This window comes from Pteropus alecto, unplaced genomic scaffold (assembly GCF_000325575.1).
Source record: "Pteropus alecto unplaced genomic scaffold, ASM32557v1 scaffold69, whole genome shotgun sequence".
In the NCBI taxonomy this organism is placed as follows: Eukaryota; Metazoa; Chordata; class Mammalia; order Chiroptera; family Pteropodidae; genus Pteropus; species Pteropus alecto.
In genome coordinates, this window is record NW_006494610.1 from 1,026,799 (window position 1) to 1,098,887 (window position 72,089).

At 35.6% G+C, this 72,089-nt stretch overlaps 2 protein-coding genes, 1 long non-coding RNA gene and 1 other non-coding gene across 9 annotated transcripts; 1 reads left to right on the plus strand and 3 right to left on the minus strand.

The window, feature by feature from the left end:
* Window positions 1-3,579: 3,579 nt before the first annotated feature.
* On the minus strand, window positions 3,580-26,648 carry STEAP2 (STEAP2 metalloreductase). 4 transcript variants are annotated; one of them, XM_015599820.2, is made up of 6 exons: window positions 26,351-26,648; window positions 21,722-21,807; window positions 13,932-14,456; window positions 10,908-11,435; window positions 7,949-8,113; window positions 3,580-5,578 (listed from the first exon to the last, which is right to left on the minus strand). In XM_015599820.2, exons 2-6 carry the CDS (start codon window positions 21,764-21,766, stop codon window positions 5,291-5,293), a joined length of 1,551 nt encoding a protein of 516 aa, XP_015455306.1. In that variant the 5' UTR covers window positions 21,767-21,807; window positions 26,351-26,648; the 3' UTR covers window positions 3,580-5,290. The 4 variants fall into 4 exon arrangements, with proteins under 4 accessions (XP_015455306.1, XP_024897944.1, XP_024897945.1 ...); XM_025042176.1 differs by having other exon boundaries at window positions 21,722-21,911; XM_025042177.1 differs by having other exon boundaries at window positions 21,722-21,914.
* On the plus strand, window positions 24,868-34,604 carry LOC112473988. The gene is made up of 3 exons (XR_003044239.1): window positions 24,868-25,999; window positions 31,107-31,243; window positions 33,021-34,604. It is a non-coding gene; the product is annotated as an uncharacterized LOC112473988 (long non-coding RNA).
* Window positions 34,605-44,635: 10,031 nt separating this feature from the next.
* Window positions 44,636-44,742, minus strand: LOC112474038. The gene has a single exon (XR_003044251.1). It is a non-coding gene; the product is annotated as a U6 spliceosomal RNA (small nuclear RNA).
* Window positions 44,743-51,998: 7,256 nt separating this feature from the next.
* STEAP1 (STEAP family member 1) lies at window positions 51,999-60,877 on the minus strand. Of its 3 annotated transcripts, none has more exons than XM_006925706.3 (5): window positions 60,674-60,872; window positions 57,583-57,699; window positions 55,197-55,703; window positions 54,453-54,617; window positions 51,999-52,358 (listed from the first exon to the last, which is right to left on the minus strand). In XM_006925706.3, the coding sequence occupies exons 2-5, from the start codon at window positions 57,664-57,666 to the stop codon at window positions 52,101-52,103; spliced, it is 1,014 nt and encodes a 337-aa protein (XP_006925768.1). In that variant the 5' UTR covers window positions 57,667-57,699; window positions 60,674-60,872; the 3' UTR covers window positions 51,999-52,100. The 3 variants fall into 3 exon arrangements, with proteins under 3 accessions (XP_006925768.1, XP_015455276.1, XP_015455277.1); XM_015599790.2 differs by lacking the exon at window positions 60,674-60,872 and adding an exon at window positions 60,387-60,637; XM_015599791.2 differs by lacking the exon at window positions 57,583-57,699 and having other exon boundaries at window positions 60,674-60,877.
* Between the last annotated feature and the right edge of the window lie 11,212 nt (window positions 60,878-72,089).

Sequence of the window (72,089 nt, forward strand, 5' to 3'; positions counted from 1 at the left end):
AGGTTGGTTTCTCTCCTCAATACAGCAGTGTGGCAGTGGTGTTTATGACAGCAGTGTAGCAGTAGCAGTAACTCCACTCTGGTAACAATCGGGCAGCTCCAAGCCACTAGCCACAAGGCAAGGAGAGAGGTGGAGGCAGTGATGGAGAGGGGGGTGGTCAGGAAGATTGCAGGCATGGCTGCATGGATGTGGGGTGATAACATAATTTTCTATAAAGATGAATCAACATTCTTTATAATATCTTGTTAGTATGTGGCAGACCATACTGTACTAGATACTGGGCATATAGTGAATAAGACAGAGTTCCTGCTATCATGAGCTTACAGAATATAGCATGAATATTGTGTGGAGTCCTGGTTTAAAGAAACTTAGTGAATGCTAGCGAAATGAAATAATTTTTAGAATACCAACTCACTAGATGGATATTTTTCTAAATGACTACTTTGGCAAAAACAAACGAACCCACCCAAACTCCAAAACTATTACATGTATTGCTTTTTGGATGCTTCTAAAAAGAAACAGAAAAACTATTAGATGGCCTCCATTAAATGCTGGAATTACTATTCAGTAAGAAAGAAAAACCCTTCTGTATACAACATTTTAAAAAAGAAGTCAAAACACATTAAATAGTACTTTTTATTTAGATGTTTATAAGGCAGATCTATGAGACTGATATAAAAACATGGCATGTAATTCGATAGTGATATTTTGGAGATTACAGAGTTTTAGCAAATATCTATTACACAGTTATAAAGAAGACAATATTTTCTAAGCAGATACAAAATATCTAATTAAAGATCAAGGCAAAAAATGAGTATAATTAACAATGGAAAATCAGTTCTAATGTGAATTGTATATTATCTTTTAAAAACTTTTAAAGGTGAGAATTATTGCAATCTAGTTTGTTCAAACAGTGTTAAACGGTATCACGATGAAAAACTGAAGGCCAGAATAGATTGATTTTGACTTGGTATAAAGAAACTCAAATTTACATTGGCTTAAATACAGGAAAAGACAGTCCAAGTCATGAAGCAGTCAAGATCTTTTTAATCTCTAACATGCCTTCCTTAGGGCGTGACCTTGGTCCTCTTGGATATTTGCCAAGGCTCCTGTTATATCTGTAGTTCTGGCAGCAAGATGGAGGAATAAGATAAAAAATATACCCCGATTTTCTTTGACGAGACTTCTAGGATGTCACTCATATATTCCCCTTACATCTCACTGGCCAACACTGTCACATGGGAACCCCTAACTGAAAGGGCAGTTGAGGAATTTGATGGGCAGCAGCTTTTAAAGAACAGTCTCTGTTCAGGTTGGATATCTAAAAAGCTATGAAAGACTTTTAAAGAAAATCTTGAGAATACTTCCTAGAAGTTGATATTTTGGCAATCAGACAAAAGCACCTGCTTTGATGATTAAATTTAGCCCATCTAGCCACTGAAAGTATCCATATAGTCTGCCCTAATTTTGGATGACTGCATGATGGAAACCCAATGACTTGGAAAGCTAAAGATCTCAGTATGTACGTGTATTAGGCTGAATTAAGCGATTTTTGGTATCATATGGATAGAATCTCTATTATTTTATAATTTTTGTATTAAAAAATTGAAGAACCTATTCATTCCTGTAAAATTCACTGTTCAAAGGTAAAAACAGATTGTTTCCACTAAAATTATCATAGTTCCATTTAGAGCAATTACTAAGTATATATACTAAGCACATACCAGAATTTGTTTTACTGACTTACTGACTTAGGAACAACTGAGATTGGAACATCTCCTTTTCTGATGACACATCACAAATACTAATCTTAACACCAGACCAAGGCGTTAAGTTATACTATGTGTAGTACTGCTTTAAGTCACGAATTTACAAAATAATTTCAACATAACATTTTAGGCTGCTTAAATACTTATTTTAAAACTGAAATTTTATAGACTGACACAGGTTCAGTGTTTATCGTATTCCTAAAGGAATACTTATGAACTACATTTATGGTACTTTATTTAAAAGATCACATTAGAAACTTTACATTTCACAAATAAACCTTGTTTTGGTGGGGGGACTCTATACAGAATTTATTATGAAATATTTTAATGGCAAAAGGCAATTAAAAAGAATTAAGGTTTATCACATTACATGAGCTAAACAATACAAAAATTGGATATGATATATTTTTGAAGCCCTTTTACACAAATAGTTTTCATAATTTGACTGTATGACTATATCTATTGTTACTATTATCAAATTAATTTTGAAAGTAAAATTCCTTAAGTCAGGATTACGCCAATTTATAAGAAAATAATCAGGTAGTTTAACACCGGAGCTCATTAGCCAATCCTTTATGTAGCACAAAATAATCATCTCCAATAAATACCTATAAATATAATTTATTCATACTTTAAAATATTTTAAAATTTAAATAAAAATCTCTAAATGTAGGCAATCTCGGCTAAATTTCCATGTATACTCTGAAAAATATGTTAGCATGAATATATTCATATTTAAACATGATTTTAAAAATTATTAATAGGAGATATATGAAATCTGCACATAAAAAAGCTAAGTAACATGATTCAGTCCATGAATATTTTCTTCTTAGGAAAAAATTACTTGATTCTTTTGCATACAATTAAGACTGGGTATATTTTCTATATTCTAATAATTTTCTCAGGGACGCTTCTCAAAATACAGATTAGGAAACAAATCTCCATTACTGTAAAGTTCCTACCACTTTCTCACATCTAGCAAGAGCAGAATTCAGTCCTACTTCTGAGGAATGATTTAAAAGAAAATGATTATGAAATGTAGTGATGAAGAAAAATAATAAGGTAGGAAATAGTAAAATAAAGTAATTAAAAATCAATAAAAGCAACTAAAAGTCAATATTTTTGCATTTTTAGAAATACTTAAGTATTTAGAATTATAGTGAATATATGACATTTATTCTAAAACTTCAAAATTAATTTCATCTTTGTAATGGAGGAAAAGAAATATCATTGAAACAACAGTTACAGCTTATATATATTTTCATAAACATTGTTTTTTCATATTTTCAAAGGCCCTATTTATCTGAATAGTGATAATTTAATATTATTGGCTACTTGATATATATGTGCAACAATATACTCCAGTGGTGATCTAACTTTAAAAAAATTTCATTATTTTTTCACATTAAATGGTGAACCTATGGTCTTGAGAGTGAAACTTAAGGAACAAAAAAGTATTGAAAATATGTTATTAATTTCACTAGTTTAGAACAATAATTTTTAGGTGTATACCTTTAAAAGTTATTACTCAACTGAATTCTTACTAAGAACTAACAAGTGATCATCAAGAGGGGAAGAATATAATTAAAACAAAGAAAATGGAGAGCTCAATTAAGTAGTAGAAGACATTAAACTTTACCGAGAACATCAGAGAATCCTGAGTAACCTAGTGACTTACCAGACCAACAGAATACAAAAAAAGACAGCCTCTACTAAGTAAAAGTCCTTTTAGTTTTGGCAGCTGGATTCAGTTGTACCTCAGCGGGTAACTTTAAAAATGTTATAATTTCAGGAAGAGGAATACGTGTAATTGTATCTTATTAGCAATTTTTTATTTTAATAAGGAAAGAACAAATGGAAAAAACGTAGGGCATTCTAACCAGTTTGAATAAAATGCAATTTTAATGTGGAATGTCAGCACTGAAAAATTTTATGAATAATTTGTATGATTATATGTCTCTAGAGTACATTTACAATTAACCACTGACTCTAATATCTTTCACGCTTTCAAACTGCTCCTTAACAAATGGCTGACAAGGCAGGAGGACTTCTCAAGAAGAGAACTGAGATGACCAACTCTACAGGGACTTTTTAAGATTCTGTAGGACCTCAGCCATTCATTAAAACTGCTATCGGCCTATCTCTGTGGGAGTCCCTCACTGCAGAAAGGCATGTGGATGGCTATGCGACTCCAGGGTCATGTCCAGGTGAGATCCTCCTCCAGAGTAAGTAACTGTAGATTAGCCCACAAGCAATAATAAATATATGACTGTAAAATTTTCATATATCTTTTGATAGCCACAACTTACTCTAAAGAATGTTAATGCTTTTATATGAAAGAGGAAGCATCTAGATTAGCATCATTAATATAATGCATGGGGCTGGAGCAGGGGCCATACTGTCTAGTGGTTGAAAACAGAGCCTCTGGACTATAACTGCCTGAACTTGAATGCTGGCTCTGCTACTTAGTAACTTGATGACCTTGAACAAATTAACTTCCTATCCTTCAGTTTTCTCACATGAAAATGAGGCTATAACTACCTCTGTCATGGGGTTGTTTTAAGTATTAAATGGGATAATGCAAGTAAATTGCTTAGAACAGTACCTGGCATGTTATACTCCCTCGATGAACTTCTGTAAAATCCTATACCATAGATAATGACTGGCTAAGGTGCAACATTAGAGGTTAGTTGACAAATAACTACCTTTGTGTAAACTTAACACTTTCCCTCTAACTAGAAAAATTATGAGTCTCAGGATTGATGCTATATTAGAAAAATTAGTTTGGGAGGCCAAGTGTTACTGTCTTCTCCCTAACAATATATTAATATGCAGATGGAACTGCTCTGTAACAAGATGAAGAAGAAAGTCTTTCATGAGGTACAGATTATCAGTACGTATTTCGTGTCTCCAGTACATTTCAAATATAATCTCAGGTTCAATTTGTCTTTTTAGTTTGTGTTTGTTCACATAATCACATTGGTTTGTACAATTAATTACATTCTTCAAATCCTATCTTATGAGAGAAATATAGGAGTGTTACTATCACCCTTGCCTAGATGCGAATGTAATGCATCCTTTCTTAAAAATAATGTATGATTATGCATTTCTATTTCTTATGCTGGATAATAATTAAAACCTTACTTAAGCTTCAGAAAAAACATCTATTGAATTATATTGAAACTTAAAATTCAGCTGGTTTGCAAAGTTTTTTTTTTTAACATTATACTGTATCTATATTATTAACTATAAATATTTTTGCCGGATTGTGGAATACAGTTTGTTAAAATAACAACAGTGTTACAGTTGTGCAAAACAAAACAAACCATACCTAAATTTCAACAATATGACATTTGCGAAAATTAATTTGAAGAAAATTCTACCACTAATTTGGCTGAGAGCACATTGAATAGTTTTAGCCCACAGCAATTTGACAGTGCACTGGGAACTGAACAGAGGAAGTTATACAAATAATGGCATCAGTAAGAACTTCATATGGCATCAGCGAGCACCATTTATCATCACATTACTGTAACCCTCTCTGGTGAGAGGTGAGGAACTGCTCCTCCAATACTTTCTTCTAGAAATTGGCTCTTTTCCCAGCCTTTTTTAATTTTCTTTAGCTTTCGGCTTACACATGGAAGAAGTAAAATGCTCTTACCCAGAATTACAATCGAAGGCAAAACAAGAGCAAGGACAAAGTTCGGAGGTGTATAAAATCGGTAGTACTCTTCTTCAAAAGCTCGCTTCCATCCATAAGTTAAAACATGGAAAGTGCTTATGAGCAGAGCGACATAGCCAAGTGTAGACTTGGGGCAGCAGAGGAAGGAAAAGAAACAAGGAATAAGAAACAAATTATTTAGACTCATAAATTAACCCATCTGGCTATACCATGTTTATATTTTGATAAAACTATTATATCATAACCTATTGAGCTACTCTTTGTTCTCTATTGAATGAAATAATTCAAACATTTTCATATATATTTATATGCACACTTTACACAAATAAGGCCATACTGCATATAGTTTGATATTCTAATTATTTCATTTATTATATCAAAAATTTTTTTCCTTATGTCATTAAACATGAAAACATGACTTTAATGCTGTATAATACTCCACTGAATGGATGGGCTATAATTTATTTAACCATTCCTTTTTGTTGATCATTTACTGTTTCCAGCTTTCCTCAACTATAAATAATGTCACTTTAAGTTCTCTTCTATATTTTGGTTTCTTTTCTTAGAACTGATTGCTGGTCAAAACATCTAACTTTTTCTTAAGGTTGTTGATAAAAACAGCTAAACTTCTTTATAAAGGTTATCCACATTTCTGCCAGTTGTGCATATTTAAAAAATGTGTGTATCTGTATGCATATGTACATCCACACATATGTATACGCACATATACATACATATGTATACGCACATATAATAAAATTAAATGCTGAAGAACATTCTCATGAGTATATACATACATATATACATACTAGTTGAAGGCAAATATGAAAAATCTTATATATTAATATGTAATATAAATCGCATTTCAAACATGTAGCTTTATTGATCATATTAAAAGAGGTTATTAAGAGCACTTCAAGAGACGAAATACTGCCATTTGTGACAACATGGATGGATCTTGAGATTATCATGAAAAGTGAAATAAGTCAAACAAAAAGTTGAGAACCATATGATTTCACTCATATGTGGGATATAAAACTGAAAGCAACAAATGAACAAGACAAGCAAACAAACAAAAATTCACAGACACAGACAACAGTTTAGTGGTTACCAAAGGGGGAGGGAGGTAGGAAAGGGTAAAGGGGGTTAAATATATGGTGACGGAAGGAGATTTGACTTTGGGTGATGAACATACAGTGCAACATACAGACGATGTATTATAGAATTGTACACTTGAAACCTATATAATTTTATTAACCAATAGCACCCCAATACATTTAATTAAAAAAACAAAAAATAAAGAGCATTTCAGTTAAGCAATTTACAGGTTAAAATCTAAAAGATCAGTATTCTGGGTTCCCTAAATTATTATGTTCAATTGCTTACTTTGAGAAATGGTCTATGTTACATAAAGTGTGGTATTATATCCGTATAATGATGTAATGTCTAGCATCATGGGGAAAAGATCGAGTCTCTAGGCAAGACTGTTTGCAATTACTCATCTAAATTTATAATGATAACTTGCACCCGTCTAGCACCTTTTATCAGAAGGCTTTCTATTTCTTTTTCAGGTGTGATTAAACTAGTAGTTGAGAAAGCATTCACATTTTCTTTCCTCCAGAAGGAAAAATGAATTTAGACAAGGGATCTACCTTTAATTTGAATGAGATTTTTGGATGACGTAAAAACAAAAAAGCTCAAGCAAACTGGCAAAACCCTCCAAATTAATTTATCAACAAACACACTCATCTGCCTATTGTGCTGTATACTGTCTGGATACAACCAGTACTAATTTTGTGATAATGTAGGTAGGATCTAAATTTGAGTTACATGTTTTTTAAGTATTGAAATTTATTAAATAATGATTACTGGAGAAGGTGATTACTCAACTTATTAAAGAACAATGGTGTTCTCAACCCTTTTATAGACACGCAAATACATACGTATATAACTTATACACTAAATACATACTAACAAGATTCATAAGGCTGGTTGCTCATCATAATCCATTAGCCTAGTTACCTAGTTACTGCTTGTGTTTGTTTGTGTGTGTATACACACACATTTCTTTTAAAATAGACTTACTTTCTCCACACTTGAATTCAAATTAATGAGATTTTTCTGGACAGATTAATATGACACAAATATAAGACAATTCTTCATGCATTTGGCTAATAATACATTGACTTTTGACATTAAACTTGATCTAAGTTTATCACCCCTACTTTCATTTTTTTTTTCTTTGAAAAACATCCTTTATCCATAGCATAGTAGGCAATGCTATCAAAGCCTTCCAGCAGAATCCTGTACTGGTCTTTCACTTACTAAACCAGAATGGCCCTAAGCCAGCCTCCAAAGATAAGTGTTCTCCAAGCTAGACACATAAATGCACCCCCCAAAAGCACTCTTTTTATAAGAAGCATAATTTAAAATTCAACTATACTTAACACATAAATTCTTCGCAGCCTATTCCTTCACCAAACAAAACCCCACATACCTGAATAAAACTGAATTCCCTCCAGTTTAAAGCATTGCTCACTGAAGGGATGGAGGTGACTGCCAGGAGGGAAAGTAAGCCAAGGCTCATTATGCCAAATGAGATATACATTTCAATTCTCCAGACTTCTTCTTCATTCCAAGAGTTTTCAATATTGGCATGAACCTAATAAGAGAGCAAATGTGAATTTCCTTTATTGGGTAGAACATTACCTGACTCAGCACAGAGTTCACTCTTGGCATAAGGATATGGATATATTAAAGTTGTATTAATTCAATTTAACAAACTGTAATGGAGTACCTATTGCTGGATGGTATTGTTCCAGGTGTGGGGGGAAGAGAAGGGAGAGTTAAACAAAAAGAGGATTAAGATTCTCTCCTTCCTTGCATACATGTGAGAAGAGTGGGTGAACCTGTCATTAATGGCCTCTGGAGTCCTAAGACCATGAAATGCCAAGTGGTTAGTTCCAGAGTGACATAAACGAAATACTAGCAGTTAGACTTGGTTTCCAGGTACTTTTACAAGTTGGTTTAAATTTGGCTGAATATTTTCAGTACATTCTGGTCTTAGTTCAACTTAGAATCCTGGAAGGGAATTTCTAACTATTCTGTATCTTCCTCTCTCACATGAAGATTTATATATTGATGTATCTCTTCTTACTTTCTTTTCCCCAGGAACCTGAGATTTTCCTGAGGATAAAGCCCTACCAAATGCAAATATTTATTCACTTGAATTGCCTCATTATTTTATACACTTCTCCAAATATCTTTCCCTTAATTGACAATGCATACATAATCAAGTCAGACATGATTAACTCTTAATGTGTGGTATTCTGCATAGGGATTGTTGTTAGAATTGTCTATTTTCATGCAAACAATATAATCAGAGTATAAATCAAAGGTTGGATTCTTGGGCTAAAGCTTTGATTTAAATAAGCATCTCTTCATGGAAAACATTCTAATTTAATACTGGCTTAACTTTGTCTAGTTCCAGTTAACCAAACATACTTGAAATTAAAACAAAGAAAAGCTAGTTCTTAGCCAGTAGTCCCTGAAGCAATCATACCGACATCCTGAAAAAAAAAGCCAGAAAGTTCCTCTGTGGAAAAAGGCTCTTCCTGTCTCATTTGATGTCTATACAACAATACGGGACAATGACAGACCTCAGCATACCTAGAGGTTACAATCTGGATCTACCTGGCCTCCCAGTTCATTTTTCATTCCACAAATATGCTTTCTGAGTGTCTGCTATGTGCCAGGCACAGTTCTAGGCATATATCAGTGAACAAAATGGATAATGATCCCTCCTCTCATGAACTTACTGAGCAAAGAGTGAAGATAGGGAATATATAAAATGGAGTCATTTTAACCAAGTTGCTAAAGTAATTAACACTATGAAGGTTGAGGCATGAGGAAAGACTCCATTCTTGTTCTAAGCAGCCTGGGAACTTAAACATTTTTGAACTTTCTTGTCCTGTGTCACTGCCTGGACATACATCTGGACCTCTAGGTCACCTTCTAATTATCCCCTGAAGAACTCACTGATCCAGGCCACCTGATTACCCTTGGAAGGACTCATGTATACATCTGCCTGATAAACATTATCCAGACCAGTGGGACCTGACCAGACTTCCTGGCACCCATCTTCTATACCACCTGGCATCTATCATCCTGATTGCCTGACATCTGACTGATAACCATCCTGGACCAATCCTAGGGCTAAGAATGCAGGACTGATAATTCTCAAGATTGTACTTTTTACTATAAGAAATTTTAACTTTTCTTTCTTCTTTGGAACACTTCCGGCTTTTTGCCTAGGTGTGTTCCCAGTTTGCAAACTCCAGGACCCTTGAATAAATCTCTACCATTTATTTCTAGCAAAGCCTCCAGACTTTTTGGAGTTTGTTCAACATTATATTCTGATGAGAGAAGGCAGACAACGGTAAATATAATAAACAAGGAAAACATAAAGGGTGTTAGAAGGCGGTGAATTGCTATTGACAAAAAAGAAAGTAGAGCAGAGTAAGTAAGAGGAACTGGGAGTATCGGGATTCCGTGAAAGCAGGTAGCAGGATTTAAAAGTGTCCAAGGCAGGCCTCACTGAGGAGGTAAGACCTGAGCAAATGACTTGAAGGAGGAAGAAAGCTGGTTGTGTAGATATCAAAGCCTTAGCATTCAGTTAAGAGAAGTGGTATTTTTAGTGAAAGAATGGCTTAAAGAACATTAATGTATTAATTTTTTTTTTCAGATTATTACATACATGGACTATGATGCCTTGGTTCCTCATAAAAAGAAAAAGCTTTTACGCATTTGTTTTGGTGCAGTGTCATTGGCTTTCACTGAGAAATGCTATGTCAGAGAGCTTCAATGAGACCCTCTATTTTACACTTGCTGAATGGGAATTATTGAGGAAATCACAGTCTACTCCATTATCAAGCTCCTTCCGTGTAGCATTCCCTGAGATTTTCTTGAGCTAAGGGCTAGAAAAGCTTCACCTGAGGAACTAGTATCTTTTCTGCTTTTTGAGAACAAAAACCTTGGAAGTGTATGTCTCCTGATGTTGACTTCCTATTTGGTTTTATATTTTCTAATTTATGTATACATTTACTAAGAATTGCCTTAACTTTTCATGGCACAAAACATTACAATAAGGAACTGTTTAGTGCTGAAAGCAATTGCTGTAATCGTAACATTAAAAAAAGAGAGAAACCCAACCCTTTATTTTTCTGCTTTTATTCTGCAAAGAAAGGGATGCTTGCAGCTTCTACCCTAAAAGATTTTAAATTAGCCACATAATTCTTAGGCAGAAACATTGTTTAAAGAATACTTTCCCCACCCTAGATATACCACCCTAGATATACCAATTTCTATTACAAGGTATGTAAAGTTGTACCCTATTGTTAATCTCACATTTTATAAATTATATTAAGCATCAGATAAATAACAAACATGTTCCCTACCTGCTGATAAGCCATGTTGAGAAACAAGTATCTCTCTGACCTTCTCATTGGTAAGCAGAGGCTGTAGGCAACATGAACTGAAGCGAAGAAAAAACTTAGTAATCCAAGTTGTTTTCTACACTGTAACCAAGTCTCCAACCAAGGAGGAAATCTCCTATACTTGGTGCCGTAATAAAGTTGATAAGCAGCTGCCAGGAGACCTGCCAGGTACACCAGGGACAGCAAAGTAATGGCAACTATGGGCAAGGTTTTATTCACAATCTCAATAGGAATCTTGTAAAAGTCACTCTGCTGGTTTCTAGCATATGGATGTATCACATCTCTGACAAAAGAATAAAGAAAGAAAAACGTGGCCAGGCTTATGGCTACCACCACTGGCCCTCTCCAGAGAGTAAACAGTCGCAGGGGTAAATTTTCGATCTCCCTGGCTGATGATAATGATCCTAAATCAACAGGAATGAAATTCAACTGCCGAGCAAGTTCAATAACCTGTTGTCGAGCTTGAATATTGTTGCTGCATATATACACCTGCAGCGAAAACAAAAGAGACATCATTATTATTGTTTATAAAAATGGTAATGATCCCGTGCTGCACTTAATCTATGGAGCATCACTTGTGGTGACTTCGAGTGATGCAGAAAGTTAAGGAGGTAAAGCATTTATTGATTAATATATTTATTAATAGATTAAAATAGTATAATAGAAAACAAAGCTCTTGCTAACTGTGATGACATGAAAATAAAATGCAGAAGAAACTAGCTAGAATCTGGGATCAGGAAGTCCTCAGAGCAAGGACGTCAGGAGAAAAGAAAGGTTTCTAGACCATGGCTGGGTGGTACTGACAATTTAAGATCTCCCTTTTGTGGGGGGTGGGGGGGGAGGTGGAGTTTGAGCTGCAGGCCATGCTCTTCCCCACTCTAGCTCTCCCTCTCCCACAGGGAACAGAGTGGGGCTCTTCTGGACAATATTTAGTTCTAGGACTGTAGTGATTCTGCCTAGTAGAGTGTTTGCAAGCATTGCCCTTTACAAATATTCAGCAAGCGAGAAGATGGTGGTCATGGGTTCTGGATGGCTGAATTTGTAATTATGTCATGATGCAGCACTATTTATAAAATTTATCTCTTGGCTTAGAAATCAATTCACCAAACATCTCTGACAAGCCATGGATTATCTCAAGTATATTATTTCGTTGGTCAGAATATGAAATTCTTTCATTTTTCAATGATAATATACCTAGAGGGGGAAAATCATATTATAAAGGCTTAAGTTAATTTAAAAAGTAAATCAACTGCCATTTTCTAAGACTAAAATATTAGCTCTATAGGAACTCTAACGTGGGTGAGGGTGAGCTTTTGAACTACCAAAACCTCTTAGATAAAGTACTGCAGTTGAGAATTCAACAAATATTTGTTGAGCACCAAATTTACTGCTGCAGTAAGCCACTATTACTTATGGGTAGGTCATCTCACTTAAGGCTAGAAAAATATTGCTATAAAGTCTTTGAGTAGTGTTTGGGGAAAACAAATTCCTAAATATATCCTTAAAGATGTTTATATAAGGGCTCTGGAACAGACCACATGAAATATTTGCATGTTAAACCTATTTACATTATGCTGGCAATGTAAAGCTCTTTGGATTATTAATTTCACCAAATATAAGCCAGATGAATGACAAAGTTTATACTATTATACAAACGTTCATGAACTTTTAAAACAGAGTGAGGAAGAATACCTACATACAAAAGAAATAAAGAAAAGCATTCTAAATTAATTTATTATAGTTTACAATGGTAAACTCTTTTATTCATTGGATAAAACCCTATAAATTATAAGTAAAATTTTATAATAAACCCGAAAGTATAAATCAAATATTCATAATAAGGAAATGAGGACTATGAAATACAAATGAAACTATTTTTGCAGCTCACTTTGAATTTAAGTACTGTGCCACAAATTTGTTGTTGTTGTTGTTAAAGAATTAAAATTATCATGTATATGGGCAAAGGATTAAATTCAGGTTTATCCCTAATTTGTTTGATCTGTATCCATTGCTAAACTTTGGTGGATATACAAAAGAAAAAAAAAAGGATTCAGAAATATCATCTAGGAAAGGTGGAAAGTATATGTTTATTAGCTTTCCAAATTAAGGATTTGAAAGTGAATGGTTATGGTGATTCTGTTTTGTAGTGTACAATAATACAATACTTGAATTTATTTTCTAAGGCATTTAATCAACTGTCTTTATGGACAAAAATAATACAAGTATTTTATCATCATGTTTAATTATAATGCATAACCACACCTTTAAAAGATTTTTAAAGTGCACTATTTTATATGTGTACTTATAAAAGTTCTCATTCCACAGGAGCCTTGATGGAGCGCCCCATCTGCGTGATTCTCAAGTCGAACTAGATAGAACCCCTAAATTAAAAGAAAACCTAAGAAACTCAGTCTTCCTTTATCCTCCTTAAACAGATTAAAATCTACACTTAAAATGAAACAAAGTGTACTATTTGAAATTCTATGAATATTCTATGTAAAATAAAAAGGTACTTCTAAAGCATCCTTGAGGACCACGCTAAATAGTATTTAATGCAGAGATGGAATACTGTGTTACTAAATGGTGAGGAAGGAAGAGGGAAGAAATAAAAAGAGGGGGAAGGACAAAAGGTTGGGAGGGAAAGAAAAAAGACCTGTTTGCTATTATTTCTATTTTTGAAGAGGCAAGGAGAGACTCAACACAATGTGTCCAATTATTTATTGGCCAACCTTGCCTTTTCTTGAATGAGCTGGTCATGACAGAGAAGTCCAAGTTATTTTCTCAGCTTTCCACATTATTTTGAGAATGGAAATGTGTCCTTACAAGGTCGAGCATGAACTTTCAGGTGCTCATGCATACTTTTCAAAATGATAATCATTGGTGGAGGCGGGGTGGTCAGAATAAGGTTTTTCAATGTACAATATTTATTTAACTACTCAAATACAAAATACCAGGTAAATAAGAATAAAAATGTAAAATACACACCTGCCGGCTGGCATCCTTAGGTCCTAACTGAAGCGCCCAAGCTGAGATAACATTAAATCCTTTGACAATCAGGGAATCCGGGAATAAGGAAGCTAGATATTCAGCATTGGATTCTGGGTATTGGTTTAGCCTCATGTTATTGCTCACATCGATCAGGATTTTACCCACAAGCAGATGTCTCAGGTCCCAGAGGGAAGTGTAATGTTCTCTATGTATAGCAACAAATATGATATTTGTTTTTGTTAGCGCGTCTTCATGATGAGTGACGTCTACCACATGAGGAAAAAATTCAGAAGCAAACTTAGGATTTCTACTTCCTATGACCACATGATAGCCACATCTAATAAGTCGAATGGTCAGAGATTTGGCAAAATCCCCACTTCCAATTACACCTACAGTAACCTTCCTCGCATCTTTGATACCATTTATGCCATTAGGCAAAAAAGTGGCACTAAGGCTCTTAGGGCTTCCCATCATAGAGATCGATTCCATGATATGGATTCTTCCAAGATCACCAGGGATATCCTAGGAGAGAGAAAATAAAATGTTCATCAATTAGCTATTACCAAACATTAATATACTTCTAGACGTTATAATAATGTCCCTCGTTTCTAGGTTAAGTATCTTGGCAAGCTATATAACCTAGATCTCAGCAAGATACAATTTTTAAGCTAAATAGAAAATGAAACTGTCACAAAGTTGATATGCTAAGCGAGGCTTCTCAAATTTTAATGTGCACATGAATCACCTGCGAATCTTGTTAAACTAGATTCTGATTCAGTAGTTCTGGAGTGAGGCCCAAGATTCTGCATTTCTAATAAAATGCTTCTGGTCTGTGGACCCCTTTGAGCAGCAAGGCACTACAGCACAAAAGGAAGAGATTGGTATTTTCACCAAGAACTTTTTATAAACACATTTCTAACAATTCTGATTACCCTGTTTCTCAGCAGATTAGAGGCAGCAAATCGGAAAAGCTGCTAGACGTAGAAAGGACTGTGATAGGATGTGATGGCACACAGAAGAGCAGAAGACAGAAAAATCGTACAAAACAAAGAACTACTTAAATCCAAAATGTCTAGAGTCATTTGGGAGTGGAGTCTACAAACTATCCTATACACCTCAGTAGCTCAGAGTAAGATAAATCTACAAAAAATGAACCTTGGCACTTAAATATCTTAAAAAAAATAGGCATCAGTATATAACAAAGGATTAATTAAATATCATTGGCTTCTATCATTCACCCTACATCCTATAACTTATTACTGAGAAAGATAGCTTCCCTGTGAAAATGGTATAATGTGTTTATGGTCTTAAATTACATAGTACTTATGAAATCATTTTCTTCTTTTCATTGGTGGAATAGAATATGATGCAGTTATTCTTTCCAGAAAATTCTGTCAAATTCTTTTTTATTTAAGTGACTAACATCTGGAATGTTCATAATGACTTATTCAATAAATCCAATCAGATTGCCGTGACTCAGTGTCACTACTGGGTCTGAATGAAAAATACTCTTCCATTCCCCTTTCCCCCACTGCACAATTTCTTTTATGCTAACAGATGTGGATCACTTCAGAGGATTTAATGGATTTTACAGGAATAAGGGGAATACTTCAAAAACATGTTTTTGGGGTTTTCACTAAATGAAATTTTAAATTACAAGAGCCAATGACTCCAAAGAATCAGTAAATTAATCTTCAGAAAGACGATATACTATTACATAATACTCATTAAAGCACATTCTTGTGCCAGGTTTGTTTGTGCTTTATATTAACTGATTGAACCCCCACAACCACCCTATGAGATTGGTACTAATATTGTCATGCACACTTTGAAGATGAAGAAACTGAGACACATAGAAAATTAATTTGTCCAAGGTCATAAGAGGGAAAGTGGGGGAGCCAGGATTAGAATCCAGGCAGTTCAGCGAAGGCATGTGTCATTTGGGTCCATGTAAACAATTTGAGAAAGGGCTTTCCTTTGGGGGTGTGTGTAGGGGGTGGGGAAGCTAAAAGGGTAATAGTTGTGTCCATATTAGTATATTCTCCTTCGGCCATGTCATTGCCCCTCAGCATTACCTAGTGATTGTAATGTCTAACTCAGATCCTGCGGAAAGAGAAAACTCACTATTTTTGAATGTATTACATATATTTCATTACACATTTTCCAAGATAGAAGGAGTGGTAAATATCTGCTTTCCCTTGCAGTGATTCCAAACACCCAGAGGTCCAGGAGAGGTCAGAGGCACCAGGGTAGTACAAAACTGTCAACATCTTCCTGTAGAAATAATGGGCTATCTTGGGATTGAGGAGCAGTTAAAGGAACCAGAAGTAATTAAATCAATGCTCGTTTCATTTGACAATTCAAGATGAACTGACCAACTTACTTACTTTACCCTTATCATTTATGTTACCTACGGGTCAAAGGGTTACTAGATTGAGACACAGGAACCCAAGTGTCCTATATCCCGGTCCTGAGTTCTTCTGAGTAGAGATATAAGAATTGCAAAATCATTAAATCTAAGAAAGCATAATGATCAAGGCCTTTTCAAACTAAAAATGAAACTAAGCCAAAACGCTATCAGTTATCTGCTTATTTTACAAGCAAGTTCAAACCCCTTCGGTAAATCAGAACGTAAACAGGTAAAAATACATTAGGATCTAATAACATCACCTATAGGTCTCTCATTATAGCATGTATTTTATACATATTTATGGGTGACTCTGTTCTAACATGTTTAGGCCTTTTTCACATTATATTTCCAATGGCAAGTTCTAACTGAACCTTTTAATAGTGTGACTGTGGCTACAAACAAAAGTGGGCCTAATAAATGAGACTCTTTCCATTATAGTTTTAAAGAATGTAAAAGAATTCATGAGAAAGAGAAAAAAAAAAAAACAACCTTTAAAGGATCTGACAGATAGCTTATTGTGTACTGTTGAAAGCATGCAATACTACAATATGCTTGTGTGCTACTTTATAGTTCATAATGTTTTCATATAAAGTATTATCTCATTTAATTCTCGAATACATATGATCCCCATCTTATAGATGAGAAAACTGACTCAGAAAGACTACCAATTTTCTTAAGACAATGCAGTTTACAGTGACTCAATGAGGATTCAAATATGAGTCTTCCCACCTCTGCTCATCCTAAAACTGAGATGCAAACATTATATGGGGAATCTTAAAATTGTTTACATCTCTGTCAACTGTAACTATATTCTCTAAAAACAATACTAATTTTAAATAGTTACAATATGGATCTCAGGAAAGTTTTAGGTAAATCCAAAGCAATATGCTTAGGAATTCCAGCTACAAAACAGATAAAATATTGAAATAACTTCAATTTTTGGATCAAAACCAACCAAAGACCTAAATTTATTAATGCTACAAACCCTGAGTAGCAACCCATTTGTCTTCTTGGGACTCTGCAGACCTCATGAAGGTGTGTACTGCTTTTTCGAGGGAGGGAAGAAGGGCCTAGAAGTGTATCCATATCCTGTGAAACTCATCTATACATAGACGTAAGAGCAACTCACACACTATCAGTAACTATCTGGTGCTGAGACACTGAAGCAAAATCTTATCAATCAATTTATAATTTGCTAAACTACCATTTGGATCATTTGGTGAACAAGTTAACTGAAGTTAATACTGTGATATAAAAAAAAATGAGGTTATAAAAAAATGAATAATATCAATATCTGAAAGTGGTTACCCAGTATTTACGAAAAAAGGATACTAAACACCTTACACTGTACATTTTCATTGACAAAGAATGATACAACTATAACCTAGTAACAAACTATAGAAATAAGCCCTGAAAGTATATAGTCTTTGCAACTATAATCTAAAGACAGATCTATCCTGCTCTGAACCAGCATGGATTTATTGAGGCCACTGTGTGCTTTGCACATGGGAGACAAAGGACAAAAGAGGCACGGTGCTTACACTCGAGGAATTTATACTCTAGTTAGGAAGAGACAAGAATGTACTTAGAATGAAAAGCAGAAAAAACCTCACCTCAGCATATAATCAAAAGCCTGATTAAAAAATAAGCATTTGACCTGAACAGATATTTTTCCAAAGAAAACATACAGATGACCAATAGGCACATGAAAAGTTGCTCAACATCATTAGAATGGCTATTATCAATAATTCAACAAACAACAGGTGTTGGCAAGAATTTGGAGAAAAAGGAACCCTCATGCACTGTTGGTAGGAATGTAAACTGGTGCAGCCATTATGGAAAATGGTATGGAGGTTCTTCAAAAAATTAAAAACAGAACTACCGTATAATGTAGAAATACTATTTCTGGGTATTTATCTGAAGAAAACGAAAACATTAACTTGAAAAGACATGTGCACCCCTATGTTCACTGCCCAAGATACAGTAACAATCTAAGTGTCTACTATAGATGAATGGATAAAAAGGATGTGGTACATATATACAATGGAGTATTACTCAGCCATAAAAAAAAAAAGAATGAAATCTTGCCATTTGCCACGACATGAATGAACCTGGAGGGTATTATGTTAAGTGAAATAGGTCAGAATGAAAATATCTGATTGCACTTATATGTGGAATCTGAAAAACAAAACATAAAACAGAAACAGGCTCATAGATATAGAGAACTGGTGGTTCCCAGAGGGACGAACTTACAGTTATAAAATAAATAAGCCACAGTGTAATGAAGAACATAAAGAATATAGTTGATAATACTTAATAACTTTGGTGACAGAAGGTAACTAGACTTATCATGGTGATCACTTTGTAATGTATATAAATATTGAATCATGTTGTACACCTGAAACTAACATAACATTGTAAGTCAATCATACTTCAATTAAAAAAAATTTAAGTACGTGGAAACAGTAGGGAGTTTTTCATAAAATTATTCAACTTAAAGAATTGTCCTTTGAGAGTATGCCTTTCCTACTTTTTGGGGTGAAAATGTCCTTTATTCATAAAAGGATAGCGATAATAACACATGTTTGAGCTGGCAGTCCTATGAGGATCTCCACCTTTTTTTTTTTCGTTTTACTGGTCGGTAAGAGCTGGAGGCCTGAGGAGCACTACTTCGCAGGCATTAGGAAGCTCTCTATATGAAAATGCTCCTTAAGCCTGTTGGAGAAGACGCCCTTCTGGAGGGGGAGAAAAGCTCCTTACAGCTGGAGGCGTCTGCTTAATCCTCAGGCGAATACATTCTGGAGATGAAATATCAAATATCCCAATCTAATTTTCTGTAACTAAGCAGTGATTTCTACTATTATGACCTCTGGGTTGCATAGAAATAACCTAAATTCTCTTGGTATTTAAATAAACAAATAAAACCCAACTGTTTATTTATATCCATGACAATACAAAATTTCTTTGAAGGAAGAGATGGGTATTTTTAGGTTTTTATTTTTTGGAAGAAGTTCTTAAAATCCTTTAGGAAACACCAGAAGCAAAGCTGTAATTCTGCTTGACAAATTAGAATGTGATCTCCTAAGCAGCTGTGGTCCAAGCGTATCAGCATCCTCTGGGGACTTGTTAGACATGTAAGTTCTCAGGCCTCACCCTAGACCTCAAAAAGCCTGAGGATAGAGCCCAGCTATCTGTGTTTTAAGAAATCTTCAGGTGATTCTGATGCATGTTAAAGTTTGAGAATAACTGCCCTCGTGTAATGTAGTCCAGCTACTATTCTGTTATTTGTTTGAACATTAAAATCTATTTGTTAATTATTAAAGTCTTTCCCTCAGCTGAAACTCTTGAATAATTAGTATGCATCCTCATTTGAAAATCATTTTCCAAAAATGTTGAAACAGTAATTTTATTAAAACTATGAAGATTTATTCTTTGAAATTCTGATTTATAAACTGTTATAATTGTAAGTGATTTATTAATATTTCATACTTGGATCTGAGTGCCTTTCGTTGTTCATGTTTTATAGTACAACCAAAGAATTTTCAGAAAAAAAATATAATAGTTTTATAGCTAAAGCTTCACTAACTCCAAGCCTCCCAGATTCTTCAAATAACCAGAATTTTAATGAGACAAATCCAAAATAACCAATAATTTCCAAGATATTTCCTAGGCTCAGTTTGTATTCCATATTTATATAGGGATATTTTTATGCCATATCCAGATCCTAAGTCACCAAAACAAAACTTCATATGTTTATTACATTGTAATACCAGGGCAGGAAAGAGTCTAATTCATGCCAGAAAGATTTTCAACAAAAAAGCTTTCTGCTTAAATTTAGGTTTAGAAATTCAATTTTAAAAATGTATTTCCCAAAGACTTCAGTTAATAAAATTTTAGGATCTTCGTCAATAAATTAAAGCAACCCGCCCCCCCCCACCATAGTTCCCCACTTTTCTTTTACTTATTGGACAGAGGGGAATGCTATACATCTCCCTTCATCCATCTCACTAGTGTAGCCTGCTATGTCAAACAGAGCCACATGCCCTGGGCACTGCATGTTAGTTAATATGATGACCAATGGGTAAGTCTAAAATGAAGCTAGCAGTGGCGGGTCATAGTGAGGCTGAAATAAATTCCCCATTGATAACCTTGTTGCAGATGGTACTTTGAGATATAGATACCTATGTTTATTGGCTAGCAAATACAACTTTTTTGGTGTTCCAATAACTCACTTGTAAATAAATAATCTTCTGTGAAAGGCTTGACATTCTATCCTTCACACAAACCAACTTCCCTATTTCAATGCCATAGCATAAAACAGGTTACAAATGGCACCAATGCCCACTGAGTGCTAACAACTTCGGGGATCTCTGGTAATTGACATCAATTTAGATATTAGTCCATACCCCAAGATCATAATGATAAGCATCCATCTATCCACTCATTCATACCCAACCATTCACTTATTCCATAACTTATTGAGCCCTGTCAACTAGGCATTTGGCTACGTGCTGACCCTCCAGTGACACAAAACAGGTCTGGCTTCCTGTCTAATCAATATGATGAAATCATGAATGTTGAAGCATACACAGCAACTAAAAAAATGTTTATTAAGGTGTAACTTACACAACATAAAATTTACCCACTTTAAGTGTATAAATTAATAATTTTCAGGAAATATACAGTTAATGCAACCATCACAATTCAATTTTATAACATTTCCATCAGTAGGAGCTGTTATTACTCAAATTTTAACAAAATTGGACAAGAGTAAGTCCCTTTTAAAAAGTCCTGCCTCCTTCAATGTTCTGAAAGCCCCACTGGTTTAACATACACAGCAGTTTTGCTGACTCTGCTTCGTGCTATGGGAGGAATCAAGGATCCCATCGTTTGGCTAAGTGTAGAGGCAGAGTTGCAATCTCAGAGCTGCCTCCTCCCACAATGAGGAACAACCTACTGAAGCCATGGTTCTCTACACTCGCTACACACTGGACTGACCTTGACCTGAGGAGCTTTAAAACAGTGACACCTAGTTACCACCACCCCTCCGCCCAGATTCTTATTTAATGATCTGAGATTCAGCCTGGGCATCAGGATTTCTTAAAGATATCATCAGTTGTTTTAATATGCAGCCAAGATAGAAAAAATCCCTACTAAAAGATTCAGGATTCAACCTAATGCTTCTCTTGGTATTTGGAGATTACAGATGTGGCTTTTGGTTCTCCATTACGTTCATGTTTACATTGCTGCTTGTAATGAAAAAATAACTCTAGCAGGAGAGTAACAGTTGCCTTTGAATGCAGGAAGCTGAAGAATTTGCATGCAGTCCTTTCCCCTTTCCCACTCAGGCAGGAACAGTATCAGAAAGTCCACTCACTATTTTGCAATTTCCTCTGTTCATTTTCTGGAAGGGCAGTGCCATTCCTTAAAATGTGTCATCCCACTGCACGGCACACTTTGTTCCTGTTGTTTCAAAACATTCAAAATTCAGTATGTTCCAGTGATGGTATCGCTTCCTTCTGTCTGACAAGGGGCTCCTCTCCTCAGTTTTCCAGGCATCATAGGTTCTGCTGACACGAGCAGATGAGAGTTTCCAAGTGGACTGACTTACTCTAGAATAGCGCCTATCAAACTTTAATGTGAATATCATCACCTGAGAATGTACCTGGGGATGCACATTAAAATGCACATTCTGATTTTCTAGGTCTGGAGTGAGGCTCAAGATGCTGCATTTCTCCCCAGCTCCCAGGTGATGCCTGTGGTCTTGGTCTATGGGCCACGCTTGTACTAGCAAGGTCCTAGTGTCCAGCTACCTTTTCAACTAATGTTATTTACAAGTCATACAGATTAAATAATTGAGAAGACTATGGCATTTATAGAAAGTTTTATGTATGTGGTATCAAAAAAAAAGAACAGGCCCAGGCTTCTGAAATCACCTTGTTTTCTGAGTCTGTTTCCTTTGTTAAATGGAAAAACAAAGAGATTGTACTTGATTCCTTTCTAACACTAAAATTCTTTTGTTTACAAGTCTTAAGTTATGTAACAATGGTAATATCACTATCTTACATTTAATGCTGTAACACTTCAACTTTATGAGCTCTAAAATTGTGATTTAAGGAGCGCATGGGCTCCTTGAAATATCAAGGTTACAGTTTTCATGAATGAATATATGACTTGCTGTATGCATTTAATACTTGAAGTACATATCAAGGTAAGAGAATTTGATTACATTCAACTACATGGCCTCCTAAGAGTGTCAGTTTAGAAGAATTTCTTGACATTCCTCTGGCCAAATGGCAGCTGTCATGCTATATTAATTTTGAAAAATAGAACCAAATTTGTTTCACATATAAACATCTAGGGCATTAATTACTGGATGACAGTAACTGAACGGGCTGTCCTCAGAGATCTCCATGACATTCACAACCCGCTGATATGCCTATGTTATCTAGAAAATGTAATCTTCCATGGCTATTAGATGGTGTAGGTGGATTTTTCACTTTGCAAAGCCATATCTGAACCTTGCTTCTTTTTCTCTCCTGCAAACACCCCGCTCCTTTGAGGCTCACAGCACCTCATAATACCCTCTCCCTATACTCACTGCTGTCATGTACTGACTTCTAGCTTATTCTTTATCACTGGTGACTTAGGTTCCCAACACATGCACAGTCTTCCTCTCTACCCCAACAGTTGTCATTCTTCTCCAGTACTTCATCATTCAAGTGGATGAACCATTCAACCTCATGGCTTCTTATTTCCTTCGCTTATTCATCAAAGGCAATGAATCTGTGCCTCTACTCCAGGTTAGTCACTCACTCCCTGATATCTTTAAACACTATCTCTTACCTTTCAATAACCTTAGTCAAACTTTCACACTGGTAATTCCAGACAGCAGAAGAAATTTGATTCATTGACCTACTATTTTCTCACTCTCCACTGACCTCCTCCTGGTTTCTCTTTACCTATCCTAGATTCTGTAGTATATATTTATCTTCACATGCTTAAAAAGATTTACTCTTGTCATGGACTAAATGTTTGTGTCCCTATTCCCGGCCCCAGTTCATAGGCTGAAATCTTAATTCCCAATGTGAAGATATTGGGAGGTGATTAGGTCATGAGGGTCAAACTCTGATGAATGGGATTTGTGCCTTAGTTAAAAAACCCCTTAGAGAGCTCTCTCCCTGCTTTTGCCATGTGAAGATACAGCAAGAAGACAGCTACCTATGAACCAGGAATTGGGCCTCTACCTGACACCAAATCTGCCAGTGTCTTGATGTTTTACTTCCCAGCCTCCAGAACTGTGAGAAAGAAATGTTTGAGCCACCCAGTCTACGGTACGCTGTTATAGCAGTCTAAATGGACTAGGACAACTCTCTTGTTCTCCATTACATCCAGTTGGCATAACTCTAGGCCTAGAAGAACCCAGCTATCCATTTTCTGTATCCAAGTTGGTGAAGCTTGCTGAAGAAAAATCAGACAACTAAGCTCATTAGTTTCACCTTAAATTCATGATCACCAACTTCCCCTATCAAAGTATAGTCTGTTTTCTTCTGTCCTGGAGACCACCCCTTTGCTCCTCCCAAGAGGCTGTAGTTATGATCTCCTCAGAGACATCTCAAACTTAACAGGTTCAACATGGAACACTCTTCCCACCTAGACCTGTTCCCATTTATCCAGATTTCCTCATCTCAGTAAATGGTATCATAACCCACTGGCTGTTCAAGTCAAAAATCTAGGGGTCATTCTCAAGTCCTTGCCTTTTCTCATCTTTTACATAAAATCCAACACCAATCCCTGTTCAAAATATTTCTTAAATCCTTCTCCACTGACATGAGCTTAATCCAGGTCTCTATCATCTGCAAACATATTCTAATGAGTCTAAACTCTGCAAACATATTCTAATGAGTCCTACTACTTTCTCTTTTGCCTCTTTCCAAATCATTCTCCATACAGCAGCTAAGATGATCTTAAAACATAAATCAGATGATGTGCCTCTTCTCCTTAAAACTCAATGGCTTCCTGTTGCACTTAGAACTATAGCCACCTTCCTGTTTATGACCTAAAAGGCCCTGAAATAGCTCACTAGCCCCTGCGCATCTCTCCAATCTCATCCCGTATAACTGTTACTCTCAGTGGTCCGGCAACAGCATCCTTTTATAGAAGTAAAGAGCAATATCTTTCCCATCTTGGGAACTCTGCACATGCTGTTATGTCTCTTCCGTAGAATGATTCATTCCAGTTTTGTTTTGTTTTTCTTTCAGGTCTTGTTAAGTTTCCTTTGTAATTCTCTTATGTAATTGTTTCTTCACTCATTACTGTTTTCCCCACCAGACAAAAAGCTTCTTGAGGGCAGAACCAGATTTGTCTTGTCCATCACTGCCTCCACAATGCCCGGTACATAGTAAATAAGAATGCAATAAATATTCTTTGTTGTTGAATGCATCGGAAAATGTCAGGACCGAAAGAGATATAATAGGCCTCTAGGTAAGATCTCTCTTTTTCTTGATCAAGACCTGTGGGCCCAAAGGGGGTAAGTGATATGTCAATGTCACAGTTATGTCAATGTCATGGTAACTGGCCAAGCACAGAATCAGTGCATTTCCTGATGTCCTGATTATGTCCTGTAGTCCTAGTCTTTCAAATTTTTGGTGTGCCTTCTTTCTCATTTTTCTAACTCATTTATGATCCTTACTTTAAACATTTGCTAACCTTCATCTGTGCTTTTTCAGTATTAAAATATAATTATGCTCGTTAACTACAAGTATATTTTCCATGGCACCAGTATAATAAAAAGCGACTTGGATACAGCTTTTCATTTCCTTTTTGCATGATTAGCTCAAGTTATCATTGTTGATATTGTTTAATTCCCTCACTCCCCAAAAGACTAACTAGCTAAAAGAAACTGCAAACTGTTTCTAAATACTCTGCAAAATATCTAGGATGGATATTTTTCTTTTGTAAATAGCTTTTAAGCTTTGAAACAACAGGAGAGATGCAGAGTAAAAAATACATAGCCTTAGAGAAGGGAAAAAGTGAAGATCATCACAACGAAGAAATAATAAAGGTGTAAATAGTGTGTGTGGGGTGAGACGGGGTGGGGGGTGGGGAGGGTGTAGGGCGAGGAGGAGGGGTTGGAAAGAACTAAAAAGGTTCCCAGTAAGTGGGGCCGTTAACTAGACTATAATCAAATCAAAGTCATGAGGGTGGGGGTAGGGGCAGGAGTTCGATTTCTATTTCTCCCGATTTCACCTATAGTGGTGAGTGATCATTAATCAAGGCCTGTAATAAGTTTTTCCATCTAAAACTGAACTGTCTGAGGAGTAACAACTGACACCATTTTTCTCCAAAGGGTGAGGAAGATAATAAATGGAAATCTCTCGACAAAAATTCTCTTTATATCTCTGCCCTATTTTAAGAGCAAGATTTTTAGGGCATAATTTTCAACAAGTTTTGGCGGAGGCTGAACACAAAGCTCAAACATAATTTAGGACACTAAGAGACGAAGCCAATTACTTTGTCTCATTGTAGTTAATGGCCTAAACGCGCCACGGTCACTTAACGAGGTAATAAACAAAATGACTACTAGAAATACTTCCCTGTTCGCAAAGCAGTGCTGCGTGATCTTCAATGAAATGCGCTGCATCTACCCTTAAAGGTAAGCGGACTATGGAGGAGGCTGAGGTAATCTGCCCGTCCTTTCCCTCTGGGGCACATCCTATCTGGGACGATGTCTCTCCTGGCCTCTTCACTCCTGGGCCCAATCTCAGGACTACCTGGGAGCTCCGGGATGACCAGCAGGAGTAGGGGGCGGAATCGGTGGAACAGACAGCCTTTCCCGCCCTTCCCTCAAGGTGCCAGGAGATCAGGAACCCCGCCAGCTCAGGGCGGACGCCCGCAGAGGGCGCGGAATCCCTGGAGGATGCATGCTGCGCGTGGCGCCGCCTGCATCTTGACCCTCGACTGCGCCGCCCCCGGCTCGTCTCGCGCCCTTTCCCGACCCGCTCACCTCCGCGCCCTCCGCGCCGGACAGGGGCCAGCCAAGCAGCTCTCCGCGAGCGGCGCCGACTCCCCAGGGACGGCTCGGGCTCCGGGGCCTAGGGACTGCGCTTCCGACCGGCAGCTGCAGGGTGGCTGCCGTGGCGGCCGCGCTCCGGCTGCTTCCCCGCCTCCCGAGACTGGCTCGCGTCGAGCCGGAGAGGAAGCGGAGGGAAGGAGGCGCGCAGAGGCCGGCTCGCGGGGACGCGCCGCTGGGGGCTACGCGCGGGGAGGCCGGCGGGCGAGGCGGGAGAGCGGTGGGGGCGCAGGGAGGAGCCACCGAGTTGGGAGAGGTCAGAGCAGGGCGTGGGGGAGAGTCAGGGAGGACGCTGAGCGCCAAGGTGGGCGAGCAGTGCAGCGGCGAGAGCCCGCCGCGCGGCTCCAGTTTTCAGCTCGCCCCTAACTGGGAGCAGCTGAGCATCAGCCCCACGCCTGCGCCCCCGTGCAGGGCTCCCCTAGGATTCTTTTTGAAACAGCTCTAGAAAGATCAAGCCCACTTATCTACTGCTTTTGTACTTTGTGGTCGGCTTTCCCGTCTCGACTTTTCTTTTTATTACGCCCCACCACCCTTATTCCCTCTTCCCCACTCTCAGTTCCTGCCAAGTCTCCAAAGAAACTGCGCTGTTTCTCCTGAACGTGTTCTTTCTCTCACCTCTAACCACCCACCCAAACCATCTTTTGGCTGAATTCTGTTTTTATAATAAAATGTTCAGAAATGCCCTTTTGCGAACCACAGCTTAAAAGTCCCTCGTATAGGAAGATCCTTACAGCTGGTGGACTGGAAATCAGTCTGTTGACCTTGACCTTCACTCTACCTGGTGCCATGCGAGCTTTGGTGTTGGCGAAAAGAAGGTTATGCCTGGAATTAGAAGACCTGCGTTCCAGCGAAAGCCTCTTAAACTCCCTGGGCCATAATAGCCTTGGGTATTCAGGAGGTCTCTGAGCTGTAAGAGCACCTCTTTGGCTCTGGGATTCTGTGAAATTTCTCCCTGCAGATTACCAAGTAGTCAGTATCTTATCTTTTGTGTAGAAGATGTCAGTAGAAGAAGCAAGAGATCTTTATTCTCAGATATAAAATCAATTTACCGAAATTTCTTAAATTTGAGGATTTTTTTCATACTTTAGTGAATTCTCATTTCAGCAAATGAAGTTTAAAAATTATCTCTCCCGGTGGTTTATTAACCAGGGAAAAATCCAACAAGGAGGTCTTGGATCGATCACTGAACACTGCACTTTCCCCTCTGAAGTCCATACACAGATTAACCTTTGCAAATGCTGCTTTGAAAATACATTCTTTGTTTGACTTGACATGTGTTCCCTCCCCCACCGCCAAATATTATTAAGGTTTAAAGTTTAGGCATAAGCGAAGCTTGTGATGTGTCAGGGTGTGGGGCATTGACAGCTGGTAAAATTCTTTCATTTTGGTAACTGGAAAATAAATTTTATATCAATTTTTATTATTTCACTTCAACACTACTCTCAAATAATGAAATTAACGTTTTTTTCCCCCCATGGCATTTCTGGAGGACAATTGGAGGACATTCATGAATCTTAGTAGTTAATGAAAGTGTGTAGCTTTTTTTAAAAAAAAAAAGCCTATATAACTTTCACAAAGATATATTACAAGATATACCATTTTCTACCTATCCCAGAGCCATAAATTGTATAAAATATGTAGATAAGCCACATATTTTAAATATTTTTAAAGCGATCTTCTGGTTATCCAAAAAAGTAAAATAAAATCAAGCAATATGTGAAATCACTTATCCTAAAAGAGAATCAATGAGTCAATAATTTGCATTTTCCAAAAGGAATATCTGCCTTTCATACTTTACTATTAAAATAAGAAAATATACTTGGTGGAAAATCTCACATAGTGAAATGTGTTCCAAAAAACTGTTAGTATTGACGCAAAGCGTGATTCCTTTCAGCTCATCCCATGGTAACTATAGTTTTTACTGCTGCTTTTCAGTTGATGTTTCAGAGTATAAAAATGATTTCACAAGATTTTCTCAGGTCATGATGTGCTCTCTGAGAAATCTCTTCAGTTCTCTGAAGTAGTAATTGATTCCAATTAAGTGCAGCAATAATTAATGGATTTCTAGTGGCCTAGAGGTGTTAACACAATTTCTTCTTTGAAATTATTCTACAGTTGAATAACTTGAGAGTGGTAGTTCCCAAAGTACATAACTTCAAGCGTTAGTCCATCCAGATGCTCCTCCAATAATTCATTTACTATAAAAATATTGATTGAGCTCCTGATGTGTGCCCTGACCTGGTCACTAGGAATAATGGTGAAGAACCTGGATATACTTACCATTCTGATAGAATTTATAGTTTGGCTGGGAAGATAAATTAGTCAACAAATGCAAATAAGATTAAAGATTTGTGTGCACAAGTAAAATAAGTGTAAATCATGATGAAAATAGAGTTCGAGATAAATAATAGAGATTATTTTAGAGATTTACAATGTATATTAATAGATTACAGGCTTTGAGAATTCCTACAGTAAAGATATTTACTTAACCTATTCCTAAGGAATTCTCAAGTTTATTTTGAGCACTGAAGCTTTGTGAGCAATGCTTATTAATAAAATAGAACCATTTTTATAAAACACTGATGTTCTGAAACCAGAGATTCCAATAAACAAAATTATGTTAACATTCTCTTATGTTTGTCAATGTACATTCATATATTTTAATAGATTTATAAATATACATATAAACTGTTTGAAATAGATTTTATCTGAAGAGAAACAATACAGAAACATAAATACATTCATGTATTTCAACGTTTATAACAATAAATATTTTTATAGATTTTGTCTGGACAAAATGGCATAGAAACATTTATAAATCTATTAAAATATATGAATGTACATCTGTGCAAAACAAATATTGTATACTTAACATTGTTTCATGAACATATATCCATTTGTCGCCCTGGGCCAGATGTGTATAATTCTTAATCACTATATATATATATATAGCCCATAATATTGGTATAGTGAAGTTTTCTTAACACTAAACTTTAGGAAAATGCATTTTCTGATTCTTGTACTATAACGAACACTGCTTTAACCTCTTTGAACAAATTATTCTTTGAGATAATAAGTGAAGAGGGTATTTCTGGTATTAATTCTCTATCAAATATTTTAAATGTGTATTTTTTAAAAAATAATAATCTTAAAAATTTCAGTATAAATAGATTTGATTATGGATTTTATAGATGACCATCTTATAACTTAGTACAACCATGCAATTTCAGAGCCCATGTTTTCTGCCTTTATCATTGCATTGGTGCCTAGCAGTATCACCCTGTCAACCTTAATGAGAGAACTGTTACAGCTGAACAATAAAAAGACAACCCAATTATAAAATGGTCAAAGGGTTTGAATATACATTTCTCCAAAGAAGATATGCAAATGACCAATCGCTGTTTCATGGTTTTATATCATTTCATCATGTTTGATGCCTGGTTTAAGGTGTAGTTTCCGGGGAAAAATTGAATCATCTCCAACACTGCAAATCCTGTTGTTAATACTCGACAAATTAAACTAGCTTTAAGAAACAAAACAAATGCTATTTCTTTAAACAGAAAGGGATCAGAGAGGATTATGAATGGAAAATATATTAAATTGAGTCTTCTAATCTCTTATTTTTAAAATTATATTTAACAGTTCATTTATTTTAAAACACATTTAAATAAAATTGAAACATTTTTTAAAATGTTAGAATTTTATGACTCTAAATCCAACTGTCTCTGAGAAGTGACTGCCATTTATTTTTATACAAAAGTTATAGGAATTGATCCTAGTGCTTATAAATAATAGAGTGCTTTATAATGCTTAATTCCCTATAATTCACTCAAATAAATTCTATTTAGGTTAATGTTTTAAAATTTATCAGTCACCCAATAAAATTAGAAAAAGCAGAAATAAATATTTGTCATATTTCTAGTGGAGAAAGGACTTTTTCAGCCTGAATAGATAGAAACAATTCCAAAGATAAAGATTTATAATTTTGAGTAAATGAAATTTAAAGTTCTATGTTTTTTTAAAACATAAACTGAACAAAAATGTTTGCTGTAAATTTAAAAGATTAATGTCTTAAATATTATAGAGGATCACACAAATTCAGAAGAGAAGTAAAAGTTTAGGCTCCAATAAATGGGCAAAAGAATTTAATGAACATTTTAATAAAGAGGAAATAAAACTTTAATTAACAGAGACCCTAAGACAGATACCATCTACAGATATTCTATAATCCCTTTATTCTTTGCCTGTTTTTTAATTTTTAGCAGTCAAGTATTTCCCTCTTTAAGCAAATCACTAAAGATTTTCCCTCTTTAAAATCAGCAGTGCAACTTTATCAAGGCAAAAAATAAAACCTAGGCCATTGGCTTACAAATGTCAAGGACAAGATTTTTTCTGTTCTTATTTTTATTATGCAATTATATAATTAAGCAATTCCCAGATTTTCCAATATTCAATGTATGTACTGGTCCTTATTATCTTAATGCCTAGATTATTTTATAGCAGTAAATTTACTCATTTTATGAGCATCATTAATGTTTTGAGGCCATATTTTCCAAGATTATGTCATTTAGTTAAGAAGATCCATGTTTTATTTTAAAACAGTAATTAATATCTTTTACTTTTTGTAATTTTTTCAAACTATTAATTTATTCTACAAATATTTATTGAGTGTTTTTTGCCACCCTCTAAGGGGCTGCAGACACACTGAGCAGAACAGACTGCCTGCCTTCATGAGTCGTCTACTTTGGGCTGTCAATATTATGTGACTGTGTTCTGCCCAAAGACGCCTAGCTGAGGAGTTGAATGGGGGAGGAATTCTGGGTAGAGGTGAGTAGAATTCATCCTATACTCGGCTCCCACCCATGCTTTTTTCTTTGTGCAAAGATAGTTGCTAACCAAACCCTGTGCATGGATGGGTAGATTGTGCATGTGTGTGTGTGTGTGTGTGTGTAGGCAATTACACGCATACATGAATCTTTTTCTAATTTGCACCAAAGTGCTAAAGGTGAGGTGCTAATTTTACTAGGAGAAGACAGTCAATAAATAAGCTACATAAAAAAGATATGGAGTATGTCTGATAATATGTGCTATAGGAAAAATAAAGTAAGAAAGGGAAATCGGAAGTGTGGTCAGTAAAGGCTTCTAGGGTGACATTTTAAAAGTAAAAGAGTGAGCCATGCAGACAGCCGGGGAAAAGTGTTCCAATAGCGGGGAAATCAAGTGGAAAGCCCCCAAGGACTGATAGGAACCATATCCAGAGAGCAGGCCTGCTTGGTGGGAGCATACTGAGACTAGCAGCAGGAAGTGAGGTGAGATATATCTTGAAGAAAGGGTGGGATGTGGGGATATAGGTTGACCTAGATTGTTCAGGTCTTTAAGGCTAATGTAAGGAATTTAGTTTTTATAATGAGTGAGATAAGAAGCCTTGGAACTTTTTAAATAGGCCTGATAGGATCAGATTTATATTTTAACAAACTAGCTGTGGCTACAGTGTTGAAAATAGACTGAAGAGAGACGAGGATCGAAGCTGGGAAACCAGTTAGGGGGCTATTGTAATAATCCAGGAGAGATGATGGTAGTATAGACAAGGATTGTAGGATGGAGTTGGAAGAAATGTAGGGTTCTTGATATATTCTAAAGATAGAGCCAACAGAACCTGATGGCCGGTTAGGTGTAGATTTGAAAAAAGAAAGGAATCAAGGATAATGCTTAGGTTTAGGCCTGGCCAACAGGAGCAATGGAGTCACCATTCAGGGAGAAGAGGGAGATGGTGCCTAGATCAGAATTGGAAGGGGGAAAGATTAGGAGTCTGTCTGGGGAATGTTACATTAGAGATGACAAGTGAGGAGTTTGGTTTCTTATGTGAGTCTGGGGTTCAGGCAGCTCTGGTTGAGCAATATTAATTTTAAAGTTATTGGCATATAAAATATTTAAATCATGAAATCATCAATGGAATAAGAATAGTTACTAAGAAAAGAATTCCAAAGATTGAGCTTTGGAACATTCCGATGTTTGGTAGTAAGAGAGAGAAGGAATTTTTTAAAAAAAGGAGATTATGATACTACTAATGGGGTAAGAGAAAGAGTGAGATTGTTGTTTCCTGGAAGCCAAGTGAAAAGAATATTTTAAGGAAAGGGGAGTAATCAAGTGCTTTTGTGTGATCGAGTAGGACGAAAAGTGAGAGGAAGATTTAAAATGTGAATGTCATCAGTAACTTATCTCATGGGAGTTGGTTCAGAGAATGGGAGAACAGAAACTGATGACAACAGAAAGGATAGACAACTCTTCTTAAAAACTTAGCTGTAAAATGAAGAAGAGAAATGGAGTGGTAGCCAGAGGAGGAAATAGGGCCCAGAAACAGGATTATTGTAAGATGGAAAAAAATGATATACCTATGCTTATGAGAAAGATCCCATGAAGAATAAATTTTGATGCAGAATACAGAGTGGAGAATTGCTAGAGCAGGATCATTAAGAAAGTGAGAAGGGATAGTCATTGTTAGGGGAATGAACAGGCACTGTAGTTGGGTCCAGATGCAATGAAGTGGTGAGATACCACGGATGAACCTGTGGAAGTCCTCTGACTGCTTCTTTTTTTTTCTCAGTGAAATAGGAAACAAGATTGCCTGCTGAGAGTAAGAATGAAGAAGAAAGGAAATTTGGGAAAAGAGAAAAAGGCATGAAAAATGGGACAAATAGAAAGCACATAATCAGAAAGTGTAAATATATCTAAATACACAACTGTGTATGGAGTAAACTTTCCAGTCAGAAGGCAAAAATTTAAGACTAGATTGAAACAAATATTTATACTATTTACAAGAGTCAGAGGTAAAACACAAGAACACAGAACAACTAAAAATCAAAAATTCAAAAGAGAATTTACCAGGCAAATATCGAGTAAAAGAAATATGACCTAAATATATTACTACCAGACAAAATGACTTTAAGAAAGACATTCCATCATGATAAAATATTTAGTTCACCAAGAAGATAAAATAATTCTAAATCTGTATGCCTCTAATAATATAGCCTTGAAACATAATATGACAGAACCATGAGGAGATTTTTAAAAACCTACCCCACAGTAAGCAATTTTAATACATTTTTTTGAGAAATTGAATCTCTAATTAAAATCTTTCCATAAAGTAAAAACAAACAACAAACAAAGTCAGGCTCAGGAGGTTTTAATGGCCAGTAATTCAAACATTCAAAGAATAGACCAGTCCAAATTAACACAAACTATTTTGGAAAACAGAACGAGAAAGAATGATTCTCAATTCATTTGATGAATATAACCTTGAAACCAAAATTAGACAAAAATAATATACTTTCGTTTTTTAATATCAATGCAAAAAGATGAACAAACTGAATCAAGCAATTTCGAAAAAAGATAATACATCATGGTTAAGTTTATTATAAGACTGGTAGGTGGTTTAACATTAGAAAATATATTAATAAATATAATTCACTATAGTAACAGTTCAAAGGAGAAAATTTTGTGATCATCTCAGCAGATGCAGAAAAAGCATCCTGCATATCTCTATTCATGAAAAAAACTCTTAGTAAACTGAGAATAAAAGGGAATTTTTTTAACCTGCTATCAGGTCTGCACAAAAACCCTGCAGCATTTCCCAAAGTAATGTTGGAAGCATATCTTTAAATAAGGAACAGGACAAAGATGTTTGCTATCACCATCACTGTTCAAAATCGTACCTATCGTCCTAGCTCATGTAATAAGGAAAGAAGAAGAGATAGGTATAATGGTTAAAAAGGAGGAAACAAAATAGTCATTGTTTGTAAATAAAATGACTATGTAGAAAACTCAAGAGTCTACAGATAAAGTATGGGATTTAATAAGAGAATTTAGCAAGATTATTAGATAAAAACATTAATATACAAAAGTTACTTATATATCTATATGCCAGTAATAAGCAGTTAATCATATGGAAAAAAGGTATTAAAGAATATCCAAATGAACATAAAGATCTTCAATAATCTTGGATAGAGGCACTGAAAAATACTAGTCACCTTGTAAAAAAGATATTTGCTTTATGTGTAAGCAAGTGATTACTATCCAAAAATAAAAGCTATACAAATTAGAAAGGGCTGTAGCCAGCTCTAATAAAGAAAAGCACTTAGGAGTCTCTGAGATACCAATATTTTATTTTTTAAGCTGGATGTCTGCTACATAAGGGTTCATTTTATTATTATTATATTAATTGTGATACATATACATATTTTATATCCATTATATAAATGTGACATTTTAAAATATTTGATAATGTAATAAAAATCAAATTAAGATGACAAAAATAAAAGAAATACGTTGACTTTCATAATTGAAAGATCCAATAGTAAAAAGAGCTTCAGGTGTAATTTGATCCAGAGTCCATTCCTATGGCTGGAGAAAAGGTCATCTTTCTTAAGAGTTCATGAACTACATCGGGAATGGTTAAATACCAGAATGCAGAATCACTGAATGAGGAAGAGTCTAGGCAGGAAAAATTAACTGTTCAGAGCCACAACACATAAAACAAGTGCCATAAACAATTCAGTTAGCATTTCTCATCTTATGGCCAACTTTTTAAATCCTTTTTTTCCTGTCTGACTATTGTTAACCTGGATTTCTAGCTGTAATGAAACTTAAGAGGTATAATGATTTTATAATATCCTTCAATTATTTTGTACCCATAAAATTTCAACTTATGTTTTAATTTTTTGCTAAAAAGCTATTTTGATTCAATAATAAGCACTCCTTATAAGTGTGGTGGCGTTCTGCAGAATAATGTTAAAAACTTGTTAAAATAGTGACCTCTTTGCCTGCGTTCCTCTGTTCCAGATGTTTCTACAGGTCTTAATTAGGATCGTATTGACTTTTAATGTAATTGTAACTTTCATTTATTTTATATTATCTTATTATTTAATTTTCATATCTTTCCAACTTAAAAAATTTTATAATAGACAACTTTCTCAAGTTAATTATTATAGTCAGTTTATCATTTCTTTCTAATTAATGGAATTATTTAAATTGCTTAAAATCCTTTTAAGTCCAAAAGTTATTTAAAAAATTATTCTTGATAGTAATCTCTCAAGGCCTTTTTTAACAGATTAAATGCTAAGTAATTTTCTGTTTTCTTCATTACACAGGGTCATTATGAATGTAAATTACCTTGTTATAATTACAATAATTTTAAATGTAAGTAGGTATTTGCTTCAATACTCCAACTGGTGTGTGTAGTTTTTTTTCTTTTTTTCTTTGTGGTCTCTACTCTCGACATGAGCTTTAACTTTCTGTTGCTGTTAATATGCCAGCATCTAACAGTAAAACTCTTCTCAATTGTTGCATCTAAAGTGCTATAAATTGATAAACTAGTTAAAAGTTTGATTTAACCACATTGAAAGTATCTGTAAGTAGGTTTTGCATGAAGTTCTCACTAAAAATAAAGTATCTAAATTTTAGAACAAAGATTTTTGTATCCCTTTTATATCACAACAGCTTTAAAATTTTTACTTATAGTTTTCTTTCTTAGCAAATTTCCAGTTATATTTTACACGATTAAAATTTCTAAGAAATTTTGCTAAACAATGAATACGAATTGTTTTAGAGTGAAGGGAAAAAGCACTAAATGTGAATGAAAGTGCTGAGTTATTTCAGTCATATAATATTATTACTTTTTTAGTAATAGTAATAGTAGGTTCAACCAGTATGATGTTTGAATTCTTGCTTCCTACTTATAATGTTGTTATTGAGCTTTATTGATTCTTTTATAAGCTATCTGTGATTTAAAAAAATGATTGTTTTTAATCGTCTTTTTTCTTCAAAAATTATTTTAGTGATTTAATTATTTCTCATTTTGATATTAAAACATTATTTTGCAGGTGCTCTAAAACTTTCAAAAATCTCCATTGTCTGTAGGATAAAACGCAGACTATTAAAAACTATTTTTCAGTGTATTTTCAAATTACCTACCTTCTTTTACTTACCATGTCCTCTGTAAGCTCTCTTTTTACATCTTATTGGCTTAGAACATATCATTTGCAGTCCTCTCTCCTGGTGGGACTCTACTAAATGACCTGCCTCTATTAAGTGATGCACTGGTTAGGTCCTTTCCTAAGTGAAACCTTTCTTGAGTTCTCCCAGCCCACACAAAACTCTCTCTTCTCTAATTATGTATGGTATTTATTATGACGTAGAGCATGTATACTATTTTGTATTACTAAGCTTTCTAAGTAACCCTTGGATGACTTTTATATTTGCAACACCTACCAGTGTTTACCCACAATATCTAAATCAGTGTCTTAGTAGATATTTAGTAAGGATATAATGGTGGGTAGGTTAATTTCATTTAGAGTACATGCCAAGTCTAACTGGGAGAGCTCCTGTCCTTTCTTGATGAAATTGTACAGGTTTCCTTTTGGTGAGATATCTTTGCTGGCAGGATGGTAAGTGTATATGTTTCTACCAAGAAGCCAAAATAGAGACTGCAAGCCAAAACTCATGGCCAAAGACATAAACAGCCAAATTCTTTCAGATAGATTCTTAGAAGTAATTTACATAGACTGTGCTTTGTCTAAACAGTTTCGTTTAAAAGTAATAAAGCAGTATATGGTATACCTAATCATTGTAGATAGCTAGTTTGACATCGTAGTATTCAACTGTTGGCTAAAACCATCTAGATTATGCTTCAGCAATTCAATTCATTGAAAGTCACATTTAATTTTCTGAAGATATGTAGTAGAAAGTACACATCTTTTTAGAATTGGAGTACCTTTCTAATTACTGAACAGCCCTTTCTCTGGTATAGAGTTTGGTCAAAGCTAGTGTGTTGAAGAAATTAAAAAATATGAGTGTCACTGTACAGTGACTAACAATTCAGTGGAAAGTTGGCAATTTCCTTCAATGTGTATATTGATCAGAAAGTAGAATTCCTAAACTGGATTAAAGACATTTATACCTATAAATTATCTAGAGGCATACAATCAAAATCAAATAAACAAATGTTTATTAACTGCAAGCTAAGCATTACTTGGAATGAAAAGGAATACAAGGCATAATAAATATAATTGCAAACTTCTTGCTTTTAAAAAGTTTGCAATCTGGATAGGTAGCTACAGGTAGATAATATGTGCCATTTATTGAAATATGAATTCATAGTAGAATGAAGCAGTATATCATAGTTATTAAAGAATGATACAACAAAAATATTATCATGCGAGAGGAGAGGAGTTCCTTTGAGTTGCGATAACTATACAGAGCTATGAAAGTAAATTGTACTTGAAGAATGTGGGGACTTTGAATAAGGGAAGAGAGTAAAAAACATTCTTGGAGAGTAAAGAATGTGAACAGTATGAACCAGGTTATGGAGTCAATGCTATTTAGGGAGGTGAATGAGTACATCGATTTTTCAGAGAGATGAAATTGTAGATTAGATTAGAAAAGGAGTCTGGAGTCAGATTGCGGGAGAGTGTGAATGCCAGGTTAAGGACTAAGTACTTATTCTGTAAGCAGTGAAGAGCTATTTGGGCAAGATTTTGAGAAAGAAAAAACTTGATCCAAGTTGAGTTTTGGGAAGATTAATTTGTTAGCCATGTACCATTTGAAAATGAAAGCAGAGACCAGGTAATGCAAGGATGTTTAGTAGATTAATAAAGCAGTTGAAGTGTAAGGTAGAACAGAGGACATGTGTAACATTTTTGTTCAGCATTCTCTCCTTTCTCATCCAGTGGTTCAGGTGGAGATGACAGTGTTCCCCTTCAAGAGCCACTGCTAGGCACATGCTCAATTAAAGGAGTCCATTCCTCTGGTCATAATTATTGGTTCACAAAAGGGCACATGATCTAAACCAGTGGTCTCCAACCTTTTTGGCACCAGCGACAGGTGCTCCTATGAGAATCCAATGCCTGATGATCTGAGGCGGTGATGCTAACGCGGGGGAGTCGCTGCAAATACAGATGAAGCTTCACTGGATGAAGTCCGTGGCTCACCTCCTGCTGTGTGGCCCTGTTCCTAATAGGCCATGGACCTGTACTGGTCTGAAGCCTGGGGGTTGGGGACCCTTGATCCAAACTGAGCCAATTTGTGTTAGCTCTAGAACTTTTTCAGCTAGATCTATCAGGAAAGATATTCTTCTTCAGGGATTCTAACATTGTCAGTAGTCATCTTTCCTGTCACATTGTGTGGAAGGCAGCCTCCAAGATAGTCCTCAATATTCCCTCTGGATATTTATCCCTTGTAAAATCTCCTTCCATATTGTATTAAGGTTGATCTATATGATGAATAAGTAGTATACAGCAGAAGCGATGGTATGTTATAAGTGATAATATGAAACTGGATAGGGATAGAAGTTAAGATTACAAAATGGGATTAACAAGACTTGGTAATTGGATTTTTAGATGGAAGGAAAGACAAAGGGTTTGAATTTGACAAAATGGCTATATCGTTAACAGCTGTAACAATATCGGGAAAGGAAAAGATAGGAATTTATTTTTATGTTGAGAGTCTGGATAAGCAATATTAGGAGCAATGGCTGGTATTCATAGAAATGAAGTAGACTGTCTCATGAAAAAGTGAGTTTTCTGTCTCTATGATTCCTTATTGAGGATGTTGAAGACTGGACTTATTATAATAATATAGCATTTACAATCACTTCCAAGTAAGTGACTTGATTTCTACTAGTTGTTTTACACACACACACGCACACACACTCAAAAGAAGGAATACTAAAGCAAATAGTGGCAACAGCCATAATCTCTCCTATCATAGATCTCTTAACTGTTTTCTCCTTGTTTCTTACTTGTTGCCTCAGATAAATTATGATCTTCACTGGAGCATATCTAGTTTAATAGGGTGGCTATAGAATCAGCGGACTCATGGTCACGCCCATCTCTCAACTTTAAAAATACTTCAGCTCCATTTTTACTTGATTCTATGCTGTTTAATATTGGGCATCTCACAAAATACTCAGGAAAAAAAACCCAAAAAACAGAGAAAACCAAAAGATGACTTAGAAAACTGTCAAACCTGGTGACTTCTTTCCATTAGAAATGATTTTATGCCCTGTAAGTATTTCCTATATTGCACCATATACTTAAATCCCATTTTTCCTTAAATTTCTTTTTTTTTTTTATAAAAAAAGTTATCATCAATTCCATGTTTCTAAAAAAAAGTCTTCCTTTTCTTTAACATAGTCATGAGGTAAACAAAATATTGGCTTTTTTTTTTTTTTTTTTTTTAGAAAACAAAATAGAAATGTAGAATGAGGAAGTTAGAGTAGACAATTGGTAAAATTTCCTTTTAGGTCATAAACATAAATAGCAAATCCTAAGTATTTTCTATTCAGCATCACTAAATTTCTTTGGTAATAGTTAAAAATATTTTTAATAATACAATTATAAAAGTTATTTTTTAATGCTTTTTCATCGAATCTTTGTAAAGTTCTGTGAACATTTAAAAGGCATTTGGAAAAGTTAGCATGCTTCTCTATTGTTTCATTCATGAGAAGCTGAATCTTGATATTCAATAGGATTTCTGCAACACAGCAAACAAGGAAGTGGGACAACGTAAAGAAAATAGGTCCATCAGATATTCTTGGCTCTTTCTCCTTCCCTTCACCCCATACCTTAGATTTGCTGAGTACTTTTTTCTTTCAAGTCAGGAAAAATCTCATCTGCTCGCATGATTTGGTAGATAACTGCCCTAGGGATTTACTGTTAACTTTTTCTACATCCAGCTGAATATTTTAATGAAAAAAATAGAGCCTTTCTTAAAAAATATTTGTTTTGGCAAGTGTGAAGGGATTAGCAAAAGCATTGACAACTTATTTAGTGATTTTCCAAAACCGTACAACAGAGATTTTCATCATTGGAAATACAATGAACAAGTTAAGGTTTTCTTGCCATCTGAGAATGTCAAAAAGACCAAGCTGATGCAACATTCACTCACATCGATTGAGGAAAGCAGGGGAATTCCCAGTCAGCCATTTCTAACCACACTGCATCTGACTAAAGGAGCTATTTGATTTTTTAACATTCTGTTTGTATAAGTATATGCAAGCCAAGACAGTATTGTAGGTCAACTGGCTTCATAATTTTCCTTTCATGAGGCTGGTTTTTTCCCTCTGTCCCTCACTCCAACATCTTTTCTTTTGCTGACAGTTCTTCTTACGATAAGCTATTGTAATCTAGAAGATATTATCTTTCAGGATAAAGGCAGAATGCCAAATCAGGAGGCAGAATTTGGCAGTATTCTTGATTTTCTTCAAGACAATGAGCATACTTTTTCCTTTATCCCCTTAGAAATGAGAAATAAATCTCACCAGCTTTTATGGAACAAATTTAGCTCAGCCTTCCGTGAACAAAGTGTTCTTTTTCTATAGTCAGCTCAGGGAGAAGATTCTCGAGCATTCATTGTAAGATTGTTTTAAAAATATTTTGCTATTTCTCTTGATATAACTTGTGCAGCATACCAATGTAATTTAATAATAAAATTCCAGTTTCATGTTGCAAATCTGGTTGCCTTAGTTTAAAATTATATGTTGAAAATTAAGCATTTGGTTGCTAAGGAAAAAAGAGAATTCTATCTTGGAATTGTTCAACTATACAGGCTTGGTGTATTTCCCACTCACATTTTCATTCCAGAAAGTTGGCTGGAAAGCCATTCTTCCTTTACTCGTGATATTACACAAATGTAATGAAAATCTAAAATAATTTTGGTTTTCACTGACCTCTTATGAATTAGTCATAATTTCTCTCTTATTCTCTGGAAAAAACAAAAATATTTTTCAAAGGACTTTTATAAAGAAGGAAATGTGATTTGGGATTGACTAATAGAGATAAGAAAAGGAAGGTAAAAAGTTGCCTTTTTAAAAAACAGTTGGCTGTAAAGAAATTCAGAAAGACTAGATTTGCCTTGTGTAGATAAAGACAATGCATTATTCTAAAGCCTATGTAATACAGATTTAGGGAGCTTTAGTAGGTATTAAAACTTAGTCATTGATTGGCTATTTTTTTTTGTATTTGAATTTCAAGTTTTTAAAATAATATTTAATAAATTTCATGTTAGATTTTATTGGTAGATTAAAGAACAATTTTTTAAAAGGAAGAATGGTATCTCTTAATTTGGAAACATATCAATCACTATCTTGACTAGTCCATGAGATCTTAATAATTACTCTGAAGATGCTTTTGAAGAGGAATTATTGCTAGTTATTGCTTAAATTTTATTCACTTTTTATTGCTTTAAAAAGTCCAGGGATCCCATAACTGAGATGTGTTGGGAAGTCATGGTGGTGACTAATAGAGATGTCAGTTTGTGGCCTTTTGTTTCAATAGAAGGAAAAATTGTACCACAAAGTATTTATTAATAGTCATTGAACAACCTGGATGTGGGTTTTCAAGTGACTGTTTTCCCAGCACTATTATACCTCACCCTTCTGGTAACCTGAAGCAACCTCAGATTTACTGCCTCTGATGGGTGAGCTTTTTAAGTTGAGACTGAAGATTTCTGCAAGGATGAGAGATTTGCTTTGTTTTGAGTCTCTAGGCTCTTTACCAGCCCTTCTAAAGGCACAAATGCACATCCCTCATCACAAAAGAGACCAAACACAAGAATGTAGAAGGATTAGGGCTAAGTTTTCAGCATGACACAGTGCAAAGTCATGAGCTCTGGGTGTCAGATCTTGTCTTGCCACCTACAAGTGTGTGACTCTGGACCAGTCTCCTCTCCTTGCCTCAGTATCATCTGTAAAGTGGGACTTCGTGGGGGATTTAAGATATGAATGTATGCTACATAGAGTTTACAAAAATTATTTTGGATTGTGAGTATGTTAGACATTAGAATGTGCTCTTACAAACTCTGCTTCGTATGAGAGATAAATGTGAGAACAATTATATATGAAAAGTTGAGTGAAGGTATATTAACATTTGGCACCAGTTCATTTATAGTGGGGACTAGAATTATAATTGCCTCGCTCCTGTCAGAACATGAGGCTTTATGAGGAGAGCGATAATTTTAGTACTCTTAGCTCATTATTAATGACATACCTTCTAGCAAAACCATCTACTGCTTAGCTTTTTTCTAGAGCCAAATTTTGAGAATGTGCAAACCACCTACTCTCTCCTCAATTACTTAGAATCTAGATACTCTTTCCTAAGATAAATAGTCTGTCTTTTCTCTGTGGAAGTTTTTGAGATTTTATCTCTCTATCTTTGGTGGCCTGAAATTTCACGGAGGTAGTATAGGTATGGAGTTCTGTCCTTCCTTACTCTCCTAATTCATCATAGGGAGTCCTTTCATCTAAAATCTAGTGTCTCTCTAGCTCCAAGAAATTTTCTTTTATTATTTATTATCTCATGTAATGACTTCCATTCTATCTTTCTGAAACTTACATGAGAGGTATTTGAAATCACCTGGACCTCTTTTCCATGTTACTTAAGTTTTCTTTAACTTTTTTCATTTTATGAATTTTTCTTTTTGCACTGCATTCTGGGAGAATTCCTCAGTTTAGTTGTTTTGGTTCTGAAGTTAACCTTTAGCTATATCTATTCTGGAATTCATTTCCTCCATTAATATTAATTCTTCCCCCTTTAAATCCTGATTGTAAAGAGTTGACTTAATTATAACATCTTAGTTCATAGCACAATATTGTCATTTGTCCATGTAAGAGGCTTTTTTCACTCATTTATTTTTTTAAAAGTTCATTCCTGATTTGCATTTTCATTCTCCCTATCATTGTTTCTGTTTAAGATGTTTGAAATACATGTTTAAATCGGCACATGTTCTTGTATGCCTTAGGATGTTTTCTTGTCTTCTGTGCACATTTTTTCCAACTTAATAAATATATGATATTGTGTTATACAGCATAGTTTTTAAATTTTTGGCAATTATAATTTTAAGTCCCAAGAACTCCAATTGTTTCTTTTTTTTATAGCAGTCATATTTTTGCTAATAAATGCAGTATCTTTTCAAATTTCTTCCAATATATTAGTTATACTTATTTTAAGGTCTTATTCTGTTAATTTTCCTCTATTAATTTTCCGTGGGTTTTAGTTGTTCTATTATTTGAATCAGTTGGTCTTTTCTAATGGTGTACGTTTTCCTCAAACATTTGGTGATAATTGTTTTTCTTATTGTTGGGAGGTCTGTTTCTTTGACCAAATGAGAATCTCTGTTTACTTGTCTGTTAATGCATGTTCTCCTTCTGGTGACAAAGAAGCAGCACAGTGGAATGTGCGGGCTGGTGTATTAGTTTCCTAGGGCTGCCCTAACAAAATACCCTAAACTGGATGGCTTTAAACAATAGAAATATATTCTGTCATAGTTTTGGAGGCTAAATGTTCAAAATCAAGGTGTTGACAAGGCCAGGCAATCTCTGTAGCCGTTAGGAGAGGATCCTTCTTTGCTTTTTCCAGCTTCTGGCAGCCCCAGGCATTGATTGGCTCCAACCTCTGCCTCTGGCTTCCTGCGGTCAACTTCCCTCTGTATCTGTGTGCCTCTGTGTCTTCACGTGGTTTTTTCCTCTGTATGTCTCTCTCCTCTTCTTATAAGGACACCAGTCATATTGGATTAAGGGCCCACTTTGCTCCATCTTAACTAATTACATCAACAATCACCTATTTCTAGATAAGGTTACATTTTGGGGTACTAAGGGTTAGAATGTCAATATATCTTTTTGAGGGATACAATTTAATATATTGCAGTGAGTAAGTAGCTTGTCCACTGAGTAAAAGTGGGCTTCCCATCCTTTCCTTGTACAATGTCCTGCTTTCAAGTCCCAGAAGCTACTCTGGGAGTCTTTGATTCCAGAACTCCCACTCTAGAAACTTTTACATGACATTTTGTCCTGGTGGCAAGTGCTCGAGTCAGGATGACCTTTTCTTTCTGTCCTCAGCTGTCACTATAAAAATCTTGCTGAACTCTGCTTCTCAGGCCTGAGCACTGAAGCCAGGAGCCTTTCCCAAAGAGTTTTAGTTTTGTTTATAAATGAAACCTGCAGGCAACTGTTCAGATCTTTGGGTGAAAGTGTCACCGGCCAGATCTTCCTACTGCTCCTTTAATGACTCATCCAATGACTTCTCCAGGACTAATTTGGTTTGATTAGCTTGGAGCATAAAACTCATATATATAGCTTTTATTTGGATTCTGTGTTGAAGTTTTTCCTACTTGTTTATCTGTTGATCTGATCTTGTCTGCTTCCTCCAAAAATACTTTTTTTTTTTTTTTTTTAATGTGGAACACTTCACAAATTTGTGTGTCATCCTTAAACAGGGGCCACACTAATCTTCTCTATATCGTTCTAATTTTAGTATATATGCTGCCTAAGTGAGCACAAAATACTTTTTGTGTACTGAAAATTTCTCAGGTTTCCCGGTCCACCAATGCCACCTTCTACTGTTTTTCAGTCTGTTATGGATCTTTCTTTGGGCATAGCTTTACTCTAATTTCAGTGGCATTTGAGTGGGAAGGAAATATGTATAAAGGTGTCAATTTAAACTAAGGATTATTGAGCTTTTTCTGCAAAGGGCGAGGTAGTAAATATTACAGGCTTTGTTGGCTTTAAAGTCTCTTTTGCAGCTATTTAAAAATAGTTTTAGTGCAAAAGTAGCCATAGACAATATGTAAATGGATGTAATAAGCTAGAAATCAGATGAAAGGTCAAGTCTAGCAATAAAATATAAATTTGGGACTCATCAACATAGTTTTGATGTTTTATATTTAAGTCCATAAGTCTCAAGGAGATCACCTACATTGTGGGTGTAGATAGAGAAGAGAAGGGGGTCAAGGAGTTAAACTTACTAATATTAAGATGATGGGAAAAGGAAGAGGAGCCATCAAAAGAAACAAAAGGCATATTGGAGAATATCATTTCCCAGAAGTCAAGCAAAAAGATGTTTCAAGAAAGGGAGTAATCAAACTTGTCAAATGTTACTGGATGAGCAAGAAAGGTGAATACTGAAACTTAATCTCTTGGTGATCTTGACAAGAGAGGATGCAGTCGAATGGTGAAGGATAAAGCTGTTCAGAATAGAAGAGAGAAAAGGGTGAAGAAGGCACAGGGATGTGAACACAGTCAACTGTCTGCAGGAGTTTCCGCTTCTGGTAATGCTTGCCTAAGTTATATGTGCCACTCCTGAGAAAAACTGGAACAGCAAGACTCAAAAACTCCCTGCCTGAAGGTATTGGATAGCTAATAAAACGATGAAGAATAGTAAGTTTTGGAAGATGAAGGAAACCCAAGAGGTTAACCCAGCACTGAGGTCTACTTTTTCATTAGGAGAAGAGGTAGTTGAGAGGTTAAGAAACTGAACAGAACTTTTAACAACCTCGAGAGACTAACAGGACAAAATTTGTAATCCAGAGTATGTCCAGGGGAGAGTCAGTCGCTCTCCACCAGAGTTAGAGTTGGAATCCTAAAAAACTAACTCTTAGAAATTTCTCTTCTTTCATCAGAAACAGTAGAACTTCTTACAAAGTTCTTGTAGAAAATAACTGCCAATCTAGATTTCTAAACATCGAAAATATTTCCTTACATAATGAAGGTGAAATTAAGACATTTTCACACCAGAAACTTGTGAAAAAAATTTTTTTCCAGCAGGCATGAACTCAAAGGAACACTAAAGATTTTTTTTTTTTTTCAGGTAGTGGGAAAATGAAACCAAATGGAAGCAGGAAAAAACAAAGAGTAACAAAAAGGGTAAATGTGTATAAATCTAAATGATTGTATAAAACAGTAGTTATAATTCACGTTATGTCTTAATGTATATAGAATTAAAATACATGACAACAATGTCAAGAGAGGGTTAATGGAAGTTAAAAGGGTCTAAGTTTCTTACATTGTATATGAGAAGGAAAAAGTGTCAATTAATATCAGACTTTGCTTAATTGATGATGATGTAATCTCTAGAGTAACTTCTAAAAGTAGTAAAAAATCTATAACTTATAGAGAAAGAAACTGGAATGCTAAATAATCTCAATCAATTTGAAAGAGGCGATATAATAAATAAATAATGAATATAGAACTGGCAGGAAAATAGAAAGTAAACAGTAAGATAGTAGAATGGAGTCCAAATATGTCAAAAATTAAATTTAATATACATGATCTAAATGCTGTCATTAAAAGCAAAGATTGTGTGGTGAGCACACAATGCAAGATATAAGGTGGTAAGTGAATAGACACACACACACACATATACACACACACACACACACACACACACCCCCCTTATTGTTGAATTGTACACCTGAAACTTACTGGATTTCGTTAACCAATATCACTATAATAAAAATAAATCAATTAAAAAAATTTAAAAAAATTAAAAGCAAAGATTGCCAAACTGAGTTAAAAAACAACAACTATGTGTTCTCTCAAAAGACATGCCTAAAAATATAAGAAAACAGAAAGATTGAAAGTAATAGGAGGGGAAAATATATGCCATGCAAATACTAACTGAAAGAAAGCTGAATAGATTAATATCAAAGTAGGCAAATATTTTGAGGAATTTCATTTTAAAGGGTTGAAGAGAAATAGGCCTCACTGAACATTAGAGGGGAACATTAGCTCAAATGATTTTAATTTATTTTTTAATACTTGAATATTAATGGGAAAAATACAGCAGGAGAGGGGTAAATTGATGACACAGGAAAGATGCATACAATTTAAGAGCAAAGCTCTTTGAGTAGAAAAGTAATGGGATTCAGTGCTGAAACAGAAGAGTTGGCCTTAGAGATGGAGACAGCTTTTTGTTGTTGTTGTTGTTGTTGTTGTTGTTGTTGTTGTTATAATAAGCAGAGGATAAGGGTACCAGATGCATGTACATTAATAGATAGATTTGTTGTTGAGAAGATGAGACAGTTCTCTTTTGATTACATCTATTTCCTAAGGAAATTTTACTAGTTGAGTGTAGGAGGGGTTACTACTGATTTGCACAGGGGGAAGATATAACATAGCAGTTTTAACAAGAGGTAAAACAAACTTACTGTGGAAATAAACAAAGGTTAGCCAGTGCTGAGAGTTCACTTAACATTTGTGTTCATAAATTTAAAGTGAAGCTGGTCAGTGTCAGCCAAATCTATCTTTTTCAGTGAGGATGTAGAATAGGTGAAGAGTTGAATCTGTGCTCAGGTGAAGTGAGCTATGATGTGGGCATAGTTGCTCTTTATAAATGCTACACTTCCCGGACCAAAGGAGACCATCAGCCTCCATTTGGTCCTCTTTTATATGTGTTGGTAGTGAGCTAGTGAGTGTTTGTAGCTTTAGTTCCTCTGAAAAGCACCTCCCAGCATACCCTGTGTGACCCCACAGCTGGTTGTTCTCTGAAATTAGAATGAAGACCATTTAGCACTTTTGGTTCTCAGCTGTGGGCCTAGTTGCCAGATTTGAGAAAATAAGAAGGAACCCACTTTGAAGTTCACAGCCTCATCATATCTGTCTGCAGAAACAGAACACGTGGATACACTTAGATTCTGTCTCGTGGGATTCCAGCTCTAGGGCCTGGGAAGATGTCATTCACTTTCCCTGTGTGCTATATCACTGTCCCTCCTTATGTTATCAATATTTCTCCCCTGTTAGTGACTTTGAGTGGGTTTCCGTGCCTTTTGAATAAGCAATCCCTGACATAAAGATCAGTTTCCTCATCTGTACATGAGGAGTTTTTAAACTGTGCCCCATGGAGCCAAGATTGTTACAGGGGCTTGTGGACAGGATGCAAGAAGTAACAAAAAGGCACAGCTCCTGGTCCCCCTAGCCCACTTTAACTCTTACCCCTATTGCGTGGTGGACTTTTGTTAGGGATTTTGCTCAAAAGGTCATATTAAAAAAATGAATATAAAACCCTTTCAGTTCTTACACTGTATAATTCTACTACGTAAATCCATTAATATTTATCTTCAGTGATAGTAGAACTTCAAGTTACAAGATGAGAGTAGGGCTAAAATAATTTCCCAGGTCGTGTATCAAGGCACTTGTCAATCACTGTGACATGGTCATCATAACCCTCAAGCTTAGCTCCATGGTTCTGAGTCTCAGATCTTGTCCAGTCAGTCACTCCCTGGTGCAGCCGACATGCAGAAGTGGGTCTTGGTCCTAAGAAGATCAACAGCTTCCTCACTACTACAATTTTGGCACCTATGTTCCTTTCTCTTCTTCTCTCTTTTCAGTGTTGTTTAGAAACACAGACATTTTGCTGAGGGAGCCTCATTTCAGTGGGTCATGCCTCTGGGCAAGGGATTAGCAAATTCATGCGATCTCATCAGTTCAATAATTTTGTAGCTGCATGAACTGATAATTTGTTCTTGGCACAGTTGAGTATCCATTAATAATTCTAGGAATGTCACATATTCAGTAGCAATAAATATGAGCCCCGACCAGCTGAAGAAGTAGAATCAGCTGAGAAGGAGAAGATACTGAACTTTAGCCTCAGGTCATGTGTAATGGTCACAAGTCAGTAATTTATCCAATTATAAGATTCTTTTCAACAAATGAGAGATCAAATAATTTATTGCTTCTTCAAAGGGCCTCTTGAAAACACCTGGAAAAAAATAGCATGAGGAAAGAAGACTTCTTATTAACTAAATAAATTTTAACATTAAATCTCAACTAGAATTCTAACTAACATTTTTACTTTGAAGACCAATTTTAGAAAAAAAGAGCTACTACATCTTGTTCATTTTCTGGGAAGAAAATTCCAGACTTAATGTTACCAATGAAAGTTACATATTTTTGTTATTAATTAGTATGTTTAGTTTTACAGATTCCATGCTTAATAGGCCATAGTTTCTTACAGCCTTCCTCAGACACGAGGTCTATGGCCTGAAAATCAGATGAGAATCATAAATTTCTTTTTATTGTCTTAAAACAATATTAAATGTAACTCGTTATTAAAATAGTAAAAGGACATAATTTTCATAATTTTTTTTTTAAACCAAAGATTATAAGATCCCTACTGAGCAAGTACTTCAAGAAAATAAACCCCAGGCAGACTGCACTTTGAGTCGGAAAGGAAGCTCTGTTTGGGGAAATGCATTGGATTCCTGGCCATGAGCATTTTAGATGCTCTTCTTTGTCCTCCAGGGACACCCTGAGTGACTGTCGTCCACAAGTGTTAATTATCTCGGAAGTTTTATAAACAAATACCTTCCTTTTTCTTCTCACTGATGCAAACTGTTTGTCTTTCATAGTTAGTTACATTTGTGTATGCTAAGACTAAAAAACCACATAGCATCCCTTAGCAACTGATTATTGTGAACAGCATACAACATACAGAACATGCACTCTGTTTTTGCTTTAGTTAAAAAATCTGCTTCTCCTGTAGAATTTCCCACTCTGTAATAGCATCATTCATTAGGTCATGCAAGTAACAGAATCCTAGAAGTCCATCTTAAATGCCTTCCTCTCTCTCACTCCTCATATTCTATTGGTCATGAATTCCTGGAAATTCTATCTTCTACCATATTTCATTAGCTTCTTTTATCCATCCTGTCTGTAAAGAGCTTATTGTCTCCATCCTGGGATATTTCAGTTATCTCCTTAGATATTCTTCCAGCCTTCCAATTTCCTTTCATTGGCCCCCATCATTAAATTCATCTATTAGATAGTATACAGACTGATTTTTCTAAAATGGAAATCTGATTATGTTAAGCTCCCGTTTTAAGTTTTTTTCAGTGTCTTCCACTCTCTGAAGGACAAAGCCCAAACTTAGTTTCATGTCATACAATGACTTTGTTGATCTATTCTGCCTGTGTCCCCACCAATTCTTTATTCCAGGATGTTAGTACTTCCAACACATCTTACCCTATCATTTTATACCTCCATGTTGCTCACTATGCTGTCTTCCCATTCTACCTGACTCATACTTTAATTCTCAGATGAACTTGTTCCTCTCTTTTTTTGGATCAACCTCACAGCTTCCTGACTTTGCTCTTCTAAACAGAACTGTTTATTACTAGTGATACCAGTAAGCCTAGAGTCCATTGCTGTACTAAGATTGCCTTTCCCTGAAACTGTGGGGAAGTCCCTAGCAGGGACTAGGTCACTTTTATATTGATATATCTAGGCATTTACATCTTGATATGGTTAGCACTGGGTCTGGTACATGGGAAGTGCTCTATAAATGTTCATCGAGTTTGTAAAATAAAACCCTAGCTTATACCAGAATATATTTGTTCTTTTTAAGATTTTTGTTTTCTTCTGCTTATAAAAATATTATCTTACCATTGTAAAAACTTCAGAAAAGATACAAACAGTGAATGGTCTAGTTTTCAACATCCTGTGAATACAAATTGAATCTAGATGTTTTGTGTTTTACTTCTAAGGCTCTTATACGTCTACCTTCTTTTATCATTGGTAATTCCCCAAAGGGTTTATTTTCTGTGTTTAAGAATACTTCTATTGTTTTTTTATTACCATGGATAATAGAGACAGGACTCCAATAACCAAGTCAGAACTTAGCCGTTGTCCCTGACAGCTTCATCAAAGTGTCACTTCAGGCTGGCATCCTGTTCTCAAGTTGCAGTGTTAGTACTATGATGTGTTAGTACGAGAAAGGTTGAAACTTGATTTCTCCCTCTCAGTACTGGAGGTGCTGACACTTTGCCATCTTGCAATGCAGTTGAGAATGCAGGTCCTCCACTGCTGCATCTCAGAGCTGGTTGATTATGGTATATGTGTCATGCCTAATTGGTCCCATAGTTATGGCCCCTTGCCGAATCTAATTTGCAGTTCTAGACCCTAGATGCCTTTCTCTCTTAGGGCGAATTATCTCTCAAGGGTACTACTGTCTGATTTGTTTCCGGTCATGCTAGTCTCAACTCCTTTCCTATCTGTAGACATGTCTCTATGTGTCTAAACCCCAATAGTCCATAGAATTCAAATTTATACTCCAGAAGACTTAGGCCCCATATAATAGTGAATAATTATCCTTTGTAATAGAAAAACTGAATTCCATTCATGAATATCTTGTTTTTCCTAATTTGTACCATTAGCATTAGCTCTACTGTCTTTAATCATAATAAATGGTTTACCCATATAAAAAGTTTGTAGTTAGTTTTGCTAATTTTGAAAGACCTCTTAAGAATGTTGTGTTAAAGAGTCCTGATAGATGTATAGTTTGCTCTTTGGGGAATTGGTTCAGGGTCTGCTTTTGCTAATGTATTAAGGTAAGTCCAAATGAGTTGTACACATTTAGAGAAAATTAAATTGATTTTTTCTCTTGGATAGCTTTGAGTATTATTTTGCTTGGATGTGTATCTGATGTTATTCTGTTGCTTTACTTGCGTAGACACAATCGGTATTTTTTTGAGATAAGTGTTCCAAAGTTCTTTAACAACAACCATAAGTACTGGATATCCTTTGTGGTAGATTCAGATAATATACTTTTTCATGGCTCATGATACCTTTTAATGAGTGGCAAGTACTGGTATTTCAAGGCCATTTATTATTTATAATGCTATGCGCAGTCTGACAAATCAGATTTGATTATTCAGCTTTACTGAACACAGAAAATGTGCTAAGATGATTTCATTTCTTGCTTTGAATCAAATCTGCAAGGAAATACACACATTTCAAATTCATTACTCAGAAACAAAGATACATATTAAGATATTCAGTGATCATTTTATTAAATGAATACAAATTTGAAATGTTTATGAGGAAATATATCGAAATTGAACAAAAATGTTATAAACAGCAACTCTACAACTGGGAAAATATCTCAGTTTTATTAATTTTGGTGGCATCTTCCCAACCATGTCTAATCTTCATTATCTTCTTCCTTAAGCATGGCAGGAATAGTATGCATTTACATACCAGGACAACAATTGGAAGGAACACAGCCATCATAAAAGTTGGAGGTGTATACCATACAAATTGTTTTATATCTACCCATTTATTCCAGGCAAAAATCAATGCATGTATTGTGCCCAGTAGAAGGGAAACAATTCCTAGCTTGCTCTGCAAAAGAAAAAAAATTATTTTGGTGAAGATTGGTTCAATAAGTTTATTCCATCATACTTCATCTGGATCTGTTCTGTTGCTTGGAAATTCTTTCATTCATCTGTAATTGTTTTGCTATTACATTTCCCAACAATGTCCACCCACATCTTTCCATTCTTTTCACATGTCTCTACTCACCCTACTTTTGGGTAATGGCTTTGTCTCCAGGCTATTTAAGCTGAGAAAATTCAAAACCATTCTCCTTTCAGTCTCAGCTAATCAATAATACTGTCTTCCCTTTCTCCACACTTTGTTTTCTCTTATGACATTTATTTTATGGTGCTTTGTCTCTTGTGTATTTGCCTTAATTCTGTCTATGAAGACACATCTAAAATTAGGGACTCTGTCTTACTCATCACAGGATCCCTAAAGAGTCAACACAATGATTTGTGCATTTTAGGTACTCAATATATTTTGGCGGGTTGACTGAAGATTAGTGCAAAAATCAACTCAACTCCAGCGATCTTTATTAATTGTGAAGGCAACTAAAACAATTGACTGATTTTGGTACATGAATACTAAAATGAATGAGCTTGGCTTATGTAAAAAAAACCCAAACATTCTGATAAAGTGGAAAATATGAACAATTATTTCAATGTTTGAACAAAACATAGAGATATGGAGATGTAAAGAAAAATTTCAGCTTGCACTGGGATCCTTGGCCCTCTCCAGATAAAGTGCTTAAAATTAGTTGTTCGCCTAAGCAATTTTATGGCATCCTGACAATAGCTCTTCTGGATAACTTTTTACTTCTATTCGCTTTACTGGAAATGGTTGTTAGCCTGCCAGAATAAATCCAACTCACAATTATTCAGCAGTAAGTACCCTTAAGCCGCAGTGAATACAATCAAATAGTTAAGTTTATATTTTCAGTTATAAATCAGAGAGTAATCAGTCATTGGATTGTAAATGAAAAGTTTCTAGGTTACTAATTGAAAAACACATGTGACTGGTTGGAGATTAATTTTACCAAATGTGCATTATATACTTATTGTGGGCTTGGTGTTGTATACACAGTGGAATGGGTTCAGTTGTCAAGATGCAGCGCTTGAATTCCTCACTAAATCTGAAAAGTGGTGTTTAGCTTATGTGTGACAGGCAGAACAATATAAGAAGAAAGTTATTTAATGAGGAACAGAGAACTCCAATATCAGGCTGAACCTAGCAAACCAGCAAAAATTGCACTTGAAAAATGTGGCACCATCTCTAAGCCATATTTGAATAATTCAGATGGAGACATACTTTTCAGCTTAATCAGATGTCCTAATAAAATGTCTGTAGGAGTACACGTATGAACATGTAGAAAGGATAGTGGGGAATGTCTGACTTTGTGAGAATTTCTATAGCTTTAACTTTTATGAGAATAAAAGCTGAAGCTATGTAATTTAAAAAATCTTGGCAGTGCTTATGACTCAATTAAATTTAGTCCTTTGAATTTTGTCCAATGTGGATCCCCTTGTGAATTCTGGTACACCACTCTTTTAAGGATTTAATCTATCACTAGCAGATTAACTTCAGTAAATCTCAGATAGTTTTCATTCCAAGAATATTGAGAAACTTCAAGAAAGCTCCATAAAATGTAACTTGAAAAAAGGAGACTGTAAAATTATATATTGAATACTCGTGGTAGATAAAATGACATATTTCAAGAAGAGATGTTTTTTCGTGGATAGTACAAAGCTGCATATTTAAAAGATGAATAATGAATTAGGGGCAAAAAGTTTTTATTTTTTAGAAACTAAAAAACCATAAATATTGAATTTCTAAAATGTCATATTTATAGTTATTAGATGGACAGCAAGTTGTCTAACAAGTTTCAAATGTTTAGAAATAGTATTTTTCTTTGAGTAATGCCTTCTATTTTTGTCTAGAAAACACTTCTATTTCGCAGCAATAGGGAAAAATTATAGGAAAGCACATTATTAATTGGAACGAGTTTGCTATTAGAAAACCACTTGCTAATTTTTATGGGGAAAAGTCAATATACTTCATAATATTATAAGCACAAAAAGATTTACCTCTCTGAGAGAAGTTATTTTATGTATCATTTACCTGTATATAGTGAAATTCTCTCCATGTCAAAGAGTCGCTCACAGATGGAATCGATGTCACAGCCAACAGAGCCAGTATTGCAAGTGCCACGATTCCCAGAGACACATAAATTTCCATTCTCCAAACATCATGCTCGATCCAGGCATCTTCTTTATTTTGTTGGACCTGCCAGAGGGTGAAAAGAGGACAGAAAGAATGTAAACAATACTTGTCCCTACATCTGAACCTCCTTCTACACTGGCTCTGGCTACTATGGAGCGCCTGATCAGTGGGGGCCTCCACAAATTATGACTTTGCTTTTGTACATCTCTAAAAGAAATAACATAGGAGTTATTAATCATTTTCCTTGAATGCAACATTGATATGTTTTATTTATATAATAATTATTTGGTTAGAGTTATAATGTACATGAGCATGTGGCAAATAAGTAGAAAAGAAAAATTAACATTAAAAAGTAATCTTGTGAGGGTTGTAGAAAATTGAAATATGGTCCTGTCCAGGAACAAAATACTTGTTTATACTGTTAAAGTTGTAATTTACTATTTTCAGCTTAAAATAAATTCCTCAATATAAAACTATACAATTAAGCCCCGATGAAGAGTAATAATAAAAAAATTTTAATGCAGATTATTGTCTCAACACAGGGTTTCAACAGGGGTCTAGGGGATTGATATTAAAATGACAAAGAGTTAATCTGTTAGGTGACTTTTTAGTTTAGTGATATTGTCAATATTGTCATCCTACCTGTTGATATGCCCAGTTTAGCAACTTGTATCTGTAGGATCGCCTCATTGGATAGGATAAACTATAAATTGCATGCAGTATAGCAAAAAAAAAACTGAGAAGCCCAAATTGCTTTCTTGTTAACATCCACCTATCCAACCAATGTGGAAATTTCTTATATTTGGTTCCATTACGAAGCTGTACTACTGCTGCTATCACACCTGGCAAATAAACCAGTGCCAAGAGGGTGATGGAAACCACTGGCAAGACTTTGTTGATGACCAAGATTGGAATCTTATAAAAATAGTGTTGATGGGAAGTTACAAAAGGCTGAACTACTTCCCTCAGAAGAGTGTAAAGGAAAGTCAGAGATGATATGACGGCGGCGACTTTAATTGGCAAGCGCCACTTCGGAAAGAGTTTTTGTTTGTGCTGAAGCTCTCGGGGGCAATCAAATTCATCAAAATGGGTTGGTTGGTGTAAAAGGACAGGTCTTTTCAGCATGCTGGTCTCTCCTGAGTCCTTATTCTACAAAGGAAAGAAAGTAAACATCTTAAAATTAAAACAATGGGATTTCCTTAAACTAATTACATATTGCTCATTGTACTTATCAGTAAAAAAGGACATTCAGAACCTTACTTTTTGGAGACTGGTTAGCTGAAGCGATGGCATAGACTATGTAGCACTAATCAAAGGTTCACTTATCTATGTTGGGGTTCTCCATTAATTTCTGTTATTGTTTTTCTTTTGATAGAAGTACATGCTTCAGCTATCTGCACTAATGGTAGACCATTGTGTTTCTATCCTGAAGGCATAAAGGATGGAATAATGCAACTGGGATACTAGAACTGAAAAACTTAAATAAAATCTAGTAATCTTTGGTAAAAATAATAAAACATGTAAATTATAACAATTGTGTTTGCTTTTTAATGTTTTTATTGGTTACTGGGTAATTCCCTGCAAAGAACTGAAGAGCGAATTCATTAGTTCATGTACAAAGGATCAGGAATAATAGTCATTACTTTAGATAAAAATATATAACTTCTGTCATGTAGTCTTATATTTTGATTTCATATTTCTAAAATATCTCATTTGTGTGAGTACTGATAGACAGTCTATTAGAAGTACAAAGGCTTTTTAAGTAATTAAATCCCACAGGGATGATCTATTTCCTGAGAATGTTATAGTTCTTTACCCAGTTGCATTTCTAGGTATTCAACAATTTGAAAGAAGGTTACATTGAATATTTTGTCATTTCCCCAACTGACTGATATACCAGCAAATTAAAAAAAAAAAATCTCAAAATGAGAAATTATATCAGAATGCTTCATATTGTTTTACTTTACTAATAAATTTACTTTCTCATCCAATATGTTATTCCTCATTTCTTATAGCTCTACATGTAAAACCATAACATTTCAATGCTTGACATGCTAGTGATGGCCTTGTTCATTTCCACATTTTACGCAGAATAACTTTATTTCACATAGTTCTCTATATTTTTGGGGGTTTAAAAGTGACCTCTCAACCATTTGACTTTTAGTAATAAATCATGTTACACCCAATGCTTTTTCCAATTACTTCATTTAGAAGGGAGTTGAGCATGATACAGCGTCTGCCATCTCTTCACGTTAAAACAATCTAAGTACAATCAACTGAGATCAATTTTCTGGTTCAGGGTGAAGAATCATGTAACAGCAAGTAAGACAGTTACCTTCAAAAATAAAAATGATTTTATTTTATGCACACTAATTTTATAGAGTATGTGCTTGTACTATTTTAATTATTTTTCTTATTAAAATAGTTAAGATAAAATAATTTGTTAAAACTGTAGTTAAGATCATTTAGAAAGGTAAAAAGAGTTTGAAACCAAATTTTTTCACCACTTTTTCAGTTAAATAATGTAGTCAGAAACATTTAATCTTGAGGTGGGGCAAAAATGGAACCAGTGCTTCTTATTCCAAAATTGAACTTGTTTGGTTAAACCGTAAATCATCAATTAACTTTATGATCTTTAGATAAGCTGCCATGGTGCCTATTAAAAAAAAACAGATGCTTATGAAACTACTGTTATATGGGCACTGATGTTCTTAAAACACTTAGACCCATATAATGTTAGCACTGAAAGGGGTTTGGAGATGATCTGGTCCAACTCTCTCACTTTATAGATAGATCAAGACCAAGGATTTTTCAGTGACTCATTCAAGGTTATTCAGCTAAGTCCATGACAGTCAGTCAAGGTACAATTTCTTTCCTATATAACATGGCCCTTCACCCATCACAATATCAGTGATGGGAATCACAATTAGCAGACTGGGTTGAAAATAACTTTTACAACATTAGGAGATATAGGAAAGTATTTAAATTATGTTTATAATTTTTAATTAATTAATTATTATTATTTTACCAAATAATCATCTTCTTCTAGATTTCTCCTAGGCTTCATTTTCCAAAGTTCTTCTTGGTTTGTGATGTTCTGTCTACTTTCCATTAATTCTATAAAATAGTATATGGCTTCAGCCACCTATGAAAATAAAAATAATTACCTTTAAGTCTATGCTATTTATGATATTGATGTTTGATAGGGCAATATGAAAAATTTACTCATATAGGGACTAGAGTGGCAGATAAAGTACAATTAAAATACAGATAGTAACGGATTTACACATTTAACCTCATAATCTGTAAGAATCTCAAACCAGGGCCCTTTTGTCAATAATAACAGCTTTCCTTTGTCCAGCTATCGGTAAAATGTATGACCTAGGTATCCATATGGAATTCAAAAGGTTGGACTATTGCCTTTTATTTTAGGGGAATTTACCTCCAGGGGCTCATTTAGAGGAAAGTTAACTTTCCTCAAAGGTAAATAGAATAATGTTATCAATGGAGGTTGGAGCTAGCTGATGTAGCTCAGGAAGTTGTGTTTAATAGACTTTGGGGGTTGGCACTGGAATCTGAAATAATAAATAAATGATTTTATAGGAAAATGTATTCTGAGTTTCAGACAATGAACAGAATAGACACACTTGGTAAGGCGAACCCTGACAGTGGCATAAAGGACTGAAAGGTTATATTTTTAGAGAGCCATTTTCTCGTCAGAGTAATAGGCTGGTTTTTGTTGGTAAGATATAAATTGTTGGTATATTTCCAGTGGGTTGTTGAGTTGTGTTTAATCACTGACATGCACACTCTTCTGGTCAACTCTGTGGAAATTAATTTTGCCAAACTTCCTACCCAATAAAGAAATCTTTGCTTTAACACTCTTCACAGATCCTCATTCAAGCTTGGTGTGACATCTTTTAGGAAAGGGAAACATATAATGTCACAATATTATTCATTGTTTTTATTTGTTCTAAATTTATTTCCAGTGGAATGTATCTCCAATCTGTACTTTATGAAATTCAATGAGAAAAGCAGATTAGATATACCACAATTTGATTGAGAGAAAACATTCCAAGTGTTTCTGAATTTTAGAGCACCTGTAATACTTCATTTAATGGAAAGTTGTTTTCAGAAGTAGTTTAAAATACTTAAAACATTATCCAACTTTTAAAGGTTTGATCTTCACAAAGAAGAAAGGAGCCAAAATAGAATATATGGAAAATGTTCTCAGACCATCTCAACAATAGCAAATTGAATTGAACTCAATTCTATGATAGACATTGAGGAGGAAGAGAGAAATGAGACTTTGTGCCTGCTCTGGAGGACCTTACAGTATTTTTCCTTAGCAAATATTATTCCTAATCATTTGGTGATTTAGTCAGCATTATAAATAGAGTAATTGGGGGGGGGGGGGGGGTATGTGTGTCAAGGAATAGAAGTTTTATCTACTGTAATCAAACAAGAAATTCACACTATTTAGAAGATGTTTTAACTCTGAGTTGCAAGATATCAAAAATGTTAACATGCAAATATATGCTTATTCAATATTAACTCATTACCTGTAATGTGAACAACAATGCCAGGCAGTGGGAATACAAATTTAAATGAGATGGGGCTCTCAAAAACCTCAAGGTCTAGGAGAGAAGGCAGACATTTCAACAACTAACTGCATGGATGTGCAATGAATCCTAAAGGAAGACAAAATTTTACAGATAGATGGTGACACAAGAAGTGTGAGGGCTTTCTCCTAGGCCTGGTCCTTGGGCATATAGCAAATTGGCAGTGTTTGCTGATTGAGGGACACTTTGTACCAAATCTGGATGAAAATCCAGAGTGGCACTAGAGAGGTATCCAGCCATTCATCTGCATGGTAGGGAGACCAGGATGAAGAGCAAAGCCAAGGGAAAGCCCAGGGCAGTGAGGGAGCTTGATGACTGTGTAGCCCACAATCAACTCTGTGCCCAGAAGCCAAGAAAATAAAACGTCAGTCAATAAAATGTTGGTTTCTATCAGTCGTTAACCAAATATATAATTTAAAGTCTCCCATAAAATCTTCTCATAAAAAAGTAAACACAGGAAACAGCAGTGTTCAGATATTAGGAACTCCAGAATTTTACCCAAAGTTCTCTAACTTTCATCCCCATTAAAAAGCAAAGCATATTCCTGATGCGACTGTTCCACTGTGCTGTACTAGGACCGCTGACCTAATGTTCCTGCTAAATATTGACACAGCCCAACTGACTACTGTTTATATGAAGAGTTTAGAATATGAAGAAAATCAATGACAGGGATACATTGTGGATTACATTGCATTTGCAAACCTTCTATGGTTTCAAGAGCACACTTGTGTTAACACATTTAACTATGTGAAGGTAGATATTTTTCTTTACTGGGCTGCTTTTTAAAGCATTGCTTCTTCCCTATGCTTCATTCTGTGCTAAATGAACGACCTTTTATTAAATGTCAGGATGTCGAGAGGAATGTTTTTAGAAAAACAACCGAGTAAGAAATTTGAAAATATTCATAAATTTTACGTCTACAAACCTCTTCCAGTGGATTTGACCCATGACATAGATAAATAAAGCCTTGATTAACTACTTGGAGGGAACTTGAACCCCAACCCAGATCCTGAAAGAGTAGGACTAATGTTCCAAGGACTTAAAATGAAAAATTCCTGTTACTCGAAAACCTAAAGACAAGTTGCACGATTTTAAGTACTATGTACCAATCATTCATCTATGCGATGCAAACTCATGGCGATTTTGCCAAGGTGGCAAACTTGCCATCAGAACCCAAGTTAAGGACAAACTTAATAACCCATCATCATACCCCTTGAGGCCCCAGCGAAAAGGCTTCCTTGTGAGTTGCTGGCTCCCAGCCCCTGGACGGGCTACAACGGAGCGCTGTGCTCTGCGGAGAGCTGGGCTGGAAGGCAGCGCGCCCTGGAGTTGCGCGTAAGCGGCGTATTGAGCTGCGCTCCCCGCGGAGCGCCGCCCGGGTCCCGCGCGGGCTGGCAACCCGCTCCAGTCCTCCCGAGGCTGGGAGCCGGCGGCGGCCTTTAGGGACACCCGGAGGTGGGGAGCAAGCAGCGAGCCGGAACGATTCAAGGGACTCACCCACTTCTCAGCGTGACCTGACGGTAAGTTGCGGCCGCAGCAGTTGCCGTGAGGTGCCAGCCCCACGCGGCGCGCGAGCCTCGGGATCCCGGAGCCTGCTCTCCGCTGCAGACCCCGCCTCCTTGTCTATTGCCGGTTTTAGCGCCACCTGTGGGCGCTTGGCGTCCCCACGGCTCCTGCCCGGAACGGACTGTCTTCTCAGGTTCCAGCGGCTGAATTTAGGACTTCCTCTACGTTGCAACCTGGCCGCTTTCGTCCCCACCCCCCGCAAAAAAAGATGTCCTACGCCCGAGGTCAGCTACGCGCCCTCCCACTCCTCGTCTTTCTTTAATCTCCAAGTAACGAACATTTGTGCAATTCTTTAGAGCAGTGGTTTCAAATTTTAACGTGTATCCTCTGTGGTGCTTCTTAAATCATCGATTTGGGCCCTTCCTTCACAGTTTCTAGTTCAGTAGGTCTGAGATGCGGCCTGAGATACTGCGTTTCAACTCAGAGGAGTAAATCTTCCGATTACATTCTCTTTATCTATACCCCTCATATGCTGAAGCACTCTCAGATCGCACTTTGAGACGGACTATTTTAAAGCTTAGCTGGCTCATTTAAAACTTCACAGCAACTCTGTAAAGTGGCTGTTATTCACAGTTGAGGAATCAGAATCTGAATCTCTGAGACTGACTTCCTCCTTAAATTGTCCAAACCTGGTACCCTAAGCCATACAAGCACCATTCCTTAGCTAAATAAACTCTTTCCTTCCTCGCCTCAGATATTAAAGCCAACTTACCATACCCTAACCTAATCAAGTACTCCAACCTAAAGCAAAGTTACTGTCACTAAAAGTTTTAGGTTGTTTCTTAAATATGAGAGGTATAGAGAAAGAGAGAATGTGAACGGAGGATTTACTCCTCTGTGTTGAAACCAGCCTCAAAGTAGCGTGTCTGAGACCTGAATTGCAACATCTGGGCATTTAGTGTACAATATCCCCAGAACCAGTCTAACTAGAAAAAGCAAAGGAAAACCAAATGCTCGACCGCATTTTCCGTGATTGTCTTTTACTCAAATAGGGCGCCTGGGACTGCTCCTGTTTTAATGGTTTTTTTTTTTTTTGTAGTCATCGACTTTCCACCAAGTAATGTTAAAATACCTTGAATATTAAATTACTATGGACTGACGCCTTGTGGTAGAAATAGAATCTTACACTTTATTTCTAGTGAAACTGTAAAATAATCATTTAAAAAAGCTTAAAAAAATCTATGTGTAACATTGACTACAAAGAATTAAGACAAATTGTTAAATATGTTTAAGCACTGTTGAATTTTTAAATGATCATGGTCTTAAATGGTCAAACAAAGCAATGTGCTTTCATTTTTTAAGATGCTAGAACAAAGGCTATCCTTTTTCAAAATCTATTTTGCATAGAAGAGGGAAGAAAGTATTTATTTATATATTAATATAAATTGTCTAAATATAGCATGCTCCACTTAAACCTACTTTTCCTCTTTTAATTAAAACATTTAAAATCAAGCCCAAAATCTTTCGTTTTATAATTAGACCAACAATTTTATTTATGCATTTCTTCTGAAAGTTTTTTGGTCAATATTTTATTGTGGTGAATAAATATAGTATATTCAAAGTAAAATGGTTGAAAATGTGAGTTGTTTACTAATTAGTTTGTAGATATTATAAAGGCAACATAATATTGGATTAAAAATGGCATTAAAGAACTTTGAGTTGTCACCAGTTAATATTATATATAAAATTTATGAAATTTTTGTATAAAAATGACCTATGATTTGGGTATGAGGTGAAGAAAAATAATTTTTTTCTTTTTTGAGAAATAAAAGCCAAAGCATCTGAAAATGTTCTGAGTCAGCCTCTATAGCCCCTACTTTTCAAAACCAGTATGACTTGTGGATAACAATGTTATGCTACTATAAATGTTGAAAGCAATTGCTAGTTTGGATATGACTAGTAAGAACTGGAGGATTGTAAAATAGGAATTTAACTGTGAGCTATAGACAAATTTGGATCATTCAGAATAGTTTCTAATAAACAATAGTAAGAGAGCATATTAACAAAATAATTCCTTAATGTTAATTGAGGTCAAATACTAGTGATTTCACACTAACATGTCAGGAGAATGTAATAATTCAGAATCCATGAGTGCTTTTACGTGACCAACGTACAATCCAATCTTCCAACTTGATGGGGCTGCCACTTAAGAAGTAAATGGAGTATAATGGTGTGAGAGACAAAGTTAAAATGATCATACTATGAAATATAATCACAATGAGCAATAGACAGTAAATTTTAAGAGGACGACAAGAACTCTATTTAGCCTCTCTCTTTTAGGAATCAAACTAACTCCTAAAGGCATAGTGATTCAATAATGATCTTCCTGTGTAAGAATGGTCAGACTTATTTTAAGATGAGGCAAAAATTACCTAGAGTTCATGGAGAAATATTTTGTCAAAATGATTGTTTTAGCACAGACATGGTAAAATTCTACTAGCCTAATCTTTTGATTCTATTAGCCTCATATGATAAATTCTCTTCACTAGTTTAAGGTCTACTGGTACAATAATGCTCAAAGTATGTGGTCAGTTCATCCCCAATGTTTGTTTCTGAAAGTGGTTGGGGGGTAGAGAGAAGATCTACCCTTGGGATTTGAGGTTTTAAAAATTCTTCCATATATTTTTCCCAGCCCTAGCCCTTTATTAGCTCATTTCTCAATATAGTTTATAGTCAACATCTGTTCTAAGTGAGTTTTAAGAACAGGTGGTTTATTTTGAGGTTCACAGATCCATCTCTGCCCAACTACTGCTTAATGATGCTCAAAATTCCATGACAAAATATATTCTATTGTCTTAAAATCTGTTGTGATCTATGAAAAGACTAAAGGCCCTGGAAATGGTAGTGCATTAAGCTCTACTAGTTATTTACATACTACTATGAATGAATATTTCAGTAGTTTTATGAAAGTATGTTCTGGCATTGGGAATGAAATACTAGGATATTAAAGGATAATACTAGGAGGTAGTGAAGGGGTTATACCTTAGGGGAAAAAAAAAGAGCATTTGGACCGAGGGGCCCAAATTACTTAAACTAGGTAATTTCTCCTTTCCCCACATCTCCATATCAAACAATACATGACCTTGCCATTTTTATCTTTGTATCTCTTATAACTTAGAGATGGATAGAACAGACTCATTGTAAGCATTTGTAGAATATGATTTTTGCACTGAGTCTCAGTAAAATTATATAGGACACATAAATGTAGAACCCACGAATGTCTAGACATCATGTACCCAAACAGTGGGCACACATCCTTTTATTATTTGTTTTATAGCACACTTTTGTTTGTACACACAGACCCAGGGGAAGGCCTTGACACTGAAAATCTAGCTCGATAAGCAGAGGGCGGGGGAAGAGTGAAGGAAGGTGCTGGCCACTACACTCTGGTAATTAACAGTTTATTAAGGTAAACTTACCTACAAGGTGTGTCTGGGCAGCTGCAAGACAAAAGAATTCCCACATTGCTTGGCAGGCACCAAAGAATTCTATAAAGAGTGTGGGCACGGTCGGTGGAGACAGTCACGGATACTGTTATGTGAATATTACTGGATACAGAAGATTACATGCTTGACCAGTTTAGGACAATGGCCTGTTCCAGGAATCAGCATTTAATGGTAGGCAGGAGCAGGGTACTGTTCATGTCAGAAGGAACATCAATTAGGATCAGACAATTTTCAAAGGGTATTGGGGGAGGCAATCTCCCTGTGTGGGCCTAGGTCCAACTCACAGGTCAGGCAGTGGTCACATCTTAGAACGGATTTTCCTCTACAACCTTCCTTAGTCTGTCTCCTCCTTCTCCTTCTCCTTCTCCTTCTCCTCCTCCTCCTCCTCCTCCTCCTCCTCCTTCTTCTTTCTTCTTCCTTTCTTCTTCTCTCTTTGTTCTAGAAACATGTGGCCCAGGGCTGCATTGTCACAGGAACTATATGCCTTAGATGACTTGGGTTATAGGAGACAGAAAACTGGTAGAGTCAGATCTAAAATTTTCAGTACTGAACTCTGCCTCATAAAGTCCTTGGCATAAAGAACCATGCTTACTAGTTCCTAGATTTGAGCTTCCAGAAGAAAGGATGAAAGGAAGGCTACTAACATTTATGAAATGCCTACTCTTTTCTGGGACATGTTTAATTCTCTCAACACCCTCGCCATGTAGTTATTATCCTCTGTTTATAGGTGAACTGAAGCTTAGAAAGTTTAAGTAACTTGATTACATTTGTATGGTTTTTAGAAGTCAAGCGAGGACTTTAACCAAAGTCTATTTGACTCTAGTGCTGTTCTTCTGTACTATACTGCCTCTCTGACCACAAATAATCAGCCAAGATTTCTCCAGGCTACACCGGATTGGGGGATTCAAAGGAGTAATAGTTAAAAGAAACCATTCTATAATGCATTCAGTTTTCCCTCATTTGAAGTACTGGCTAATCTACTATAACAAAGAAAACCAAAATAGGGTGTTTCAGGAAGATAGCTTTATGCTCATGTAATAGTCCCACAGTGAATATTCCATGTTGGAGTCGTTCTGCTCCATGAAGTTGGTCATTCAGGGATCTAAGCTCCTTCTATCTTGTGCTCTGCTGTCTTCTAGGGCACTGTCCTTGGCATCATGATTAAAGCATGTCATAAGCACATCTATGATCTAGCTTGCAGGAGACAGAAAGAGTACAAGTCCAAAGCAATTTATTTTCATGTAAGAATTGAGGCAGATATTACACAATCACTTCCTCTTACATTTTATGGATGATAATTTACTCATATGGTAAGGCAGGCAAGGAGATGTAGTTTCTGGCTGAGTGACCAGCTTTTAAGGTCTATTACTATGGAATAAGGGATAGCAACAAACAAACAAACAAACAAACAAACAATCAAAAAACAACAAAACAAAAACCACAAAAACCTATTTATTTCCAAAATAAACAAAAAATTTATTTAAAAAAAGGGATAGCAAAGTTTGGTGAACAACTTGAAATTTCTACCACATTCTGACCTTTGTGTTCCTACCAAGCTTGGGGAACTTTGATTTCTTTTTTCATTAGGCTTAACGTCTTCCTCATTTTGAAGCCTGTCTGAAGGTTCAGGGTAAACTTGTTACTTGCAGATCAGTTTTACAGTGGAGGCTGACTATTAGTACCAAAACAACCTGTTATGTGTCCTGACCTCCAACATCTTTGTGTGGAGTTTCTCTCATATGGTCTTCCTGCTGGTCCTCCAAGTATGCTTGGGCATAAGAAATACTCAGTGGGAGTACCACGTGATTCCATCATGGGACTCCTTTCTACTATAGAATCAACTCTTCTTTTTAATTAAAAATAACCAAGTGCCATATCTGAAAACCAATACTAGGGGCGCTCAGAAGGAAAACCTTAGTTTTGACAAATTACCCCAAATAATCCTATTCTTTCAGGATCCATTCTACCTTAGGGAGCAACTGCCCAGTTCTATGCATCTGCCTGTCCATGGTTATTTACAATCTCAAAAGTGGAGCATTTGTGCACAGTGATCTGCAATCACTTCTTAGCAGCCTTTCCTGTTTCTCACAGCATCTCAGATTTCTAAAGTCTGTCTAAGGACCTGAGACATGTTTTATCTTTTATTAGCACAGAGAATACCTAAACCTTAATGCGTATTATTTAAATCTATTAATAAATGCTTATCGAGTGCACCATCTATATATATGCATACATATACATATGTACGTACATATATATATATATATATATATCTCTCCTATAAGATAAGTGACTTAAACAGTCACTTAAAAGGTTCCCACAAAGACATTGTAATTTGAGGATAAATATCTATAATGAAAGTATAAGCAAACAAAAAGAAGGCCAAAGAGCTAGCATTTTTGCTTTTGTCTGGCTTTATTGAGATATAATTGACATCTAACATTGTGTAAATTTAAGGTGTACGATGTAATGATTTGATATATGTATATATTGCAAAAGAATAACCATAATAAGGTTAGTTAAATTTATCACCCCACATCATTAACAAATTTTTTTGTATGTGGTGAGGACTTTAAAGGTTTAGTTTCTGAGCAACTTCCAAATATACAATATAGTAGTTTAACTATAGTCACCATGCTGTACATACATCCCCAGGATTTATTTACCATACAACTAGAAGGTTGTACCCTTTGACCACCCTCACCTATCCTATCCCCCTACCACCACCACTCCTGCCCCGGTTCCTGGCAATTACCAATCTGTTCTCTTATTTCCGAGTTCAATTTTTTATTTTTTATTAAAAATTATTAGATTCCACATATAAATGCGATTATATATTTTTATTTGTCTGTCTGACTTATTTCACTTAGCATAAATACCCTCAAGATTCATCCATATTGATAAATGACAGGATTTCATTCTTTATGGCTGAATAATATTCCATTGTATATATACATTTTCTTATTCATTCATCCTTCAGTAGACACTTAGGTTATTTCTGTGTCTTGGCTATTGTAAATAATGACACAATGAGCATGGAAGTGCAGATATCTCTTCGAAATAGTGATTTCATTTCCTTCAGCTATCTAGCCAGTAGAATTACTGGATCATATAGTAGTTCTGTTTTCAAATTTCTTTAGAATTTCCATACTGTTTTCCATAATGGCTGTACCAATTTACATTCTACCAATACTATATAAGGGTTTCCTTTTTTCCCACATCCTTGAGCTAGTATTTTTTCTTAACCCAAGTTTGCTCTATTTTACATTTTTTTGGAAGCCATCCAGAAGATTATTTGACATGTGGATTTATATTCAGTATAAATAATGACACATCTCATCTTATTATTCTGAGGTATTAGCCAATGATATTTACATATGTACATATTTATAAGTATATTGGGGATGTAGACGTAGGTACGGTGTGTGATCAAAAACTGGAGAGAACTTTGTTGCAGGGAAAGAACATACAAAGGTTCAGTATGAGGACAGGAGACTCAGATACCTCTGCACTCTCCTTGCCTCTTCTCATCCTCTGCTAGATTGTAAACTGTTGGTGGGGCAAGGTGGGGCGGGCGTGTGGAGCAGGAATCATTTCTTTCCATTTGACTCCTCAAGCTTAGTAAGAAGCATATGTAGTGAGGAGCTGATAAATACTTAGTGCATGAAGAGTACTTTGGGGAGAATTTAAGGAGCAGGTGGCCAGTAGAGTCAAGTGCTATAAAAAGGTCAAAAAGATAGGAAATAAAAAAGAGTATGTTGGATTCAGCATTTGAGAGGACTTTGCTAACTACATAAGAGCAATTATTGAGGGTAGAGGCAAGACTGAGCTCATCAAGGAAGGGGAGAGTGAAGACAGTGACCACAGACTTTCAATAAGGTTGGATAACAAATGAAGGAGAGGGTTGGGGCAGCAGCTGGAGAACAGTCTTTTAAGGGTGAGACGGATTAGATTCTTCTTATAAGGCTGAGAAGAACAGAACTGCAGAAAAAGAGAATTGCAGACACAAGAAAAAGAGACTAATTGATGGAGTTAGGTACTTGAGAAAAGTGAATGGAGATGAAAATCAGAACATGATGGAAAATTATCTTTGAGCAGAAGCAGGGACACCTCTTTCTCAGGGATTAGTAGAAAAAAGAGAAATGTGAGTTTAGATGTGCACAACCTTGTAGGGAGGGTTAAAGAACAATGAGTGAGCTTATACCTGATGGGAGTCAAAACCAGCTGATGGGAACAGAGGGTAGAGACTTTGAAACTGCAAAAACTGAGGTCTTGTTCTCTGCCTTCAAAGTGTATAACATTTATTTGGGTGAAATGGGAAGACAAGATATATGAATAATTGAGTTCACTGGGAAAAAATGCCAAGTACAAAGTAATGAAGTAGGTACTGAGGTGCCTAAAATTCACACAAGAGATGGAACAATAATTTGAGATTTAGTTGGTTAGGGAAGATATATTGGAGGAGTTGATGTTTTAAACTTGGTCTCAGAAGAGTGAAAGATTTTTCACTAGAGAAAAGAAAGGGAAAGGTTTTGGTTTCTCTCTCAAACCAGAAGTGGTACATTTGCATTAAATATATGGTTTAGCAACACATTTATGTCCAAGAATGAGCTTTATGAACTTGGTAGCAGTCCTTCCCTAGACCACTGCTTGCTTGGGCTAACCAGAGAATTTCTAACAGTATATTGGTTGTGATTCCTTAGTACTTTCTAAAGATTTTTCCTGGGTGAGCTTCTTAAGGAATTAGCCTTCTTCATAGCTCTAGCCATTAGCATGAGTCATAGCCGGAGCTCAAAAAAAATTTATTGAACGGAATTTTCCCACTCAGCCCTGGCGATTGGCCTGTCTTTAGTTCTGCTTTTGTATTCCAGTTAGCTTCTCTCAAGGCCCTTATTTCTGTCTACACATATCTTTTCTAGCTCTTTTCTTATCGTGTTTTGTCAGTCTTGTAACATGCCTATCTCTCCTACTGACTGGCAGCTACAGAATCTTTAAGGACCCATCACGAGCTTTCCTGGGAGAGTGGTTAGTTAAGATAATTCAATAAAAAACACAGAGACAGGTTTGTGGAAAATAGGGCAAGCTTTATGCACTGTTTCCATCTGAGATAGGGTAGGGTTCTACTCCCAAAGAAACTATTCTTAGTGTCGAAGGTGGCCTTTGGAAAGCTCAGACTTCATGGCGTCTGTGGAGCTTGTCGGTGGTGGGCTGCTGTGCTACGTGGCCACAAGATGGCTCTAGAGTCCTTTGCAGTAAAAATGAACACACAAGGGCCTCTGGCACTGCTGCTTTCCGCTTACATCTTTTTACCCCACTGTCTCAAACTCACTGGAAAGAAAGATGGCATTCTTTGTGGTTGTGTTGTTATTATGATATTTGAGCATATTCCAAGGTCTAAACCATTTTCATGAGGTTTAGAGTAAGCATCAGATTCTGTAAGTTCAGACTCACTTCTATGTGTGTTCATCATCTGTGTTTGCTTATGTGTATATGTGTGTGTATCTTTATATAATATCCTTTGATATCTATATTTATGTATGTGCCAAATATTCACTGAGTGCTTACCATTTTAAGAATTTCACGTAAATTATCTTCTTTTTTAAATTCAGGTATAATTGACATATATCATCTTCAGGTGTACGACATAACAATTCAATATTTGTATATATTGTGAAATGAAAGCACAATAAGTCTAGTTAACATGTCACCATATGTTGTTCCAAAATTTTTTTCTTGTGTTGAGAACTTTTAAGATGTATTCTCTTAGCAACATTCAAATATACAATAAGGAAAATTAACTATATTCACCATGCTGTATTTTACATACACACGGCTTATTATCTATCTATCTATCTATCATCTATCTATCTATATTATGGTGACATTGGTTAATGAAATACAGTAAGTTTCAGGTGTACAGTTTAACAGTAAGGCATGTACATATTGCATTGTGTGTTATAGCCCATAGTTAGATTTCTTTCTGTCACCACATATTTGACCCCTTTTACCACATCTATTTGTACCTTTCGATCCCCTTCACCAATTTCACCCACCCCAACCCCTGCCTCTGGCAACCTCCAATCTGTTCTCTGTATCTCTGAGCTCTGTTTTTTATATTATTTTTTATATTCCACATGTAAGTGAGATCATATAGTATTTGTCTTTCTCTGACTTATTTCAAATAGCATAATGCCCTCAAGAACCATCCATGTTATTATTTATGGCAAGGTTTTATTCTTTTTTATGGCTGAACAATATTCCATTGTGTATATGTTCCACCTTTTTTTTATTCATTTATCTGTTAGTACCCACTTAGGTTGTTTCCATATCTTGGCTATTGTAAATAATGCTTCAGTGAACATAGGGGTGCATATAACTTTTCAAATTAGTGTTTTCATTTTCTTTGGAAAAATACCCAGAAGTGGGATTGCTAGATAATATAGTAGTTCTATTTTTAATTTTTTTGAAGATTCTCCATACTGTTTTCTATAGTGGCTGCACCAATTTACAATCCCACTAACAGCATACAAAGTTTCCCTTTTCTCCACATCCTCGCCAACACTTAGTATTTCTTGTCTTTTTGATAATAACTATTCTAAGAGGTTTGAGGTTATATAAATTATCTTATTTAATCCTTATAAAAACCCTTGAAAATATGTACTGTTATCATTTTAGAAATGAAATTGAGGCTTAGAAAGGATAAATAACCTGCTTAAAGATACAAAGCCTTTTTGCTCTTTACAACCACAATATAATTCCTCTCATGGTTCCTTTAACTTTCACAGCAAATTTGTGAGTTTAAAATATATTCATATAGAAATAGAGCAGTTTATAATCAATAGAAAGGGAAGACGTTCTCCATGACTAAAATGTTTGTCTTTGGTTCCTGACCTGTTGATTATTAGTTTTCATGAGTGCGGGAATCTTGTTCTTAATGAAGGTAGACATATCACACCCAAACTCCCACTATTGCTGAAGAATAACTGTGATCTGTGAAGGTCACTGAAGGAAGGCTGCTTTCCTAAATAGCTTTAACAACCCCACTTAAACTTCAGACATTACTTAAAGCAGGAGTCCCCAACTCCCTAGCTGTTGACTCGGGTAGTGGCCTGTTAGGGAGTGGTGAGTGAAGCTTCATTTGTATTTGCAGCCGCTCCCCAGCATTAGCATCACCGCCTCAGCTCCATCTCAGATCATCAGGCATTAGATTTTCGTAGGAGCATTTAGAGGGCATTATGCTAAGTGAACTAAGTTAGGCAAGGAAAGACAAATAGCATATGCTTTCACTTATATGTGGCATCTAAAAAAAACAAAACCAACCAACAAACAAAACAAAACACAGACTCAGAAACAGAGAACAAAGTAATGGTTGCCAAAGGGAGTAGGTAGAGGGATGGTTGCAAAAGGGAAAGGGAATATAGTCACTAATACTGTGATAAGTTAGCACGGTGACAGATGATTACTTGAATTAGTGGGGTGATCACATTGTAAGATATAAAAATATCAAATCACTATGTTGTATACCTGAAACTAATATAACCAATATACATACTATTGTACACCAACTATACTTAAAAAAAGGAATCATGAGCTGAGACATCATGAGACGATCGCTCATATGATCCTTTTATTCTTGTTGCCATGGCTAAGTACTCTGTGAGTTTAAAATATATTCATACAGAAATAAGAGCAGTTTGTAATCAATAGAAAGGAAAGAAGATCCTTGTGACTAAAATGTTTTTCTCCGGTTCCTGACCTGTTGATTATAAGTTTTCACGAGTGTGGGAATCTTATACTTAAGGTAGACATCACCCAGACATACAATGATTGTGCTAATGTGTACACTGGACTATAGCAGTCATAGGTTCATGGTCTAGAAAGTGAGAAAATAACTTAACCTA

Bases quoted from the DNA above. Each gene is read 5' to 3' on its own strand.
- STEAP2 (XM_015599820.2), bottom strand. From the start codon at position 21,766: ATGGCACTGCCCTTCCAGAAAATGAACAGAGGAAATTGCAAAATA. The intron at 11,436-13,931 runs GTGTGTATTTTA...TTTTCGCTGCAG, and splicing joins CTAAGGATGCCAGCCGGCAG to GTGTATATATGCAGCAACAA. The intron at 8,114-10,907 runs GTAGGGAACATG...CTCTCTTATTAG, and splicing joins TCAACATGGCTTATCAGCAG to GTTCATGCCAATATTGAAAA.
- STEAP1 (XM_006925706.3), bottom strand. From the start codon at position 57,666: ATGGAAAGTAGACAGAACATCACAAACCAAGAAGAACTTTGGAAAATG. The intron at 54,618-55,196 runs GTAGGATGACAA...ACCCTCTGGCAG, and splicing joins TAAACTGGGCATATCAACAG to GTCCAACAAAATAAAGAAGA. The intron at 52,359-54,452 runs GTAAATGATACA...TTTCTTTTGCAG, and splicing joins GAGAATTTCACTATATACAG to AGCAAGCTAGGAATTGTTTC.